General features: G+C 30.0%; 7 protein-coding genes across 8 annotated transcripts in view; 4 read left to right on the top strand and 3 right to left on the bottom strand.

Moving 5' to 3' along the window:
• Window positions 1-1693: 1693 nt before the first annotated feature.
• LOC114178382 (uncharacterized) lies at window positions 1694-4386 on the bottom strand. Its single transcript, XM_028064247.2, has one exon. The coding sequence runs from the start codon at window positions 4238-4240 to the stop codon at window positions 1946-1948; it is 2295 nt and encodes a 764-aa protein (XP_027920048.1). The 5' UTR covers window positions 4241-4386; the 3' UTR covers window positions 1694-1945.
• Window positions 4387-8895: 4509 nt separating this feature from the next.
• On the top strand, window positions 8896-9863 carry LOC114179532 (leukocyte receptor cluster-like protein). The gene has a single exon (XM_028065901.2). The coding sequence runs from the start codon at window positions 9014-9016 to the stop codon at window positions 9686-9688; it is 675 nt and encodes a 224-aa protein (XP_027921702.1). The 5' UTR covers window positions 8896-9013; the 3' UTR covers window positions 9689-9863.
• A 144-nt stretch (window positions 9864-10007) lies between these two features.
• On the top strand, window positions 10008-17587 carry LOC114179777 (uncharacterized). 2 transcript variants are annotated; one of them, XM_028066234.2, is made up of 4 exons: window positions 10008-11975; window positions 12145-15711; window positions 15994-16069; window positions 16632-17587. In XM_028066234.2, the coding sequence occupies exons 2-4, from the start codon at window positions 15616-15618 to the stop codon at window positions 16793-16795; spliced, it is 336 nt and encodes a 111-aa protein (XP_027922035.1). In that variant the 5' UTR covers window positions 10008-11975; window positions 12145-15615; the 3' UTR covers window positions 16796-17587. The 2 variants fall into 2 exon arrangements, with proteins under 2 accessions (XP_027922035.1, XP_027922034.1); XM_028066233.2 differs by having other exon boundaries at window positions 15988-16069; window positions 16632-17584.
• Window positions 17588-19524: 1937 nt separating this feature from the next.
• LOC114175824 (vesicle-associated protein 1-2-like) lies at window positions 19525-22608 on the bottom strand. The gene is made up of 8 exons (XM_028060641.2): window positions 22373-22608; window positions 22212-22282; window positions 21906-21987; window positions 21682-21797; window positions 21425-21589; window positions 21288-21338; window positions 20636-20713; window positions 19525-19944 (listed from the first exon to the last, which is right to left on the bottom strand). Exons 1-8 carry the CDS (start codon window positions 22422-22424, stop codon window positions 19834-19836), a joined length of 726 nt encoding a protein of 241 aa, XP_027916442.1. The 5' UTR covers window positions 22425-22608; the 3' UTR covers window positions 19525-19833.
• A 22457-nt stretch (window positions 22609-45065) lies between these two features.
• Window positions 45066-46886, bottom strand: LOC114179524 (putative aspartyl protease At4g16563). Its single transcript, XM_028065893.2, has one exon. It carries the CDS (start codon window positions 46722-46724, stop codon window positions 45291-45293), a length of 1434 nt encoding a protein of 477 aa, XP_027921694.2. The 5' UTR covers window positions 46725-46886; the 3' UTR covers window positions 45066-45290.
• A 9347-nt stretch (window positions 46887-56233) lies between these two features.
• LOC114177041 (uncharacterized) lies at window positions 56234-56832 on the top strand. Its single transcript, XM_028062269.2, has one exon. It carries the CDS (start codon window positions 56384-56386, stop codon window positions 56699-56701), a length of 318 nt encoding a protein of 105 aa, XP_027918070.1. The 5' UTR covers window positions 56234-56383; the 3' UTR covers window positions 56702-56832.
• Window positions 56833-60142: 3310 nt separating this feature from the next.
• Window positions 60143-60948, top strand: part of EMB2769 (Cwf15 / Cwc15 cell cycle control family protein) — a 3560-nt gene continuing 2754 nt past the window's right edge. The window contains exon 1 of the mRNA XM_028060807.2: window positions 60143-60371. Coding sequence (XP_027916608.1) covers window positions 60241-60371 — 131 coding nt within the window. The 5' untranslated portion in view covers window positions 60143-60240. The remainder of the gene's footprint in view (window positions 60372-60948) is intronic.

The following is a 60948-nucleotide window of genomic DNA, read 5'->3' as shown; positions in this document are numbered from 1 at the left end:
CGTGGGTACGAGTATTTTTGATACTCACATGTTAATGAAGCAGGTACAGGTATCATAACATCTGTATCCGTGGATAACCGTATCTGTTAAACTTTAATTCACAAAAATACCCTTATATATATAGTAAAAAACATTTTTTTTTCTAAGCTGCACATTTTGTCTTGTTTTCTGTCTTCATTCTTCCAGCTTTAAGTATTGGAGTATTGGTACGTTGTCTTCTTCCAATTACACCCCTTGACATTCTTCTCTTTACTTTCTTTGAAATTGGGCATATACATCAAACCCTATATAGACAGTGGGGTTTATGGTATGTTTGTTGTCAAATGATGGAATCAAAATAAGAATACTTGACAAGTGACGGTTGAGGTTTATTATTTGTTTATTTTTTTTATTTTTCAGGAATCAATCGGAGAAAGTGAGCTTATTGATCAAAGCACTAATTAAAGAATTTCGATTGTGTTGAACGTCATTTTATATTTATTTTTATAATTATTTGGACTTGTATGAAACTTTATTTAAAATTTATGATAGTGATGTATTTATTTTATTTTATTTGAATTTATGATTAAATTTTTTAAAATAATTTTGTAAATACCCGCAGATACTCGTGGATATGAAAAAAATAAGTGGATACTCGCATAATGGATACCCAACAAATATAGATACGGGTACGGATGAATATTTATCCAGCAGATAAAGTACAAAGAATTGCTACCTGTCATATCCGTTCCGTTGACATCCCTAATCCTAATAGATAAGACCAATAGAATTCATGGAAAATTCAGGAAGTCAATCTTGATTGCAAGTAAAATATAATAGTGATTTCTTCTTTAATCGTCTAACTTGTTACTGTTGACTTTTAATTTCCGCCCGGAAGAATACAATGCTATCACCTATATAATAGAGATATACTAAAGTTCAAAATTATATCTATAACAATATACAAAGAGAATCTCCTATTTTGTACCCACATTTTAAAATATCAATTTTATCTTTTAAAATATAATTATTTATTAAATTTTTGAAAATTGACCATTATTTTTACAACTTTTTATAAAATCGTCTATTTATGCTTTTTCTCTTTTTTTCTTTATTTATTAACGGTTATTCTCTCATTTTTTTCTGATGTATTTTACTTTATTTTTAATAAATATAATTTTATTTTATTTATTAACTTAATAACATTATAATATCATTATTTTATACTAATATAATATCACACATATTTAAAGAATGTATACACACAAACGTGATAAAACCTGTCTTTACGGTGGTTTCTACGAGTCTACATAAGCAAATAATGTTTATATTCTGAAAGGTCAAACTTCTGAATCAGACTGACTTTTTCTTCAAAAATGTGTAATATATATTAAAAACAGCCATTTAGGCCCTCAGAATTACATTGTCGACAACAATGTGAAGAAGGGATGATTACGGAAAAACAATATCAAAGTAAGGTATTCGAACTGCTACAATTTAACAGGATGATTTTCAATGAGACGTCAGAGGAGCTGCAATTTTACCATATCCGTTAACGACACGCTTGTAATAGCCAGATAACCCTAATTAGTTAGTATTGGCAATAGCCAGATAACCCTAATTAGTTAGTATATATTGGCCAGTTTTGAATGGTAAACAAATTGTAACCACAGTCTGCAAGATGAAATGTTTATATGGTGATTGATTAACCATGTTCATGAAATTTTTTCGTTCATTTCAACATGATGCAATGCATATGTGCTTATGTTACGCCAAATTTACGTGTTCTGTACATGATGGAAGATATATGCTCAACACATATGAATGGCACTCCATAGAAACTAGTGATTTTCTGTGCCCTTCTCATAATGTTTCTGTTACACCTAAACTCTCCTACTTTACATAAACTTTATACAAATCTAAAAGCTTTTCCAGCAGTCATGTAATTCACCAGAGCCTCTGGCTTTTAGTCAATATTTAGGCAAAGATCATCTGAAGCAGGAGAATCTGTAGGAGAATCGCTCTCCAGTGAAATGTCATTCTCCAGTGAAGATGGAAAAATGTGATAAAAACTTTTTTGCTTCTGCGTTAAACGCCAATCTTCGATGTAGGTCCCTTGGCAGAAATTGACATGGGAAAATGCTCTCTTTTCTATCATTTCTATAATCTTCTTGGTCTTGCCAAGAATGTAAACTGAATTTCTCACAGTGTCCTCTCTCTCTTCAATCGTGCTATTCAAACACTTGTTGGATATAACGAAAGGTAAGTTGCTGAGACATGCACCCACTATATCAGAAATCATCGCTGTAAGTCCTTCAAAGACCCTCTCACTTGTATTATCTCTTAATAGCTCTTGATTTAAGAGAGCAGTTTTGCATATTCTGTACATAGTGTGAGATGCAGATATTTGGTAGGGCCATAACGAAGGGCTTATCTTCATGCATATGTGCTTATATTTGACTTTAAATTTCTCATACCTGGCTTTTGCAGCATCGGCTAGTTGTTCAAGTGTCTCTTTGGGTCTCTTATCTTGAAGTGAGAGCTCACAAAGATCCACATCAAGCCACTTGTCATACAGATCAACTCCAAGCCAAACAATTTCTGCTGCAGAACTGAGTTTAGACAATTCTCCTTCTCTGTCCAGGTTATTTTCTATGTACTTGACAAAGGGGAGTGCTTCATTTAGAGTGCTTATCAATTTTTTTACTGAATCCCTATTGATGTTTGGCAGTGCCACTGCAATGCTAGCTAGTGTCACCAGAGGAAGTGACCAACTATACGCTGCTTGTGTACAATGCAAAGAAGGAACTTCGTCACTGTCAAATGCTCCCACTCCCTTGAATCCCTGCAAGAAAGAACATTTCTTCTCTAATAACTCAATGAGAAGTTTTGGCTGCTTTTTTTCTCCTACTTGAACCCAGTGAATAGTGGCATCACGATTCTGTTTCAGCATCACCTCAACTAACTCTTCCTCGCCTTCAAGATGCAGAACAAAACGTCTAAGATCCAGCTTCGGAGCAGACCTTGCTTCTGTTCCCGAGCTAACGCTCGAGACAGTAGAAACAAGTTTGGTTCTCAACTTCTTGTACTGTTCACCACATGTGAAGATCCAGCACATGAGGATTACTGAAACGTACTCGGTGGCTTTACTCATTAGCACAATCGCCACCTGAAGTTTGATACAGAAACGCATTACAAGAGTTTTTACATCATGACACAGCTTTCTGTACTGCCTGTTACGAATTCGAAAGCCAAGAGGGCTTTCTTTAATTTTGATTAGCTTGGTAGTCCAGTACCCTTCAACTTGGAACCTTCTCTTGCGGGTCTTTTTCCTCACATTTGGGCACTTGTAGGTTATGGCCACGAACCATCTAAAAGCAGGAGCAATAGTACCCACCACCACTGCCGCAACCTGAGCTATGAGAACTAAGATGGTGGACCACTTGTAGTCAGAGTCACCGGAGCAAAAATCAAACGACCACGGCATCAAGTAAGATCGAAGAATGGCCTCTGCTAATGTCAGGGTACTCAGAAGACAAAAGGCACCAGAAGCAGTACAAGACACTGACCTTCCAAGAACAAATTGAGGGCTGCTTGTGTGGGTCATCATCCAAATTTTCATCAGCTGATCTCTGAGTTCGTTCACTATTTGGTTCCTCTCCTCCGCATACCCTTTTGAGCACTGCAGAAGTGCGTCTTGGTTCATCTTAAGTTTCAGCTCGAAATAGTGCTTAATCTTTGGAATACTCACCGCTATAGAGGTCATGGTCATCAACAAAATCACCATGAGGAGCAGGACGACAGCATGTTCCACCCAGAACACATAGATAACACCGGTGACAAACTGGATGCAGATGTTCACAATCATGGTAACCACAAGGATGGCCATGGCCATGAGGTTCATCATGGTGTCTTTGTTCTCGGTGATCCCTAGAGTCGGCATGGAATTGGCCATTATCGTGCAGATCAAGGCGCTGCTGCTGAGTTTTGATAGCTGATCATGACGGTGTGGCATAGGGGTGTTGAGATCCACCGATAACTTCACTGCTACAGCTATTATCGCCAAGGAAGTGGCGTTTAAGCAGAAGAATTTGCAAGGAAACCAAAATTTGCGGCCTCGAATTCCGAGTATGAGATCTGCACCCGCTGCTACGAGACAGGCAAGAGATGCTGCTGCTATGTATATGCCAATCCATGGCATCGGTCTGCTGAACTTGGTGGCATCCATGGATCCATTGCTGTCACAACCGGTTATTCCCATCTATCTTTCAGGGGTGATACGATGATGCTTCTGTTTACTGCAGAGTTATGTTATATGCTTTGTATCTAAGGTTGTTTCTAGGTTACAACAGTGCTTTGCTCTTCTCCACACAATCTGGATTACTAAGAGACAAAATTTGAGCATTTTAATGAAATTTGTTAGTTGGTGTTTATATTTTGAAATACTAGTTATAAAATTTGTGGATATAAAATACTCTGAAAGCGATCTCCAGTAATAGGTACAATTACTGCAACCAAGTTAGGTGGCTAAAAGTCATCAAATTAGTTGACGCAAATGCTTAGGTAATTGAGAAATATTCTAGGGCGTTCATTGATGGCGGCAAAATCATCTTATTGGAGGTTATATTTTTGGTTTCCTTTTCCAACTTGTCTGCTGCAACAATGAGTCTTTCTTGTATGATGATGTTATTAAACAATTATTATAGTGTCTATCACTCAACTCACCCCTTGTTTTTTTTCTGGGTGTCTCAGGGGTAGATATGGAGCAATGATATTTGTTCATCTCAAAATAATGCACATTAGGGTAGCAATAGGAACCGGATACGAAGGAAAAAGTTATGTAATGATAGGTGTCATGTGTAGGTTAGTTTCTTTTGGTCAAGCTTCTTGGATGGAGATTCTTCAAACTAGACAACTCTTTCTTCTTTTGAATCAACGACGTCTATTTCAATAAAAAAGATTTTCATATTGGGTATATATAATAACTTTTCTTATTTTATATTTAATTATATTTTAAAATCATAACATTTTAATTTGATAACTAATCTTATTACTTCACTAACACACAAAATCGACAATACACATGTTACAAAATGAATAAATAAACAATATTGATAATAATAAAAATACGAATAATATAATAATTATTATTAAAGAAATAATAATATCAAGATATATATAAATTAAAGAATATTAATCAGATTCAAGAATTTTTCTTTATAACAATAGATAAAAATAAATAAGGAAAGAAACAAAAATATCTTGGTTGAGACATATAGTGTAGTTTTTAGAGAGAAAACGCTCCTATTACACATGTCAAAACAAAATCATGTGCACTTCTCTTCCAAGATACAACAACTCGTCAGATTAATAAAGTGCAGCGAATAATCTTTGAACCTTATGAACACTGATGTCTTAAAAGATAATATAGAGAATAATACAAAACACTCTTATATGAGCTTTAGTGTTTGTTGTGTTTATTCACATACTATATGGTGATTATAAATAGTAGAGAGACTTAAGAGTCAATTGTAATAAATCTAATTAAATAAAATATTAATTCTTAATAAAAAATATAGTCTTTAACTATAGATAATATTTACCCATAAAATTAAAAGTCTATAAATATATTAGTATCCGAAGAATAATGGTAATGAAAAAATAATAGAGAAGATCAAGTGTACAAAATTTAAAAGTGTAAAAATTTTCAAGTGGAAAGATGTAAAAAGTAAAATAATTTAAGTGTTTAGGTAGAGTGATTTGATGCATAAATTACAAAAAAAATATTTTAATATGTATATATAAGTTATAATTAAACAAATACTAACTTGGTTTCAAATTGAAAATGACAAAATTGAAATGTATTAAAAATTAGGAGAACGAAATTTGAATTAAAATTTTAAATAGAGAAACTAGATCGAAAACAACTGGCAATAACACTAATACATGACACTCTAAATCGATGAACAATTGACAATAACGTCAACTTAACAAAAAATACTCATTTGAACATTTAAAAGAAATTGAGGACTAAATTAAAAAAAAAAAAAAATAAGAGAAGTAAAATGAACCAAACCAATAAATCAGAACTAATTAAGCCTAAATAATAATAATAAAGTTAATTGACATATAAAAAAAAGTTAAATATATTGAGTTTTAAAGAGAATTTCATATAATAATAACATTTATATAAAAGTAAAAAATTTGGAGAGAAACAATATTTAAAAAAATAAAATAAATTAAATCAAAATAATAAATATAAGAACTAAATTGAATATAAAACATTAAAATATGACACTAACACATGGTACTCTTACTCACACATGACCTTGTTAGTATCACGTGATATTACTCTTGTCCTATGACACACTATGCTAACTTAACCCATAAACATTTTTTTTTTTTAAATTAAAGAATTTGAAACATTAAAAAAAAAGTGATTTGGCACATGATGTGGTTATTTACGTGTTGTTAACTATATAAACAACATGACTCAATTAAAAAAAAAAATTGATAAAATGAACAAAAAATTAAACTTTACTGACCATAAAAAGAATCACATTAAATAAATAAAATAAAAATTGAAAAAAATCACATTAAATAAATTCAAAAGAATGAAATTAAATTCGTATTTAAACCTAATTTTGTCTATGAAGTGTCTAAAACATTATGTGAATGGTCCTGTACTTACATGAGACTCACCACACTAAATTTTGTTAACAAAATATTAATGCGCATTAACTTTTTAGTAACACCTTATAACTTATTTATCATTAAATGTTGTGATGATATAAATTATATATTATTCTATGTCGTTCATTAAATATTAAGGTTTTTTTTTTTTTTTTTTACGATTGGATCTGAGATGGAGTGTGAATGAATTTGAATTTGTGTGAATTGGAATTGATGGATGTATATTTTTTTTAAATAAATTTAGATGGTAAAGTAAGTGAATTTAAAGACAAATTTTTTATGGAAATAAGTGCATAATTTGAGTGATGTGATATATTAAAAAAACTTTAATAGATAGAATTTGGAGATTACTAAAATACCCTTATGGTATAAATATATAAAATAATTAGTTAAAATATTATATTTTAAAAAATATTATTTAATAAATTTTAATAAAAAATTAATAAAAAGATAAATGATAATAAATTATTATTATTACTTTTATAATAATTAGTATTTTTTTAAATTATCATTAATAATTAATATTATTATTAATAATTTTTATTATTATTATTTATTGTTATATTTAATTACGATATATATTATTTATTATTTAATTATATATATATATACATATATATTTAATTATTATTAATTATATATATATATATATATATATATATATATATATAAATAGATATTATTACACATATACTAGCAACATACACACAACACCGGTTACATAACATCTCACAACATAAACATCAATTACGTAACCGGTGTCACACACTCACACAACACCGTACCAATTGTGTAATTGGTGCACACACAACACCGGTTATGGAACTGGTGCACTCACTTACTCATCACCTTATTTCACATCTTCACACAGACTGGTGTATACATCTTCAATGTAGTGGTGCACATAGCTTGGTTTAGGAATCTTGGCAGCACAAGAAGCAAAAGCAGCAGTTGAAACCAGAAGAAGGAACACGTACATGAATACAAAATATCAATCATGTGCAATGGTTATAATGGTAAAATGGAAAAACCCTCAAATCTTCGTTTGGTAGGAAGGATGAGATAATCTTGATATATTGCAAATCCACACTCTTATTATGTCGTTTATCAAATGAGGAGAACACGTGCATGTATTGTATTCCATCTTCACAAGTAAGTGGTAATAGTAACATCGCTACAAACAAACATTGTGTAATGATATGATAAATATATTAAATAAATATACTAATATGTATTTGTAAAAATAAAAATAATTAAAAAGTTAAAGTAATACAAATTATAAACTTAAAATAATTATCTAATATATTAAATATCTACATTAATCATTTTAAAAAATGGGAGTCATAGTATCATTCTCCATCACAAATAAATGGTAATAATAACATCGTTCCAAACAAACAATGTGTAATGATATGGTAAATATATTAAATAAATATACTAATATGTATTTGTAAAAATAAATATAATAAAAATAATTCAAAAGTTAAAGTAATACAAAATTATAAACTTAAAATAATTATGTATTATATTAAATATCTACATTAATCATTTCAAGTTTTGAAAAGGTTATTTTTTTTCTTCCAATAATTAAAACCAAAATTTATATATTTGATAAGGAGAATGATATTATGACTTCCATCTTTTGACTTTCATTCTTTACTCATACTTCTTGACGTAATTTAAGTATGAGTTATTGGTTCATTTAAAGAAAAAAAGTAATACATTAATCAATGATCCACCTTAAATCAGGATATATAATAAATGATTAATTATGTTTTTAGTTCATGAACTTTAGCCAAAAATTGAAATTCATGGTCAAAATTTTGATAAATTTTGGTCATAAACTTTACAAATGAATGAATATAGTCCTTTTAACCCAATTACATTGACTTTTTTCAACATGTGAAATGTGTTTCATGTTAATATTGGAGTTGTTCACGCCTTTTGACACATTTTCGGCTCAATATTTATTGAGAAATGCATTTGAAATCTAAAATAAAAATTAACAAGATTGGATTAAAGTTGAGGAACTAAAAACATACTTAACCCACTTAACCCTGTAATAAAATATGAGAATTAAAGATATGAGTCCTGGTATAATTTTCCATTTGATAAAGATTAAAAATAATAATTTTAAATTTGTAGAAATAAAATAAAAAATAACTGCGGGAAACACAATTAAAACTCGTATGTTTAACATTGTAATTTATAAAACATGAAAAATTGGTAAATAGACAGCGGTCTAAAATTCTCCGTCAGACTTAGGGTTTCTAGTGAACAGAAAATCCCAATTTTCTTCAGAAAAACTCAAATTCCTTTCTCTTTCGCCCAGCAATCGAAAATGGGAGGTCACGGAGGTCTGAATATTCTCCCTCAGAAGCGTTGGAACGTCTACAATTACGAGAACAGAGAGAAGGTTCGTCGCGACGAGGAACAAGCCGCCAAAGAGGAACAGCTCAAGCGCGAGGAGGCTCGGAAGCGCGACGCCGAGTTCCGTCTTGAGCGTCTCCGCACCGCTAAAGGTTTGGCACCGAAGCTTCCCCTTCCCGGACCCGAACCCGAACCCGAACCCAAACCCGAACTTGAGCCCGAGCCTTCTACCGACGCTGGCCACATCAACCTTTTCGAAGGGATCAAGATTTTCGACCCAATTCAGGAGCCTCAGAAAGAGGGTCCACCGGCGAAGAAGAAGAAAAAGGAGGAGAGAGGTCCCAAACCCGACGTTGTTGTGGGCCCGGAGGATGAGAAGTATAGGCTTGGTTACGGGCTTGCCGGGAAGGGAGTTCAATTACCGTGGTATATTAGGAAACCTAGTGATAATGTAGTGAAGGATGAAAGCGGTGACGGCGATAGGAGGGAGAATAAGGGTGAGAAGAAGAGGAAGACGATGGAGGAGCTGAGGGAAGAGAGACTGAAAAGGGAGAGAAGAGAGAAGGACCGGGAGAGGGCTTTGAGACACGAGAAGATGCAGAGTCAGAGAGATGTTTCTGGCAGTAGGAGGAGGGTCTCCAGATGAACATAACATTCTGTGTTTTCCTTGAAGAGTTCCTCTTCATTATCATACGATATCTGAAGTTTATTGTTATTTAAAGTATAGTTAATCAAAGTGGTTTGTTTTTTTCATGAGTTTATAAATATCTACACTTCTTTTGTTGGGAAAAAAGTTAATGGAAAATGACTATTTGCTGACAGTCTGTCTATGCATCTATGATTTTCATTTCAATTTTCAATTTTCAATTGTATTTATGGAGATGGTGAAGATAATTCTTCAGAATGTGAGAAGACACTTTTACAGATTCTGGTTTGTTTCTCAATCTGCAAGTTCAATGCTTTTGCATCTTTTAGTTTCCTAATGAGTTCATGAAAAAGAATTTGATGGAGCATGTCTACTTGCTTCCAATGGCATCTTCACCCTGCTTTCCTGCATTCTTAAACAAAAATTCTGACCACTTGCTCCCAAAGTTGTCAAAATCTCTAGATAGACAAAAACAAGTTAATTCACTATCAGACTCTTTTTCGAGTAAAATCGAGGAAACTTATGAAACTCGTAGTGAACTCAAACTCTCCAGTCAAGAAGCTAGTTAACGAGTTTGAAATTAAAATTAAATGTAATTTTATTGGATTCTTATCTCACACAATGACAATGTTTTATTATGACTCCGATAAGTTGAAGAAATGAACTCCATTTTTAATTGTTCACATTAGGAGCCTTTTTATGATTTTATAAATAATTTAGTCATCTATACTGTTTAATCTTATTTAGCACTGATGAGCTATCAAACTTTGTTAATGTGAAAATATTGTATTATATATGGCATACGTTAACAATAGACTTTTCTATATTAAGTAAACTCTTAAGTTTACAAGTGGAATCTATGGGTTGAATCTACAAAAGCTGCATGAGTTTAGAATTTTGAGTTTGATAACCTTACTTCCCTAAGTTTTCTGCAGTTTTATATTTTATTTAACCTCTGCTGTCAGATCTCTGGGTTCCATTGTCCACCGTGTTATCTGGTGCATTAAGTCACTGTTGCTGTAGTTCACTGCTGCCAGAAAAAAGAAATCCAGCAAGCTATCGGTGTTGTTTTCAAATTACCCATGTCTTTCCCGGTGAATTTTCTGGCAACCATCTGGCAGCTTTCACAGCCTATCTTGTAACTTCCCAGCAACTTCTGGCAATATTCAACTGACTTGCTACTGGTTCTTTGGTGGCTTTATCTTGTTTCAGTTCAGCACTGGACAATGTTATCTCAATTACTTTAGACCAAGACTGATGCCTTCAGATGCTTTAGGTGAAATACTTCAGGTTTGTCCTTGACTTTCTCTTAAACAAAAATGTTGCTGTGTATCCTGTCTATGATTTACTTCAAGCTTGACAAGAAGGCAATTTCTTCCTAGTGACTAGCTGTGCTAGGAATATTTAAGTTACTACAACAAACTACTTTTATAAGTAATACTGCTACTGTAAATAAGCGCTATCATGTTTTATTACAGTTTCTACTATAGTGAAGTTATTACTGTTGCTGCTACTTAAATTTTGGAGTTTTTTTAATCTGTAAACATTGTGTGGAAGGAAATTAATACTAATATCCTTTTTGCATTATTGAGTGTCTAAGAAAAACATTTTACTGCGCTAGTGGATAATTTATCAAGATTGTAAATTTATCAAGTTGAACTAAATATTCAAGGAGGAAGTAGGAATTAAAGCTTGTTAGGATATAAAAAGGAACGGGGACCTTATGATTGAGAACAAAGGGTTGCATATGATTTATCACTTAATGAGAATAGAATGACCTTTAAAGTTTTGAGGGAATATTAGCATTTACTAATGAAGTGTGAGCGATTTCAGCAACGACATCTTTGTTTGCAATACTATTTTGTTTAGGGGATGCAAAGCAAGAAGACTGTTGCGTTGTTTTGAGAGTTGCTGTGAAGGAATTAAAGGGAGTTATTGAGAAATGAAGGAAGCTGAAGTATATTAGTGTATGCTGAGAAGTGAACGTAAATGTAATTGTTTTAAGCATATGCATTGAATCCATAAAATTTCGAACAAGTTCTTTTGAGCAATGTCTTACTATTTTGGCGCGCCTACTTTAAAAGTGTTTATATATTTAATAACTGCACTAACTTTGTTACCTCATTTTATTAACCTTTGACTTAATGAAGAAGAAAATAGAAGGCATTATGAAGCTTCTGAGTTGATGTATACTGATTGAATATTTTAATCACCTGATCAGGTATGGATACAAGAAGACATTTGATCGATTTAATTGATATATCCAACCTGTTCTCTTCGAAAAAATGTAAAAACCTGTCATACTCTTTTATCTAGTTTTTACCCTTTCCCTCTCTATATTTTGGTATGGGCTTAGTTGTCTCTCAATTTTATAGATTTTATAAACATTAGGATCAATGTAGTGTATGATTAATAGCTTGTATAATATATATTAAAATATTTTTTTTCAAATACAGGACAATTAGATGGAGAGGCAAGATGACATTTTGGACTCTGAAAAACAACATTTGCTACCACCTCGCTTTGAAGTGCGTAACATTTGATCTCGATGTATGAGATCACTTCAATGAATTGTCAGAGCCTAACATTAACAAGCAAGATAAATGTTGTCGTAGTGGTAGTTGGATTAAATTTGTGAGTGGAACAATTGCTGTGGTAACTCATTTGCGCAGATGCAGGGGTATCCAGACAATGACGTGAACCAGAAGAAAAAGTTGGATTCATCTACCACCAATCATTTCTTCTCATTTCTTTGCCAAAATTGACTACTTATGCCAAAACGAACTGATCAAAATGTTTGTCGCAATGGAACTTTCCTTTTGAATTGTGGATCTTGAACCTTTTGAGGAATCTCTTAGCATTGTTAGCACCCTTTCTTATTGCCATCTCACATACTATCTTGGCACGTCATTTTTTTAAACTTTTGAATTGTGAAAAGGGAAGTTGAGGAACTTTCTTTATTGTCACTCTCATAGAGTTTGCCTCACCACTTAGACTTGGACTTCATCTCAAAATTGAGTTTTATGGGTTTGATGGTTCATTTCATTAACAACAGCCGGAAGATACAAAAGAAGGTGATCGATTTTTGTTGTCACACAGGAAAGAGTTTTATGTTGTCACACCCTCACTATTTTCCTCAAATGAAAAAGAGGATTTTGAGGAGCTCGAGTGATTTGAAAAAGGTAACAATATTTTTTTTATACTACATTGTTGTACCATGCTTACTCAAATATGACTGATTATAAGTAACATTGTTTTCTTAATTTTGTGGACACCATTCCCTCACAAGACTTTGCTTATCCTGCATCTTGTGTGTTACCTAGATGATGACTGAAAATGTAGAATGCTCTTCTTTTTGAGACTTTGAATTAGGATTATTTTGTATTTAGTTATTTGGACCTTGTATTCTTGTTTTCTTTTATTCTCGGGTTTATTAACTTGTTTTTCTTCATGCTTGGGTTCAATTTTATGATACTTGTATAGAACTGCAGACCAGGGTTGTTATGTAAGCTAGAAACTGCCAATCAGATGCAGAATTTTTGCTGCAATGACACCTTGGCAGCATCCTTCAGAATTCTACAGCAACGAGGCTTTGGCACTGAAAATCATACCGCCATCAACCCAAGCAGAAGAGAACGGGTAAACAATTATACTACATGGTTAAACAAGAATCAATGAATGCCAAAAACATTGAATTAGAGTTTTATTTCTATTGTAGAAAAGATTAATTAAATATGCAAATATATATATATATATATATATATATATATATATATATATGTATGGTTTGGATTTTGAGCTTTTAGTGATTATTTCTCTTAAAAAAGAGAGAGGATGTAATAGTTTGAATTTTATGGTGCAATGTATGCCTAAGATTCTTGACTCTTTTGGCAACAAGACCGTTTCCTCTGCTAGTGATGCTTATTGATCTTGAACACTTGATCATATAGAAGGTTAGTCATATTTACAGCTTTCTCTTGTCTACTGATGAATAAAGAAACAAAATTTTTATATTGCCTTCGCTTTTGGTTTTTGAAACAAGTCCTAATACCAATTTTAAGTTTGGAATCAGTTTCCAAACCGGTTCGGTTCTTGAAACCAATTCAGAACTGGTTCGAGTTTTGAACCCTGATTTTAAACCAGTTCAGTTTTTGGAATCGATTTTCAAACCAGTTTGGGTTTTCAAAACGCCAGATTGGTTTTCTGAACTGGTTTGTAAAAACATTTTGGTTATTGATGTATACACAACCGGTTTTTAATAGAGTGAAAAGCTGTTGAGAACGGGGACACTGTTCAAGCAGACCAATTTAAATTCCTGATATTTTTTATGCTAATAATTATTCGTTTTAAAAGTTTATAATTATGCTTTGCTTACTCGTGGTTAACTATAAGCGAGTTTAAAAAATATGGATTTTTTGTTTATCAACAAACTTGAAGTTTTATTACATTAAAATTTGGCAATTTGGCAATATTTTGTGTTGCAGACAGTGGAGTAATATGAAGGATGTACATAGTTTAAAGTCCTTCCTATCCAGAATATTGATTGACCCAGTGAGATTTATTTGAATGTTTGGCAAAATCACTCTAGCCTTTTGTACCTAGTTTAAAGTCTTTCCAATCCAGTCTTGTGATGAAAGGAAAATTTTACATGGCCAACATAAAGTTTTCCTGCACCTATGAGACACTTAATGAAATAGTTTATTTAGTATTTGGAGTTTCTTAAGCAAGTTCTAGCTGAATCTAATGCTGAGCTCAGTTTCTTCCTGCACCCTAATAACTTTGTTCCTGTACTCCTATAATTTCTCTCGTTTTATCCTTTCTGGATTTTGTAATCCAGAAGTAAAAAATGGCTTTTAGATTAGATTATATAATCTGGAAGTATTTTTTTCTAAAAAGGTAATTTTTTATTATAGAATTAAAATGGTTTTTCGAAAGTCATTTGTAATTTTGAATTATACAATTTGAAACTTTGAAAGTTAAAAAATGACTTTGAATGGTATAACTCAAAAAAAAAGGAAAAAAATTATGAAGGTGCAGGAAGAGACACCCTTGTTGCTTTGAAAGGGATATCCAGTCCAACTCTGTTATGGCCCGTGAACTCATTTTGGATTAACACAAGTAGAAATAAACTCCATTACCGAAAATTAATAACGATAATGGTTTAAGGATTAACGGTGCCGGTGAGAAAATTATTATTATTCTATACTATAATGAAAATTACCAAACTTATAAAAAAGGAAATTGTAATGGAATAGCAATATGAAAATAATTTATGTAGTTTATATCTAGAGTATTATTTCCTCTTGTTAAACTGGTAGTATGAATATTTCAATATTTTGGTTTTCCTTTTTAAGTTAGACATTTGATTTGTTGAGTAGATCATTTAAGTTCGTAGATTAGCCTATGATGCTCACCTCCATAATAAAAAGGGATTATATAGTTTGGCAAGCTGTCACAATTTCTTCTTGTTTTTTTTTTCTTTTATGTCAAAGGATAAACTTTCTATAATCGACTTAGAAGCCCATAATCCAAAATATAATAAAGTTTCTATAATCTGATTTCTCAATTAAACCAGATTAATCTCAAATAAAGTTTGACAACATTAATTAAAAAAACCATAATTAAACAGTTTTATCAGTTAAAAAAGAGTGAGAGCAGCATGAAGCCAAAAGGTCAGCTAGTTAAATTTGGTGGTTGGAAGGTGACAGCCAATCTCTAGTGTCAAATCAAATGCTTGAAAAAGGGTTTGCTTTGTGCATAGAACCATTGAATTATTCAAACTATAGTTATTTGTCCAAACATGACTTAAATTAATAGAAGGTTTAGTTTCCAAATCTTAGTGTGTGGGCAACTTTAAAACCAGAAGCTCGTGAAGAAAGGAAAACGAAGATGTTGACTCCATAAAAACAAGAGATTTTGATAATCAAATGGCCATTAACAACACAGAGTCAGAGCTTTGCATGAAGGCTACTACAAATCATAATCGTTCCCTTTTGCACATGGAGAACTTGACCCTCCCTCCGGTAGGTTTTCAAATTTTCAATTTAAATCTTAATATCTCTCTCTTGTAATTTCATCATTACCCTATTGATCCCAACAACTCTAAACTCAAATCTCTTAATCAAAGTTTTGTAGATAGAAAAAATGATGGTGAGAAGAAACAAACCATCAACTTGATCATAAATACTTAACAAAGAAAATGGTTTGAAGTGTTCCAATTAAGTTATTGTAATATAAAAAAATAGATGATCGTAGAGATGCCAAGTTCAGTGCTATATTTTGTAATGGTTGATGAACAGTTTCAGGTTGTAGTGATAGCAGCAAATATGAGGTGCAATGGATGCAGAGGGAGAGTTTTCAGAGTTGTCTCAAGAATGACTGGTAGGTTTCAGACTCTGTTTTGTCTTCTCTGGACAAATTTTAAATTGTCATCATAATTGGCTTAAAACCTAACTTTTCTTTTTTGTTCTGCCAAACCTATTCAAAGAAGCTATCCAAACCATATTTTTAATACAGATATAACTATGGTCAAACCATTTAATTTGGTGGTAGTATATTGGAATCAGTCATTGAGAAAAAAAAAAAAAAAGCTTTATCATTTTTCCTACAAATCTAAAACACTTTGAAGCATTCAATATTTTCTTTATCAAATACTTTAGTTAATTTTTTTAAGAAACATATTTATTTTATATATTAAATTTGGATAATATTTTCATAACTAAATTTTGACAACTTTATCTTACAAACTGATATAACATTTTCTGATTGGTTTTGAAATATACAGAAATGAAAAAATAGAAAATCATTTAAAAAATATCATTTCAGATCCTAAGATAAAGTAATCAAAATTTAATTGTTAAAAATTATTTTCCATTAAATTTAGAGTGTTATTTTAGTGAGGAAATTGGGATGATGTTGCAAAATTACTACAATTTACATGCAGGGTTGACAGAGTACACTGTGGATCTGCAGAAGAGAGAAGTAACTATAAAGGGAGATTTCATGGCAAATTGCAATTTGCAGGATGAAAGCATTAGAAGCAGTAGTCTTTTGAGTGCGAAAGATGAACCCAAGTCCCTGTCTACGTTTTTAGCTCACTCTCACTAACAGTAATCTAACATAACCCTACCTACAAATGATTAAATCATAAGGCTCACTCGTAATGAATCACAACATGCTGCCAGATAATTCAAATCTATGCAACTTCATGCCGGTATGAATTAATTCGTTTATTTTATTCACCAGTTTAGATGACTTTGTGCAGAATTAAAATGCTTCAATTTAGTGTGTGTTTGATTTTGTGTCAAAATTAACATAAAATTAATTTAAATTAATTTTCTAACGTGTTCAGTTTTTAAAATTAATTAACAGATAAAAAATTCACATCGAATAAGAATCAATTAATTCTTGTTTATGCCGGAATCAATTCTCCAATATCGAACTAAATACATCCTTATTTTTCCTTTCATGATGATGTGCTCAGAAGAACACAACCAATAGAAAATTTTAAATAACTTCGATAAGGATTTTGTAGTCTCTTACAATTGCCAGTGTCTAATAAGCACTAATCTTGCTGCTTTTCCTATGGGAAATTTCTCAGATGTGTTAAAAAAATAAAATAAGAGGAGTAATTTTGGCTGAGCTTTCTAAGATTGGGGTTGGTAAGAAAATAAGGTTTTTTACCCTAATAACTACCCTTTGACAATCCTCTTGAATGATAAAATGAAATTTATATTTTTAAAGAAAAAAAAAGGAAGGACAGTAAAGAATAGTACCAAATGAGTATAAAACAATTATTAGTGGCAAAGTATCTTAATCCGCCGGTAATTAGGGATAAGGTTTGGTTACTATCCAAAGTAGAAAATATCATATCGGAAACAATAAAAGGGAAAAATTGAGTTCATGATACAATCATATGAACTTTGTGTTTCTTAAGGAGTTGTACAAATTCAAAACTTGATATCAAATTAGATTCAGTAAAACAGAATCAAATTTGCCAGTAATTATTTTATTGCACATATAACTAAAATTTGATATACTTAAACACCAACAAGATTAAAAATTTAGAGTGAGTTGAAAGTTTTACATTAAATAAAAATAAGTAAGATAAATAATATATGAGCAGGATATCATAAAATTTTAGATTAAAAATAATGTAATATAATCAAATACAAACAATTTTAGAAATTTATGGTAAGTATTTTATATCGGATAAAAATGGGTACGATAAATAATATAGAAAGAAAGACCGTAAAATCATTAACTTAAAATTTTAGACTAAAAGGATGTCTTAATTTCTTATATAGACTTGTTGATGATTTATTAGTATCAAAATTTCTAAACATCTCTTGTTGTAAAACCTCAAATAAAGAAGTATTGTGTTAACCCAAACTGTAAAATGAATTTAGTTTTTCAGCTCATTCGCCGCTTGACTAACCTAGTTACATGTTGACAAGTGATCTAAAGGATGAACGTGATTTTCGAGTGTTTAGATGATTACCATGGCTTAATATATAAATAAAATGACCATTTTCTTTTTCATGTAAATCACCGAAATACTCTGCACTAAAAAAAGTGATAGCATACACATTTAAATTTGAGGACACAAATGAAACAGCATAAAAACTGTTCGTTATAATAATTTAATGGGTCCAGCCTGTATTTGTTTTGGGTCGTATATTATTTACAGTACGAGGAAGGGGAGACACGAACTATTGTTGTTTGTTATGAGTCATGTATGAAAAAAGAGTGAAGAGATAACTGGAGGCATTGAGAGATCACCAAATTCGATCCACTCAAATGTGCTGAGAAAAACGAAGAAACACGTGTGGCGTTACATGAATGATAACTTTGCCCTTTCGTTGAGAACACATTGCCTTTGAGAAGGACAATGATATTTTCTCACAACATTAAAAACATATTTTAAATGATTTTGAAATATAAAAAAATAAAAAATCAATTAGAAAATATCATTTTAGATTATAAAAAAAATTTATTAAAATTTAGTTGTTCAAAAAATATTTTTCCAAGAATGGTGTTGCAACTTCAAACTAAAGGGACAACATCATTGGGTACCGGTCTTTTTGACCGTGTAGGTGATCAAATTCCATTGTACATTGCACAAAGGTTATGAGGCTAAGTTATTATGCCAGAAGACATTAAGGCACTACAAAGACTTGAGCACACAAATTAAGAGTCGTTGGGCATACACAATATAAAAATGTGAACATGTAAAATTGTTTATATTTTTGCTTTTTTCATTGGGATGTTTTCTTCGGGGTGACATTGTCAAAGCCTAGTTAGTTTGTTTGGTTTCTTTTCTTGTATTGTTGTGTTGGAGTGATATTGTTAAAGCTTAATTGTTTGTATTTGTTGTTGTTGTGGTCATTGTTGTTGGAGGCTACCAGATGTCTGAAGTAATAGGTGTGAGCACTACACCGATAAACTCTAAAATATACGTAAGTGGTTGTCTTTTTATAATGTTGGATTTGGTCGTTGCATGGAGGTTGATAGTGATAATTGTTTAAAATATATTCATTTAGTTAGTCGGATAAATTTCATGTTGTGCATTTTTTGTTTGCACATTAGTTTGACTAGACGAGATTTAAGTGTTATTATGATCCATTTATGTGTAAAAGAATCGTACTCAATTATAACACATGCTCAAAAAAGATACTTAATTGATTGAAACATGCTCATTCAGCTGTTGACTAATCTAGTTACATGCTGACACGTGCTCTTAAGGATGAACATGGTTTTTAAGAACATTACTGTTCCTTTTCAATTCTAATGATATGAAACCACGATGAATCCTTGAAGATTGATGTTATTCGTGGTTATCGTTGACAACTTGACATTATCATTTAGTCACTAGATGAACCACAAAAGGTAAGTTACAAAAAGAATGCATGTTACCGAAAGTATGAGTCAGTTCACAATCAGACTAACCACAGACCCACAACTTCCCTAATGTTTCCTACTCCCAAAATGTTATCCACCCCCAAAAAAAAAAAAGAAAAAAGAAAGAAACAGGAAAAATAAAAAGAAAATCAACATCTGCAGAATTACTCTATTTTTAACTTTCCTCATAATTGCTTGAAAGTCAGGAACAAAGAAACTACGATCAAATCGAAGCACAGAAATGCTTAGGTCTTCTTCAAGAGATACCCCATTATTATGCCAAGTAAGCCAATTAATACGACAATGACATATGATACTCCACCACGACTTTTGTTGCCTTCCCGCTTCAGTAGATCCTACAAGCAGTAGAATCATGGCATTAAGTCTTTCCTTACTTTCAAAGCTAACAGTAATATATAAATAATATCAAATACAACAGTGACGGCACATAAAAAGGTACTTGCTTTAACTCTAATGAAATCGTACTCAGTTATCCACAAAAGAAACACACGGTCACAATTCTGGCTAAAATCCTGGAAGACTGTTGTTCCAACATAAATTGTAGGAAAGTAATTGATAGGAAGAGTCGCATTCTTAGCAGATCATTACATAGGTGAGAGAAAACAGCTTTTTGAAACAACCTAAGTTAAAGTATCTTATACATGGAATTAATGTGTAAAGTTACGAAACACAAACATCAATCATATCCATCACAAATGTTCAAAAAACTAAACTCACTAGCTGATGCAGAAATCTGCGTTTATCATTTTTCCTTGCACGAAATAATCAAAAACTCACAAATGCTGGAACACAGAGCATCTGTTTTCAGTTACCTTTTAGTTCAAGCAGGGTTTTGAAATAATTAGAATATATGATGATATTTCAGAGACAAGACTATAAAAAACATATGAAAGGCAACTGCCAGAATCAGAAGCAGTATCATTCTCATCATTTAAGATTAAAGTCCTCCATAATCAAAAGAAAAATAAATATAGATTACACAGATGAGTAAATTTAATTATCTACCCCAATATTGTAAATTCTCACCAGTTCCTGGCGAAGCTTGCTATTTTGTTCAAGTGCATTATTCTTTTCTTCAGTCAGTCTTGAGATAAGAGCTCTAGCCTGTAAACAACCATCTATAATCAAAATAAAGTTGTCTAACAGTACCAACTCTAGAAGTTACAAGCTGGGCTGAATTTACAGCACATGAACAAAGAAGAGTTTGAATACAGTGGATGCCCCCTGTAATGGATTCAAAATGCATATATATAATGTAAAAATTTGACTGAATAAAACATCAGACATGCATCACTTGAAGAAAGTTTTGTCTCTCAAAACCATCTTTAAACAAGTAATCGGCATCAACATGAGTAATGTATATCTATGCTCCTTCATATCATATGGTTTGCTTGGAAGTCTAATATCAATAAAAATTGTGAATAGCGTTGAGCAAGAAAAGAAGGCTTTCCAAAGTAATGAGTTTGTGTAAGAGCAAGAAATCTCTGAAAGCCTTTATTTAATTACTGTTATTGTTAAAACCTCCAATTGAAAAATCAGACATTGCAAACACTTGAAGACAACCCTTGGCGAAATTAATATCCAATTTATATTCTCCAAGTGAGATCATAAGGCCGTTCCTTAATAACTCAATTGCATATATTTACAAAAACAAAAAGGAAATGCCTTTCTGATTTACCTCTGCCGATTTGTCTTGAGCCTCAGGTCGCTCAGTAAATCCTCTCGCAACCTGAAATACACAATAAGAAAAGGCATTTCAATTGATATTCACGGAAATTTAGGGAAAAAAGAAAACAGAATAAATCAAGAACCCACTTGTGTGAACTCAGAACCGTTGGCATTTCCATTCTCCGAAACAGAACCTCTAGGTGAGGATCCTTCCTCGGAACCTTCTGGTACTGGAGATGGTGGTTGAGGAGGAGAAACATACAGCACTCTCAATTTGCTCTCCTCAACCACATGTCCCGCCTCCTTGTTGAACTAGCCAATCCCAAACAGCACAATAAATCTTGTAATTCCAGATAACAAAAAAAGTCAAATGAAAATGCAAAAGCAACCAGCACAACACATACAATTTCCGGAGTGATGTCCTTCGGACTGGTACCATCAACAGTTTTTACGCTCTGAAGAAGAAACTTATCCTTGCATTGCATATCAGGCGGAGCCTCTTTTTGTGCTTGCATGGTAACTTCCATTTATACAACAAAAAAAAAATCCCAATTCATTACTCAGCCATTCCATAGAGCACAACTAAACAAAAAGTAGCAATTCGCATTCAAAATAATCATATCAGTACCCATAACATCACATGTAGATCGCGGCAAGACAATTCCAGTGTTCGGACGAACACAATACTTCTTCGGATTGGTTGTTTTCACCTGAAAATCGAAACCAAAATTCAAACATAAACTCGCAAATTTCACGCAGTCATCAAAGAAACACTGCAAAAAACGTGCGGCTTAAATCCTACATTACGCAAAACCTCGTTAATTTCACCGCCGCTATCAAAACCGCCAGATCTCACAACAGAAGCAAAACAAAATTCCCCATCGAACCACTCCCCAAACTAATCAGAAAAAACGAAAGCGAAATTGAGCGTTACCTTGAAGGCGACATAGGCATCGGTCTTATTAGACAATTGAAGAGAACACGAGATCTGCTTCTTCAGTTCAACTAAAACAAGAAGAAAAAAAAGAAGAAATGAGAGAAGTGTGAGGAAATCCCTAAGAGAAGAAAAAGAGAAGGAGTTGAATGGAGACTGACAGGGGAACTTGAGTTCGAGAGGTTCGATGTTGAGGAGTTCCCCACTGCTCATGTTGGAGACGGATCGACGGAGTTCAGACGCAGAGAAATTCAAATTCCGATCACACACACACACACACACAGGGAAACGCTTTTCTATTTTCTTTGTGGCGGAGAAAGTGGCCGTATCAAAGTGCCTTCAAACACAGACACAGTTTTTGGAATTCAGTACCCACACTCACATCACCAAACCAATACCAAAATATTTATTAACATATTAAAAACGCAGCTTGATAGTTAAGTTTACCAAACCTTGTAATCTAATTTCAGCGCCACCAACTATTTTAGGCTAAATATTACTTTTCATTCTTCATCTTTTTATGTTATTTCCTACCTTAAAGGTTGTAATTTCCGACTCTGTGTATTTTAAAATATTTACTTTAGTGTTTTTCATGGTTTAATGTTGACACATGTTTTTCAGAACTTACCTGTATGTTAATTTGTGTTTGTTGGCTTCTACACCTTGTCCACATATTGTATTGATGATGTGATTCTCATTTATTTTTTTGTTACCTAAGAACCTTGTAGTTTGGCTTCTTACATTGTAATCTCCAAATTCAATTTTTTTATTTAAGGTTTGTGTTCTCTTCTTTGATTTTGGTGAATGAAATGAGGCAACTCTTGGTGAAGTCTCAATCATGGTGGTATCACATGCATCTGATACTCCAATAATCATTAACAAAATCAAAGATAAAAAATAAGAACATAAGCATACGACAATATAAAAATAAAATACTTAAAAGTTACCATGTTCCTATAAAACTATGAATGAAAGTTTTCTGCTCTGTTGTCAACTCTGTTAACTTACATGTTAGAGTTTACTTATTCAATGTTTGAGTTAAAACAACATGAGAAAATGTTGTTGTTGACTGTTGTTAAACTTAATGTATTAACACGTCAAAAGACCAAAATACAAAATATAAAGGAATAAAGATAACATTTAACCTTAATTTTATAAATCAGAAGTAATTTTTCCGTTTTTAAAGTTTTTATTACCAGGGGAAGTATTTATTTTTAAATAATGTTATATTATATCTTTTACTTACTGTAATTAGCATGGTCCTGATCACTTGTTCATTTTAAAAATTTAAAAGCAACATTAGTTGTTACTTTTCAATTATGTGTCTATTTCTATCTAATTTTTAATACTTTTCTTATCATAAATAATAATAACTCATGTTTTTAAAATTGGACTTCAATTGTGATTGAACCACTATTATTAAAGTTATTAGAGTACATAAGAATATCATAAACATAATATCAAAATTTTATAATATTGAAAATTAAAATAAAACATAAAATTTAGGGTGTCTTAACATTCAAAATACATATACAAGTTGAAATAAAATATATTATATTTAAATTGAAATTTCAAATTAATATTTGTCATTATTTTTTTAAAAATAACAAGTTTGCATGTAGAATAAAATTGATCAATATTTTAGATTGATTATTATATGAAAATTTAGAATAGTATATTATTATATATTTTTAATTGTCCCATTTTAGATTATCTTGTTATTGGTTTCCTAATTATTCAACTAATTATGTCTGAAATTTTATAACTTATTCAGTCTGATTCAGATTTTTAAAATAAAAAGAAAAGTATACTAAGAAGTTAAATATAATTTTAATATATATATATATATATATATATATATATACATATATATATATATATATGTATATATATATATATGTATATGTATATATATGTATATATATATATATATATATATATATAAAGATTATTGGTAATGGTTGTGTTAATGTTTTAAGAAAAGACAAATGAAATATTGAAATTTTATTTTTGTGTTAAATATTATATGTGCGTATACCTAATGTTTTAGAAAATATTTGACGTTCTCTTTAGGTATACACTAATTATTTATTTTGACGTAAATGTAGGTAAATTTGCATGATTTTGACAATTCGTATTCAAAACTTTGAATTGAGCAGTCAATAATAAATGGAAAGTAATAAATTGAATTTCCAAAAGTGGTAGTTTGAAAAAAACGTGAGGAATGAACAGCAGAGTGCAGAGTTTTCAAAATGAAACTATATATAGATAAATATTAAATAGGTTGTGGTCAAAAAAGAGAAATAAAGTCGCTTTATCATACTCATTTTTTCTCTATATTCATGTATTCATGCTCATCATTTTGTACTTTTCAGTGTTCACAAATGCTTCTATCATTTCCAATCCTTATCATAACAAATCCTACATTTTACTACTTTCTACTCTTCAATAATAACATATCAACTAATGCCATTATATATTTTACTATCTTCATTAATTGCAAAATCTTCCATCATCTAAATTAGGAGTGGCAATTAGGTTTGACATGTCGAGCCGATCTGCAGGTCCGCGAAAAAAATGCAGGACGGACCATGATAGGAAGTCTGCAGGTCCGTAGTAGTTCGACCCGCATAAGTCCGCAGTCTGCGCAAGTTAGTCCGCAAGTTCGCATAAAAGAAAAAACTTGCACTTGCGTATATTAATTACTTTTTTTATAAACTTTTACATTAACGTTTCAAATTCTTATATAACTGAAAAAGATAATTAAGTAAAAAAGTTTTTTAAGACTCGTATTTTCATTAATGTTTTACTTGATTGTTAATATAGGTAAAAAAGTAATTATTCATTTTTATGACTTATGATTTTAAGTTTTATTTTTTTATAAAACTTAGATTATAATCTTACGATTCAGTGTATAATATATAGTCTATTATTATCTTAGAAAAAGTTAATATTGAATTTAAACCAACCACATGGTTGTGAACATAATAAATACAATCAAACACTTATCTCAAATGCATGGTAAAACTATAGTATTGTATTGTTTTAGTTAAGAGGAAAGGAGGCCTTAGCTAAAGTATTTATTGTATTATCCTTTCTTTTTTATCCTTTTATTTAATTTAATATTTAGGAATTCTCTCATCAATAACTTATATAAAAAATTCACTTATTTAAATTATTTATATTATTTCACATGTTATTATTTCAATATTAATCAAAAAAATGTGTTTGAAAACTAATATTTAAGTTATTTACAGAGTTTAATATATAATCATTTTAATGTCGATAAAAAATAGATCAAATTTTTAAAAATAGATTAATTATAGTTTTGTGTTAAATTTTAAGAACTAAAAGTATATTTAATTCTTAAATATATATTAATTAGTGAAAATTTTTAAATTCACATTTTAATTAAAATTTTATTTTATATTAACATAATCTGATGAAAATATTTTATAAAATCTAGTCTTAACCCCTTGTTTAATTATTTTTGTAATAATACGATTGCTTGAATGTGTGCACGTTTTTTAGTTATTTTTGTAGTAATATGATTATTTTAAGACGGACACGTTTTTTTAAGTTTTCTGTTTGGCAGTAAATTTGGAGTGTTGAGATATTAATAAGTTGACAGCTAAGGTTGGAAAGGTTTCACTTGCGGCAACCTTTTGGAATTTACGAAGCTGACGATTCCATTAGGTGGGACCCACAATTAATCAACCTCTAATCTTCTTCGTTATTTATCGGTAATAATGAATCATTACTCAAGTCATAACTTTCCCATTTCTCATAAACCACTTTATTACTCGGAAAAAGTAAAAATAAATTTTCTTGAATCGCAAAGTTAATTCAATGTTAGTTTGTTGGACATTGATGGTAAGAACAATAAATGCCCGCACCACCCTACGTCTTCCCCAAGAATAGTGCCTACAAAATTTAACCTCAAATATAATGCCATCAACTTCTTTGTTCGCAAATTCTACAACTTTTTCTCACCCATTTTGAATATACGAGGGATGTGTTAGTAATATAATATGTTCGAATGTGATCGAGTTATTTAGAGCGAGAGTTTTTACCTTTTTGGAATATAACAAAATTTACAATAATTTTTTATCTGTAACAATAATAAAGGGGATTCCCTCATTTGTGTCCACATTTTTTAATTCCTATTCTACCATTTTTAATATAATAATTTATTTATTATTTTAAAAATAATTTAACATATAACCGTTATTTTACCGTTTGTTTTTTCTCTGCAACAACATTATTTCATTATTATTCCTTTCGTGAAGTTGTCTTGCTTTACTTGCTGATGCTATTTATCTTCATTGGATTAAACAAAAATGTATTTTTTATTGTTCCTTTTCATTTATGATTATTCGGTGTGTATGCTTACTATTTCAATAGTAATGCCCAATTATCCAATTTATGATTACTCGCTTTTCATGTATTTTTATTGTTTCTTATGTTTCAAATTTTTTTTCCTGTGTCAACGATGAAAAATGAAATTTAAATCTTTTATAATCTCACCATTAATTTTGTGTGCACATCTTCTTTACACGATTGTTTTATGATATATTTCGTTTAAGGAGGTGGAGAATTTTGTTGTGAGATGAGAGTTTTTTTATTGTCAGGGTTTGCTTATTGTTAGGATATTGAAGATTAATGTGCAATTTGCACAGTGTTCACACAGTTTGGACACAGCAGACGGTAGCAAGGAAAGTCACGCGAAAAGCAATAGAATTTAGAGAGAAAGAGTGTGTTCTTCTGTATCTGCGATTTGATTATTTTAATCTTCAATATCTATATATACGCAAAGTTCAAATTTGTAATCTTTCGCGTAATGGTTTCTAAATATCTTTTTCGCATATTGGTTTACAACATATTTATTTGACCAATGGCACGAACAAAGCAAATTGCAAGCAAATCTACCGAAGGGCTCCTAGGAAGCAACTGGCCACAAAAACTGCCATAAAATCTGTTCCAGCAACAGGCGGGATGAAGTTTCATTATAAGTTTTTTTTTAATTTTTTATTCTTTTTTTAAGTTTACAACATAAATAATTTTCATTATAAATATTTTTTATTTTTAATAACTTTATAAGTTTACTATTTATAATTTTTAATTATACATAGATGTTTATAATTTTTAATCATTTTATAAGTTTACTTGATAAGTATTTCTATTTTTTTAATAATCTTAAAAGTTTATTACATAAATATTTTTTATTATAAATTTTTTAAATTTAACTTTACTTTTTAAGTTTACAGTGTAATATTTTTCATTAGTATTTGTAATTTTTAATCACTTTATAAATTTATAACATTAATATTTTAAATTTTTAATTATACATCAATATTTTAAATTTTTAATCATTTTTTAAGTTTACCTGATAAGTATTTCTAATTTCTAATTAATTTATAAATTTACAACATAAATATTTTTTATTATAAGTGTCTCAAATTTTTCATTATTTTTATAGGTTTACCTGATAAGTATTTTAAATTTTTAATAATTTTACAAGTTTACGACATAAATATATTTTAACATAAATATTTTTTATTATAAGTGTTTCAAAATTTTCATTATTTTTTAAGTTTACAACATAAATATTTTTAATTGTAAGTATTTTTAATTTTTAATCACTTTATAAGTTTACAAGATTAATATTTATAACTTTTAATTATACATTAATGTTTTTAAGTTTAATCGTTTTATAAGTTTACTTAATAAGTATTTCTATTTTTTTAAATATTTTTTATTATAACTTTTTAAAATTTTACTTTATTTTTTAAGTTTACAGTGTAATATTTTTCATTATAAGTATTTGTAATTTTTAATCACTTTATAAATTTACAACATCAGTATTTTTAATTTTTAATTATTTTATAAGTTTACCTGATAAGTATTTCTAATTTCTAATTTATTTATAAATTTACAACATAAATATTTTTCACTGTAACTGTTTACAACTTCAAATTATTTAATAACTTTACAGTAAAGATATTTTTTATTATAAGTCTCAAAGTTTATAACATGAATATTTTTCATTCATAATACTTTAAATTTTTTTTCTTAATTTACCAGTTTACATAAATTCTTTTCATAAATATTTTTCATTATAACTATTTTTAACTTTTAAACACTTTATAAGTTTACAATATCAGTATTTTTTAATTTTTAATTATACAACAATGTTTTTAATTTTTAATCATTTTACAAATTTATAACATTTATACACTACATCACTTTATTTTATCATTACAATTAAATGTTGTTTTTAGAACTTAGCAATTTTTTTATTTAGTGTTTCTTTAGAACTTAGCAATTTTTTAACATGCTATATTATTTTTTTTAATTACAAATCTTTTTTTTTTCAGTAACTTGCTAACCAGTCTGTCATCATCTGCATTTGTTACTTTTCATTGTTACATCAAATCAAATTTTGTACTCTTTCTACTCACACATTTAGGTACTTCTTCCTATATCATTATCTTCTTTTAGTTTTATTTGTTGTACATATTATGTACTACTTTCGTTGTCCTTCTTTTCATTCATTACTTTCTTCAAAGTAATACATTTTTAAATTTATATTAATTTTGGATTTATTATTTATTGTTTTTGGTTTAAATAGACAACATATCTAAACGGAAAATATTCCTTCTAACAAATCAATATCAGAACAACAGAGACAAAGATGGAGAATAAATGCTGCAAATAGAAGACGTAGAATGATCCCTCAACAAAGACTTATTGAAAAATCTAAAAGAAGGAAAAATAATCCTGAAAACACAGCCAACATTGTCCAAATGTCAAACAGAACTCCCCGATTGAGAATGACATCTATTCGACAAATGGCTCGATCAGTAACTATGCAGGTAACACCACATTTTTCCGCATCATTACTGTATGTTATTGGCCGAGAATGTCCTTTCGAGTATCCTCACATTCTTTTTTGTTATTTCCTATAAATTATATATTTGATTTAAATAAAATTTAACTTATTTTTTAAATATTAGATTATGGTTTGGTCCCACAAAGATTTGCACAACGTAATGATAATAAAACAGGACCAAGTAATACACACATTACTGACACTCAATATGGTCAGTCAATTTTATTCATCAATATTTAATCATGTTATTTACTTACCATTTTATGAAATATTTACATATTTTTATTTATTATGCTCCATGCTTTCACATAACAGGTTCTACTCATGCACCACAAAGGTTTGAAGAATATAATGTATATAAAGCATTGTCAAGTACTTCACCTATCAGTAACATAGATTGTGGTCAGTACACTATATCCTTTGTATTATGTACAACAATAAAAAAACGTACATAAACAATAATGTATTCTAACAATCTTAAAAAATACTTCATAAATAATTACATTTACTTGCGCTTAAACAAAAAACTTATATATAACTCTATACAAAAAAGTAGAATACAACTTCTTTGTTTAGGTTTAAACCCACCTCATCACTACTCTATGTCATTAGCCGAGAAAATTCTTCCGAGAATGCTTACATTCTTTTTAGTCATTTCCTGTAAAGTATATATTTGATTCAAATATAATTTATCTTATTTTTAAATATTAGGTCATGGTTTTGTCCCACAAAGGTTTCCAAGACGTAATGACAATAAAGTATGACCAAGTAATACGCACATTACTAACATTGAACATTGTTAGTCAAACTTTATTCATCAATAGTTAAATTGTCATCGATTATTCTTAACAACAAGCAATCTATGTATAATAGAAAATAATATAATAGAAATAAGTTACAAATTCCCTTTCTAAATGTCAGTTTCTGGTATATTTATGGACAACTACCATTGACTTTATCACATATAGCTCATTAACCCCAAATCTTGATCAAATGTATTAAATATTAATTGATACACAATCTTACAAATTAGTAATTTACTGCTTTATTTTTCAACCAATCTACATATATCCATCATAAATTGTCATCGATTATTCATAATATTATACATATAGATACATAAAAAAAGCGAATACACAGGCGCGACAGCGCCTGTGTTTTCGCTAGTATATTATAAAGAGGGAAAGAAGAGAAAAATATTAAGTCATCTATAAGATGTAATATGAAGGAGTTGATATAACGCATTATATAAAATAATCTTAACTTAATAAAATTTAATATGAAATTTAATATGATCTTGAGAATTTTGGAAACCAAAATAATACATTCAAAAATTTTGAATTCATTAATAATTGAATCTGAATTAAAATTTACTATTATTTCTTTTCCAATGAAAACAATCATATTATCGTCAAGAATTTTATTTTTCATTTTAGGTTTAATTAGTCGAATGGTATCCACTTTCATTTAGATGTGTCAGTTTGGTACCCGCTTTTAAAAAGAAGTCAATTGAGTTCCAACTTTTGAAAAGAAGCCTCAATTAGGTCTTTTTTAGTAAAAAATTATTAACACCGTTAACGGTATTGATATTTAAAATGACTTACAAAATTAAGTATTGATATTTAGATTAAATTTTAGTGGTAAAAGTCATGAATTAAGTTAACAGCTTTAGTAACTTTTGTCTGAAAGAGACATGATTAAGACATTTTTTCAACAGTTGGGACTAGATTGACACATTTTTAGAAGTGGGTACCAAAGTAACACGTCTGAAGAAAGTAGGTACCATTCGACTAATTAAACCTTCATTTTATCCTGCAATATTGTTTTTTATAATTTTCATTGCAAAAGATGATCTTTCTATTTAAAAGTAGAAACAAAAAGAGTTATTGCCAAGGATTGACATTATTCAAGAATGGTTGATAATTTTTTTAAATTCAGTTTGTTATGAGCATCAACAATAAAATGATAGGTTGAAATTTTAAACTAATCATCTCTTCATCAATATACCTATTTTTCTTTTAAGTTTAATATTAAAAAATAATCTAATAAAAAATTGATACGTAATTATTAAAAGAAAAATATTTGATAATCAAGTTGCAATTAAAAATTGGTTATGAAAAAACACGTGTTACATTATTTTTTCTTTTATATTCATACAAAATGAATACACAAAAGGCTCATTAGATTAAAAAACTAATACTAACTATTAAATTAATATTTAATTATCAATTGAAACAAGAGAGATTTATTTTTAATAATGAAATAGAACAAATGAGAAATGAGAGAACAAAATTATAAGTTTGTGTCTGTCTTCCATATTCTCTTTAGAAAGAACAAGAAAACATGTAAGACTACGAGATAAACACAATTTGTGGAAAACTAAAAAAATAATAAAAATAAAATAAAAAATATTTTAATAAATATTTTATTATTTATTGTATTTAATTTTATGTTTTATTATTTATTAACATTAAATTTTATGTTTTATAAAAGAAATAAAAAGTACCTAATTTAATTTATATAAATTATAAATATACACTACATATAATTTCAAAAAGTTGAATATATATATATATATATATATATATATATATATATAATTTTAAAATTTTTTAAAAATTTTGGGGGGACCATGGCTCCCTTCGGTCCCTTGTATGATTCGCCGATGAATACATAGTATAGTTAGTGTAGCAAATGTTTCATAAAAAACGTAAATTATATGTTACTAGCTTGTTAAATATTTACAAGTGTTTTAGATATTGTTTTAAAATTTTATAGAATCCTTTTCACTTCATATTTACATAGGTAGTTTCATTTAGTGTATTCTATAAATCGTACCACATAGAAGGTAAGAGTGACAAAACAAGTTAGTTCGATAAGATAAGAATGAAAGCAGAAGATAAAACAAAACAAGATGTGCAGCTTAAAAAAATTAGATTCGGATGTTTTTTATTAATATATATATATATATATATAAATAAAACATGTCAAGAAAACCCAAAAGAGGTCCAATCTCTAAATGATGTTTAGAAGAAAAATACACAATATATTGGTTGTATAGAACATGTGTATAGAAGAAAAACTATATCATTCTTTTCCTTTTACTTAGTTTATCCATAACTAAGAATTTGACCAGTCAATAATACTGCATCAATGTCTATTGAAATCTAGAAATATGAAATCACAAAATAGATTAGAACACACCATGTATGATCCATTCTGCCACAACCTATTAAACAGGTGAGATTGCAGCGACCATAGAAAAAAAAATTGAAGAGAAACTTTTTTATAACTTTTATATCATTGGCAACTGTGTGATGTGAACTAGACAATGAGCCAAAGGACATTCCATACGATACTATTTTAGCTTTCTGTAAACATTATGAAAACGACTCTTTTAACATTATATGATGTACCACACTCAACTCTATCTCTAAACATATCAATCATCAACCACTTTTTCTTTCCTCTTTAACGTTATGTTGCTCATCATGCGCCACAAAAACTACCTTTTCTTTTCTTTTCCTAAGTTCATACAATCAACCTTGTCTTACATCAACAATTTTTTTTTCTTCTAATAAACTTGTATTTATTATTATTTCTGAACAACCACCATGATAGAATATTGACTTGTGGCAAGGTCTATTGAAGTTTCATGGAGGGGAAAAAATAATTTATTCATTGCAAAAATGTTAAACTTGTCACTTTCACATTTTTGCACACTTTTATGTGCTGTGCTAAGCTCTTTCTTTCAGGAGAAAAAAGAAAATTAAAACGTTATTTTATACTGCTAGATGTAAGATTCAATAATAGTATCATGATTTTCTACTATATGTAGGCATTAGCAAGCATAAATTCGATATTTTGAATTGCTTTTTTTAAAATTTAAGTAATAATGTGAAAACATACCTTGGAGTCTCCGAAAACAGGTTCTACATAATAATGTTTTGAAATGTTAGCGTAGAAGAAAAGAGCGTTTCCACACAAATGAGACCTGAACCCAACCACATAAGACATTGACATCACTCTCAACCCAAAATTTTAAGGCAATGAATTTATTGGTCTTGATTCTTATATAGTGCTCTATTTTCTCATTTATGGTCAATGTGGGACTTAGACTCACACTTGGATTCCTATCAATCAACTGTGCCCAAATAATTAGTAGATATTATTTTAGATGTGTTATTATAACATTTTTTTTTCAACATAACATGTACACTAAATTCATCACTTCTTCATTTAAGTCACTTTCCTTGACATCGGAGTTCACCCGGTTGTAAACATACATGGGATAACAAGAACCAAACACCTTCAATAGCAATCTTTCAAGTTATTTTCAACATAAATGGCAAATTTGGAAGCGACACCAGCAAATTATGTGCTAAATAAAATAAATTACAATGATATTTACTCGGACAAGATGGGTCATGTTATCAAGTAGTTAAACGATGTCATGTTACATCGAAAAATAAAAATAAAATGTTCCGATCCCAAGTTCGTGCTATCGTTAGAATTAATCATTCTACATTTGAGGTATTGTCTACTTCGAAATATAACTCTCTCATGATTTTGTCTTTAAAAGATTGTTCAAAGGATGGAAGGAGAAAAATATTTAAACCGCCTTAGATCTCGACTCTTAAGCAATGTAAGACTATTGGATGCAGTAGAAAAAAAAAAAGAAGAAGGAAGGAACTGCACAAGGTATTACTAAAAGGTATAATTACTGATTTGGTACCCCAATTTTTTGGTTAAATTCAATTTGGTCTCCATACATTTGGTTTGTTCAATTTAGTACCTCAATTGTCTAAAAGGATTCAATTTGGTTCTCTCTGTTAAGTTGGAGTTAATATCGTGTCCGTAAAGGACACATGTCAAGCTGTGAAATTTTTAATTTTTAAATTTCTTTTTTGTAAAAATTTATAAACTGTCATGTGTCAGTTTATCGTCGTGCCTAGGGATGGCAACGGGGCGGGACGGGCACGGGTTTCGCTATCCCATACCTATTCCCGTAAAAAAAATTCATCCCCATCCCCATACCCAAACCCAACGGGTATTAAACTTTTGACTCATCTCCATCCCCACCGGGTAACAGGTATAATCTCGTACACATACCCATACCCATTTTCTTACTACTTCAATATTAATTTTAATTGATTTTTATAAAATAATAAAATTTTTATGATAAAGGAAACATAATATTATCAAATATTCAATATTAGAATGATGATTGTTTCTTCCATATCAAATACTTTAAAATAAATTATAATTATTTACATTTTATATAATACTACCAAATAAAATTTCATTTTCATGAGAACTAAAACAATTATTAAATTTGCAAATATTAATGAAACATAATTGATAAAATTAAAAAAAAATTTAAAAAATATAAAAGAAAAACAAATATTCAAATTAAAATATATTTTAAATGTTTGTTTACTTCAATCTTTTAAATTCTAATAAATATATTTTTTATACACTAATAAAAGTTATAATACATCATTTGATCAAAAGATACAAAGAACATAATTGATATTTTAAATGTTTGTTTACTTCAATCTTTTAAATTCTAATAAATATCTTTTTTATACACTAATAAAAGTTATAATACATCATTTGATCAAAATGATACAAAGAAAAAATAATAATCATAATAAAAGTTTAAAATAAATTATAATTGTTTACATTTTAGATTATAATACCAAATAAAGTTTCATGAGAACCAACACATTTATTAAATTTACAAACATTAATGAAACCTAGTTGATAATATTTAAAAATATTTTTTTTAAAGTATAAGCGAAAAACAAATATTCAAATTAAAATATATTTTAAATGTTTGTTTACTTCAATCTTTTAAATTCTAATGAATATCTTTTTTATATACTAATAAAAGTTATAATACATCATTTGATCAAAATGATATAAAGAACAAATAATAATCATAATAAAAGTTTAAAATAAATTATAATTATTTACATTTTAGATTATAATACGAAATAAAATTTCATGAGAACCAACACATTTATTAAATTTGCAAACATTAATGAAACCTAGTTGATGAAATTTAAAAATACTTTAAAAAAAATATAAAAGGAAACAAATATTCAAATTAAAATATATTTTAAATGTTTGTTTACTTCAATATTTTAAATTCTAATGAATCTCTTTTTTATACGCTAATAAAAGTTATAATACATTAATTAATCAAAATGATACAAAGAACAAATAATAATCATAATAATAAAATTTTAACATAGATCTTGTATCTTTTGAACTTCAATTATGTTGGATGGTGATAAAAAAATATTAATGACAATTACATTAAATGTTTATATTGTAGTAAATAAAAGTTATTTATATAATTATAGTGAAAAAATTACAGTATGATTGATAATGAGTTAAAAAATAAAAAATAATTAAATAAAATATATCGAAATAGTATTACACATAATGAAAATAAACAAGAAATAAAATATTAAAAAATTAACAAATGTTTACAAACAATTTGAGAGACTATTGAAAGAAATCGCACAAAAGAAAACAAATGTATAATTAAGGGTATGATAAGTTGAAAAATATCTTAGAGATCTAAGAAAACTTTTCAAATATCAACATATATACTCAATAGTTGAGAAATAACAAAAAATGTTTTAGTGAAATAAAAAAGTTATTCAAATGAAACAAAAACTAATAATACGAATAATAAGTAAATGATTTTTTTTATATTACCTAGTAAACGAAATGTTTGTGTTATTAAATACTTAAATTGAGAGTATTAAACATTTTCATGTGAAAGAAAAATATACATTAAATAAAAATATTAAAAAATAATAGAAATATTCAAATGTGAGACATAAATTTTTTTAATTAACATACATATTTTTGAACATAATTACATAAAGATTATGATAAGATGAAAAATATAATTGAAATGCAAAATTAGTTTCATGACAAACCAAATAATTAGAATAAATAAAAAATAATATATATATATATGGTTATTTAATTAATCAGGAATATTTTAATAATTTAAACGGGGACAAGTAATATGGCGGGGATATGTACATCCCCATACCCAATTGAAAAAGTCGGGGATTCCCCATATCCATACCCAGTCAATGCAGGGATTTCCCGTCAAAATGGGGACAGGTTTGGGCAATACCCACGGGGACGGGTTTATTTGTCATCTCGTGCCACATAGTAGCTTACAATCATGACACATGGTAGTAGTAAAAATTGTTTTCAATTTAGTCCTCTATTTCAATATTTTGTTCAATTTAGTATCCAAATTTTTTAAAATGATCTAATTTTGTACTCTCCAATTTGAGACCAAATTAGTAAATAAGTTTAATTACAACATATATATATATATATATATATATATATATATATATATATATATATGTTACAATAATTTTTTTTTAATATATACATCAAATCATTTCACCTAAATACTTAAATTATTTTATTTTTTACATTTTTTACCTTTGTAATTTTTTACACCTTAAGTTTTTTACACTTGTAAAAAATAAAATAATTTGAATATTTAGGTTTAGTGATTTCATGTATAAATTCAAAACAATTATTTTAACATGTATATATAAGTCATAATTAAACTTAGTTACTAATTTGGTATCAAATTGGAAAAGACAAAATTGGATCGTTTTAAAGAATTTGGGTACTAAATTGAACCAAAAATTTAAGTAAAGGACTAAATTAAAAACAACTATTATCACTGTCACATGTCATGATTGTAAGTTGTCACGTGGCACGACAGTAAACTGACACGTGACCGTTAATAATTTTTTGAAAAAAATAAAATAAAATTAAAAATTTCACGACTTGACACGTGTCTTGTACGAACATGATGTTAACTCCAATTTAATGGAAATGACCAAATTGAATCCTTTTAAATAATTGGGATACTAAATTGAACAAACAAAAAATATGAAAACCAAATTGAACTTAACAAAAATATTGGAGTACCAAATCAGTAATTATTATTAAAATTATGTATTGGGTTCTAGAATGAAGAAGACGAGAGGAGAAGATAATATGGCATATTGGGGTGCAGGGAGAAAATATAGAGGTGCAGGAAGCACCGGCTTTCAATTTGCTTTTCACACAACATTACTGTGAGATCTTGTCGTGGCCCAACTTCAGGGTCGTATATGCACCGACATCCCACAAATTGTCTTCTTTTCTTATGATAGCCCAGTTAATTGACCCAACAACTGAAATAAAAGAATGAGCTTAAATTTGTTTTTTTCTTCTTTTTTTCACATCTAACATGTCCTTAATACATGTAAAACAGTGTTGTAAATCTTAAAAAAAAACCATATTTTAATTAGAAAAATAACAATTTTTTAAAGTTCTAAAAATTTACGAGTTTTATATTTTGAATAATTTCATTGATATAAATCATGAAAGAAATAATCATTTTAAAATAAGGTCCTATGTTTTACAAGAATTATATTTTACACATTTTATATGTTTCATTTCCTGCCCTTTTAAATTTTTACTGTGACATCCTATTTAATAGATAATTTCTAATAAATAAAAACATTCCAAAATTATAATATCAGAGTATGCGACATGAAATATATAAAATTAACTATTACAATTATTCAAAGTATACTGGAAAGGGATACTAAGGTGCAAAACCATGTCATAAACTTAATTTAAACATTAAACTGTTTGGTAAAAGGGATTGCTCGTAGAGTAAGGGATTTAAAATAAATTTGTTCTTCAAAAGAGGCTCACAATGAGCAAGATCCAGCGTGCCTAACTAAACAACAACGTCTCCATCATCATAGTGATCATCAAGAGGTTCCCACGTCTGCTCACACCGACATTCGATGATCATTACAAAAAGAAAAACCAAACAAGAAACAGACACCAAAAGAAAGGGTAAGTTAGAGAAAAATAATTTTTTGATAGATGAGCATGTAGACTATAAACCGAAAAATCAATAAGCACACAAAGCATGTGATAGCAAACAATAAAAGACCCTCTAACTCAATTATCCATATACATGTAGTGAAATCAGATTCACCGGTTGCTTGCACTTGTGGTGGCCTCTACTGCTTCATTGTCAATGGATTTCACCTACCACATACAAGGTTAGTCCATGGTCATCTAGAACCATTATTCTATCAAAGACTAGGACCTCCTGTTACTCTCGCCAAATAAACCTTTATGTGTTAAGTTTATAAACTGATATTCAAATGTTATACTTGTTTAATTATAAAACTCTAAGAATAACTTTCAACTCAAAAAGCTAAATAATAAATGCATATATCAATCTCTTAATAATAAAATATTATTGTTAGGTGAGCTTTACAAATATAGATTTATTAAAATTGAGAAAATTAATTAATTATATTGTTGCTTAAGCTTATGTTATTAGTATTTGGCTTAAATATACATTTGGTCCCTATTTTTATTGATTTTATTCAATTTGGTCCCTATTTTCGTTTTATGTTCAATTAGATCCTCATTTTCGTCAAATTGTGGTCAATTTGGTCCTTTTCACTAACGGTGTTTAAATAATTAACGTTTTTGAACAGTACATACCACGTGTCAGCTCTTGGTTTTTTGATTTTTTTTTTAATTTTTTTTAATTTTTTTTAATTTCAAAAAAATGGTCCACGTGTCAAGTCATAATTGTGTCACGTGTCAGTTTGTGGTAGTATTATTTTTTTTGTTCAATTTAGTCCCTATATTTGTTATTTTTGTTCAATTTAGTTCCTATATTCGTTATTTTTGTTCAATTTAGTCTGACGCTATATTTAATATCTTTTATACAAATTATATTAATATCTTTTCTAAAATTGATCTTTAAATTTATTATTTTTTAAATTCAATTATAAATTGAATAAATTCTTATATTTAATTTCTAAATAGAATATAATTATTTAAAATATTATGAAAATATAATTATTAATTTTTTTCTAATATTTATATTCTAAAATATTTTTAAAATTGATATATAAAAATATTTTAAATATTCAAAATATTTTAGAAAAATAAACTAATATTTGTAAAATTAACATTTACATATAAAATATTTTAGATTTTAATATCTAAAATGCAATAAAAATATTAAATACTTTAAATTTAAATGTAAATTTTACAAATGTTAATATATATTTTTAAAATTTTAATAATTATATCGTAATAATATTTAAATAATTATATTTTAATATTATTTAAATAATTATATTTTAATAATATTTAAATAATTATATTCTATTTAACAATTGAATCTAAGAATTATATTCAATTAATAATTAAATATTATAATTTATAATTAAATTTAAAAAATAAGTAATAATAATGTCAATTTTAAAAATTAAATGGTTCTATTTTCACAAAATTTGGGACTAAATTAAACAAAAATAACGAATATAGGGACTGAATTGAACAAAAATAACGAATATAGGGACTAAATTGAACAAAAAAAATAATACTATCAGAAATTGACACGTGGCACTAGTATTGACACGTGGCACAATTGTGACTTGACACGTGGACACTTTTTTTGAAATTAAAAAAATTTTAAAAAAATTAAAAAAAAATTAAAAAAAATTAAAAAAAATTAAAAAAAATCAAAAAAACCAGGAGCTGACACGTGGCATGTACTGTTCAAAAACGTTAACTATTTAAACACCGTTAGTGAAAAAGACCAAATTGACCACAATTTGACGAAAATGAGGACCTAATTGAACATAAAACGAAAATAGGGACTAAATTGAATAAAATCAACAAAAATAGGGACCAAATGTATATTTAAGTCTTAGTATTTTGATCACTTATGAATTCTGTCGAGACCCGTGTTGGGTATAAGTATTTAGTATCACTTTCAGGCAATGAACTTAGAACAGAAATTGAGTTGTGTCAAATTAAATTTTATATGAAAGTGTTATATAAATTTTACCATTAAAACAATATAAAAACTATAAAAATTATCTTTAATCAAATGTTACTCTTTCGATAATTAAATTAAAATTAAAATTAGTTGCAATATCCTTTTAAATGATTAAAAATAAATTGTTTGATTACTTAAAAAAGATGAGATAAAAAACGATTTTACATAAAAGAAAAAAAATTATCAATTCAAAATGTTTCTTAATTCTTCTCAATTTCACTGTAATTTAATATAATTTTGAAAAATATGAAAAAATGAGGGTAAAAATAAAAATGTAAAGAAGATGTAAAAAAAATTATGAAAGTCGAGACAAAGAAAGAAAGAAAAGAGAGAAGAAAAAGAGAGAAAGAAAGATAAATAAAAAAGAGAGGGAAGAGAGAGAAAATAAATAAAAAAGAAATAGATGACTAAAACGTCCATAGAAATAAAACAAACTTTTGAAAAAACAAATTCTAAAATTTATATAAATAATATATAAATACCATATAAAAAAATTATATGACAAAATGTTGAGGAAACCATTCCCATCGTAACAAAGGTCTGTCCCAAATCACGTTTCCTTTTTGGTAAACATGGTAACATGCTTCATCTAGCACCATATCGAAATGGATTCTTTTTCAAGTCTTATTTTATATTGGGATTAATTTTAGTCATATTTAACACTAAAAGAATTTTTTTTTAAGATCTTTCATTTTAATTTTGTTTTTGTTAAAAATATCTTATTTCATGCAATAAACCTATGTTGTTTTCAAGAAGTAATATATCCTCAAAACTATGTATACGATTATGTACAAATGTTTACATATCAGAGATGATCGTCTTTATACATGTTTTGTTTTAAATATTTTGTCTCTATTTTTTAATTGATATAGTTGGAAAATTTCTATCAACTACATAAAAGAATAATATATAAGAGAACGATACGTATATATTACTAATATCTTGAACTAGTAAAACTTTAAATCATTTTTCCACAAGTGAACTCAATATAATGAAGTTGTTGATCATAATCACAAATTGTAAAAGAGGAAAGAGGCGTAGTAAGCACGAAAACAACTTTTGACACAAACAAACGTCACACAAGGTTGAAAATCTTTACTCAACACAAATGTGAATAGCTACGGTGATGAAGTTGAAAATTATTACAAATATAAAAGAAAAAAAAGGTAGAGATGTTCATAACGAATGATATTGTTATTGTTACAACAATAAAAATAATAATAAAGAAACATGAAAAAGAAAAGGCGTATCTAACTTTTTGTAAACATGGATAATGCAGTGTTGAAAGATATGAAAAACTTTGGTATTATCCATCTAAACCTATATTAATGATTAAGATGGTAGGGATGCATTGCTTCCAACTTTATACTACACATACCATAACAGCCTGGAATTTGGCATTATGGGGCAACTCCAAAATCACCTTTCGGTGGGACTTAAGTGACATCATTAAAAAGCACCAACAGGTTGCGTACCTGCATAGGATTTTTTAATTAAATATAATATTATTACATAAACTAATTTTGTCATTTCATCCGATGATGCAAAATTTATACTTAGATAGTTGTACCGTATGATCTATCAATATTTTTGGTCAGTTATGGTCATAAACATGGTTATATGACATTAGTCTTACACATATAAGATCTTCAACACCATTTTAACCCCAAAACTTTAAGGCAATGTTGTTATGGGTCTTTATTCTTATATAATGTTTAACTTTGTTTATTCTATCCAATGTGGGACTTTTTTTGACTCACACTGGACTATTCCTAACATCTCCCCTCAAGGGGTGAGTCCCTTGTTTTTTTTCTTTTTTTCATATGGTTGTTTATTCTATTTCCTTTCAGGTGTGTATGAGTGACCCCTTTGGTTATGGTTATGAGCATCGGCTCTGATACTACTGATAGGTTATATTTTTTCATATATGTAGTCATAGTCATGGTTATGGCATGGTCATTGAGAAATTGTGGTTCTATATGGTTATATGACATTAGTCTTACACATATAAGACCTTAGACACCACTTTAACCCCAAAACCTTAAGGCAATGTTGTTATGGGTCTTTATTCTTATATAATGAGTCGTTATGATAGAAGGTTATAGATAATTGAAAATTATATTGAGACTCTTCTCAATGTGAGTGTCGACGATCAGAGGTCATGACTTATCATTCTCGTCCAACTATGGGGTGCAAGAATATGGTCGATCGGTTAGTCAAGTGGATCAAAAGGTAAAACCTAAAGATTTAAGTAAAACAAGTCAGTAATCAAATTTAAAAAGTAATTGAGCCATGATTTAGAAAACCCTGATTACTATAAATAGGAGTTTAAGATAAGTTGGTAGAAACTTTTACTTCCTATTTATTATAGCATTAATTGCTTTTACCCGAACGGATTTGAACTGACTTAAGCATCGAAACCTTATCGATAAGTACACCGATTGTTTGGACAACCAAACGGAAGATAAAGAAGAAGACCGAATGAAAGAAACTACAACGAGAAGAGAGTAAAGACAAGTAGAATATTTTAGATAAGTGCTAAGTCTCTATATCCAAAATAATAGTTATCTTAAAAATATATTTAGTGATAGAGAGGGGAAAAAAATCGATTTGTGTAATTTGCTTGAGTTATGATTTGATCTTCATTATTATAATATCCTCTAGGTTTTCAATCTATTTGGTAATTTATTTTTAAATGTGGCGGTTAAAATTTGAAGATGGGTGTAGTGGGGCGGTGAGCATTTTGATTACGATGGGAAGGCATTAGGAGAGAGAGAGAAGAAAAGGCTCTGAATTTGAAGACGCAAAGTTGAAGAGAAGAGAAGTGTTGTGAAATTCAGAAAAGGCTATGATAGGTTTTCAGAGTGGTCCCTCTTTTATTTGTTCCTGCTAATGCGACAACAACGTGGTTCTTGTGAGGGGTACCACCAAATCTGAAGTTGGTATGCATGCACCTCTGACCCAAACTCAGGCCCTTAGGCCCATAGGATCCTCCTCCGTGGGTATTCAGGCCCATCACCTCTCCTAACCCCGTTTCTTTAATAATTCTTCAAAGCGTGAATCCCACAGTCTCGGTGTGGAGGTGATTGGCGAAGTGTCTAGAAAGAAGCACACGTGTGGGGCAATGGGGACAGCGAAGCTAGCTGTATCCAGACTTCAAACACCAGGAGTCAGCGCCTCGTCACCTCATCGGAACTTCAACTTTTTAACCATCTCTCTCACGCAAACACTGCTACGTCAAAATAATACTTCACTACTGTATCCTTTATTAAATTTCGAAAACAACGTTATCGATGTCGGGATATTATTTAGTAACACTTTTAATGGTTTATTTTTATTATATTTATATATTACGTCATCAAATAACATTCCATGTGTATTTTACTATTGCGTGCAGTGAATGTGAATGGCTCCTTCTGTTGCGTAATCATTTTTTTATGTGCACGTGATCCACATTTGTGCAGGACTTCCCCTGACGTAGATTTGAAGATGAGGAAAGGAAAGACCTGAAGTGCAGTTCGTAATAGATAGTGTTCCGAGTTACGGATGTGGAAGTGGAAAGTGTCGTCATTAAGAAAAAGCTCACGCACCCCTCTTTTTCTCTCTGCCCAAACAACCCCATTGCTTCATCATCATTAATACATTGCCAATGCAGCACCATTCATCCAGTTAATTACTGTTTTACCAACACCTCTCGCAATTTTCCCTTCTACATCACTTTCTCTCCCAAATAAATTCTATTTTTATACGATGTTAAGAGTGAGATTTTTCGATGTGTGACATATTGAATAAATCATAAATTTTGTTATAAATATTATATATTTTTTAATTTTAATTATATATTTTATTTTGTTATATTATTATCAAATTATAATGATATGTTAAGTTTTATTTTATTTTCTTATATTATGAGATATTGTATTTTATATATTTGATAAATTAATATAAAATTTATATTTTAGTTATTTTTTATCATACATCTATTGTTTTAGTATTATATATATATATATATATATATATATATATATATATATATATATATATATATATATATCCTTATTTAAATTTTATTAATGGAGATATCTTATGTTTTTAACAAATCTTTCTAAAATAGATTTTAAATCATGATTTCATATCATGTTAAAAGGTGAATTTTAAATTTATTTCAACCTCACAAAATCAATTTATAAAATAAAATTTACACTCACTTATTATAATTATATATTATAAAATCAATTTATTTCTGACTATGGATTTTTCAACAAGATACGAAAAACTAAACATATGTCAATTTTCCTGTTACTATATCGTTCTAACTTCTTTGTTTTATTTTTTTTCCTTTAGGACTGTATCCATAAATTCATGGTTAACTGTTTAACGTTGTTGTCTGCATCAAGTTCGTGAAGAAGCTGGAATGCAGGTTAGACAACATCAAGCCCGTGACAATGGTTCTTCTTTGACGAGAAAGTCAGCCACACCTTTGGGGGAGGCTACCACATTCGTCGTCGTTTAGTTTCACATTTCCTCGTCGAAATTCGAACTTATAAAAAAACATTATGGTGAGTGAGATTTCGAAGGAAGAACCTAGTTATAGTAAGAATAAATCAAAGCCATGCACCACAGTATGTAAATAAATTATTTAAAGTTTAAAAACACAATACAATAAAAAAATTATAGAAGAGGAGTTTATTTAACGTAAGTTGTTTGCAGCACCAAAGTCCATAATCTACATGTGGAACATCATATGTCACACATTAATTAGATTAATGAAATGGAAAAGAATCCGTGATGGAGAAGAATCCTAGAATCCTTGGTATTGGCGTGTGGAGACTGAAAGCAGCAATGGTCCCAACTTCAAAGGGATGGCCAAAACTGAATTGAAATAAATTTACCAAACAATAATTCCTTGGATCATCTATATGGCTCTTTTCTCACAGCTGGAATTTTGGACAGGTTCCTCCATCCCATGACATCACTGTTCATCAGCAACTCCCACACAAATTACCATCCTAATAATTAAACAAGTACATAAATTCAGGCCTCAATAAATATTATTCTGAATCATTTACGTTACTTACAATTTTTACAATACCATTCCACAGCTATCCAGAGTTTTGAAACAAACAGTGTACAGCTTTCCTATTAAGTAGACACACAGCGCATGACCCAAAAGCCCGCCCTATTTCAATTTACATAAAGGCCCGACCCGTGACAGGAACAGGGAGGGAATCCAGTGTGTGGAGGGCAGCATGCGCTAGTTCTTGTCCCGATTCAGTCTCTCCCAGAGCGACGCGCAATGCCTCTTCGCGAATCCCACGCGCTTCTCTTCCAGGTCATACACAACCTCAAATCCTTGCTGCTGGTAATTCCCGAGTGTGGCCCCTGGCCCACCGCTCAGCTCACCCTCATCTCCACCGTTCATCAACATCAAACACCCCACCCTCCTCTTCCCCTTCGTCTCATCGCTACCGTCCAAAAACTCGTAAAAATAATTCTTCCTAGGCAGCACCACACTGGAATTCCCTCCACCAAAACGCAGCGTCACAACAGGAACTTCCGCCACCGCATTCAAATAATAGCACGGCGCGAGTCCAGTTTTTTCCTCAATCTTCCGCGCGCGCTGGTTGACTCGCCCGACTCGGCTGTCAAACTCGTTAACCACCGAGTTGTAAAACCCCTCCGGCAACATCGTGAACGTCGTGCCGGAATCCACAACAACCCCACCATCTCCTCGATGGTTCACCCGCCGCAGCATCTCCGGCGCGGGAATAGTCCTCTTCCCTACAGAGATTCCGGTTAAGCTAACGATATAAAAATAAGGATGCTTAGGGTTTTCAAGCATAGGCGTGTACACAAACTCAACCATTCCACCGCCGCTGATCTTCTCCTTTTCCTTCTCCTCGTAACGGCCGAGAATGAGCGGACTCGGTTTTCGAACTCGCTCAGAGTCAAACGAGTGAGAAACAAGGCAGTACGAAAAACGGTTTCCGAGATGAGGAGACAGAGTGGCTAGCTGCGCCGGGAGAGAGAGCAAACCGCGGCCGAAACCGGCGACTCCGGTAGGTTCGGCTAGAGCTGTGTGAGCGCAACCGAAGGTGAAGTTTCTAAGAGACAGAGAAGAGAGAGCGAGCGAGTCACGGTATAGACGCGCGATTAAGCTTCCGTCGCCGTAGGCGTAGTAAAACGGTGGACACTTGAAATTGCCACACTCGGAGGTTTCGATTGATTCCAGAGGACAACGAGCCATTGCGCAGAGATCGGAAGAGGAGGCTAAGTTGTGCGCTGCAGAGCACGCGAGAGACTTGCAGGAAACGGCGACGCTTCGGGTGATGTTGGGTGGCGAAGAGGCGTTGGGCTCGTTGGGCTTTCCCTCGCAGAGAATACACTTGAAAGGGGCGCAGGGGAACCATACCAAGTCACTGCCTGTGTCCATGTAGAGGGTTATGGGCTGGGCCTGGTGGCCCAGATTGAAGGAGAGAGTGTAGTCGCTGCCCGGTGAGAGGGGGAGGGAGAGTTGGCGGCGGAAGCGGGCGGCGGAACGGGCGGAGGTGGATTTCAAGAGGTGGTGGGTTGTGTTGAATTGAGCTTGCGAAAGTGTGTGTGTAAGTGGCAAGAGTAGCATTTGGAAGGAGGGATGTGAAATGCATAACATGATGAACAAAACCAACAACAACATAGTGGAAGTCATTCGTTAATGTGCATGAACCAAAAAACAGAGTACTGAGTTGTTTTTGAATTTGTTGTGTGAGTAGGAAGAGTGAAGTCTTAATGGAGTGAGGGTTTATAAAGGGCATGGAGAGTGACAGCGATGCAATGGATTTGGATTTAGGACGACACTGTTATGCGAACTTATCTTTTTTAACAATGCTAACTTCGTTACATTTTCAAAATGCATCTCAAATATAATCTTCAATCTCTTTCTTTTTGTCCCACCAAAAAATATATCTTTTTGTTTTTTCCCTGTACGGATGGTACACGCTTAACAATTTTAAAAGAAGAAAGTACAAGTTTATATTTGCAAAATTGCTGTTTTAATAATACAATGATTTACTCTAATTTAATAATTGTTACTTTGTAACCCGCTAAAGCTTTGTTGGTTTTGGTTAAAATCATAATTATTTTATGTAAACACTTGTTGGGCCTCCTTAAACGGGATTTCGTTTTATTTTGTAATGTTTGAATATATGCATCACTTGGCTCTTTCTCAGAGTTCGCCTTCAGACGAGGGATAAGATAAGAAGATAACCCACAGTCTGCGTAGAGGTGATATTTTATCATACCACCAATTCAACAGTCTAAAATAGTAATTTTTTATTTCTTAATTTAAACTACTATCAAATTTATTAAATTATTAAAAAATTTAAGTAGGTGTTTTTTTCTTCTGTTGAAGGGTATGAGACTAATACATTATTTGTTTGCGGTATTTTTCATGTTTGTTGTTTTTAAATTCAGATTACTCGTGATACTAATCTTGAATTTTTTATAATATTGAAACCAATACAGTAAAAAAGAGAATAAAAAACATTATTTAGCTTATTGCATAATCCTATAATTTTTCTTGGATTTTTTTTAAATGTTATTGTGTTTAATGCCAGCGCACAAAATTAGGAGCAAAATATTAAAATTATAAACTAATATAATATCTAATCTTCTTTCTATTCTTATAAATTCTTATACATTTTTAAGTCTCCGTCATTCCTGTACTTATAGTGGGTGAGTTGTTTCATAATTTTTAAAATGTTATTCTTTTAAGAAAAACACGTTAAAAATATAAAAATCTTGATTGAAAATGTAAGCCGAATTTTTTTTTTGTTTTTTTTTTACATCAACAGTTGCATATTGTTATTTCACATGTTACAGCTTGGTTTAACGAAACTTACATTAAATGAGAACAAATAAATATCCATGCCCATGCGATTTCAAATTTTACTTACAAGTGAAATTTTAAAATTTGTTATAAGTACTAATACCACGTCAAATTCTTGACACTATTTTCTAAAGACTCATCTGTTGAATTAAATTTGAAGAATTGCATTTAAAAAAAATAAATTTTCTTATATAATAGGATAAATTTCTTATAATCTATCAAACATGGTTCTTATCTACATTTAAGATTAAGTCATAACAAACTCTATCAAGATTTAAGAAAGAGGGAGATCAAAAAAGAGGGATAATGTTCTATTTTCCAACCCGCTCTTAAAGACCAAGATTTGTGGAAGAAAGCATGCAAATTATATTTATGCTCTCAATTTATTTTTTTAATTTAATTATGATAGTAATGTAAACATGTGACTTTTAAAAGTATATTTACAAAATTAATTAATACCGAAAATTTAAAAATTATTATAAAAAATTTTAAAAATAATTATTAATTTTAAACTTTTTATTAAAATTTGTTAAATTTTTTTTATTAAAATATGTTAAATATTTTTTTATTGAAATGTTATTTTAATTTATTCATTTTAATATTTTTTTTTTAAATAAATCTAACTTATCTCATTACAATTTAAATTACTTTTAAAATTAAGGACAATTTGGTAATTTTATTTTTTTTATTAAATAATTTTTAATCTATCACATCAATCAAATCACTCAGAACTGTTTACAAACTTTACTTTAGGGTGAGCAACGGTCGAGTTGGACCGGATTCGGGTTCAAGAAAGCCGATCCGACCCGATCCTAATTTAAAATAAGAAATTCATATTCGTCCGTTTATGTCATGGGGTAGTGCAGGTTTGGGTTTATCGGATACGGTTAAATGTGAATATGGATGCAGGTTATCCATAATGAAAAATTCGAAGAAGGAAGATGAGAAGATTCATAATATCACAGCCATGGTTTCCTTCATCATCTCCACTGTCATGCTTTTACCATCACCAAGTCACTGCGCAGACCGCTAATGCACCACCATCCACGACACAGATCGGAGCAATCCATCACCCACGACACAAATCGGAGCAGATCTGTCACCCACAATGCAGATCGGACACAGATCGGAGCAGATCTGTCACCTACGATTGTGAAAGCATCGAAAACCTGGTGTTCTATGAACGCTTCTCACATTATCGAAAGGATCCAACTCCAAAACCACCTGTTAACAAGACTCATATTTTTAAAGTTCTTAAAGATGTTTTTCACTCTCCTCTCGTATGCCTATGAATCCTCAAATCTATCAAAACAAGACAAATAAGTAATATGCATGAAGGTTGCAGGTGCTGTTGATTCGAAAAATGCAGAGAGAAAGAGAAATATGAGTGGGCTGGTAACGCAGTGAGACAAGAAAGAAGAGTGGGCAGCACAAAATTGGGGTTTCTGGAAACTTTTAATTGGACAAGTATTGATTTCGGGTCGGATCGGATATCCACGAAAAATTAATTTGATATTCGTACCTGACCATTTAAAACCACATTTATCCGAATAAATTTAGTCATTCAATCCGAAATCAAAAATGGTTATCTGAATCTGTTATTTACTTTTCGGGTATTACAGATTTGGTCGGGTGGAGTAATTTTGCTCACCCCTACTTTACTTCTAAATTCACATACTTTCATATCTAAATCCCTTACACCGTGTTCTTTTGGGTGAGATGGATGTACTTTTCACAAGGGATTGAAAGCGATGATTAAGAAATGAGTAGCGTGTTCTTTTAAAGATAATACAAGGTGATGGGAGGAGATGATTATGAGATTCACTGAAAATTCGATCTCACTATCCATAGTGAAATTAGAGAGTGACATAGGTGGATTTACCAAATTAACCTTTTATTATTTAATTTTTGCTGCATGTGGTTTAGTTGTTAAAATCAATACACATAGATTCAGTTCACTTTTTTAATTATATGTTAACTGTAATAATAATTTATTATGGTTATAATAAAAAATTATTACTTCTAAAATTACTATTAAAAAGAAAAAAAAAGTTTTCATGTAAATAAATTATTATCACCTTATATATTAAATTTATTTTCATACAAAATATATTGTATTATTCATTTTTCAATCATTCAATAAAATTTATAAAATAATTTTAAACTATTTATATATAATTTTATATTATGTATAACAATAAAGACATTTTGGTAATCTAGCTTTTTTTCTATTAATTTTTTTTAATGTCATAGTCAATCAATCACATATCTTACTCTCTAATCCATTCTAAAATCACCTATGAATCTCTTAAAATAAATTACATTAACTTCACCTTCTAATCCTTCTCATCTCTTCCTCTCTTTTTCCTTCTAATTTTTCCTCTAAAAGAAACAAGCACAACCTTAAAGTGAACAATACAAACTCCACTTTCTAATCCACTCAATTGCATTATCTCTTTCTCCCTCAAATTAATTTTCACAAGTGAACACATCTTTACACTTTATTTTCATTTATGTAATTTTAATAGTAGTAAAGTTAGAATCATCTCCTTTAAAATGTTAAACTCAATACATTATCCACAATCTCTCAACATAATATTTTATCATGTATAAAATCAAAACATATTTGTTTATTACTAATAAATCAACAATACGAGAAATGTACGAGATTAATTGCGACGGAAAAACAAAGTAAAAGTCATATCTGGTCTGTTGACTCTACCTAAACACCAATCCTATAATGTGACATGTACTTTGGTGTTCTGTATAAACTTATTATACTATAATACTTCCATGAGTTGCAGGGTTGCAAGGAAAGAAGAAAAAACAAGATTGGCCATGCACCTAACATTGACAATTCAAACCCTATTATCACTCTTATGAACCAATTCTCATGTAGGCCAATCCAATTCATCCACTCATTTCTCTCTTTCTAACTCATTCATACATTAAACTGTGTGGGCCAAATCCATCTTGTATTATTGCTTTCGTTCATGTCTTAACATCCAAAACTAAACACTTTCATACAACAAAACAAGAGATGAATAAGTTAAGATGATGTGACAAAAAATAGAAAGAAAATCATTCATGAATAATTCAATGTTGTTAGACTAAATACAAGATGTTTTAACTACTAAACTTCATTATTATGTTCATGATTATTATGTTAGACCAACCCCGAAAATCCAATTCATCGAATCAGTTCCAAGTTCTTTATGCAATACACACGTTAAATTATATGGACCAAATCCTTTTCTGTGTTCATAAATTCATCTTTCGTTTGCATGTAAGAACAACAACAGCATCATCGAACATAAGATGTCTTAAGTACTAAATATGGTTAAATTATGGATACCATCTATGTCTTAAGTACGAAATTTGACAACTATAGTTCTTTTCTGATTACATTTTTGCTCTCTTTCTTGTGAATCCAAAAACTGTTCTATAGTTCAAACATTTTTGTGTGGGGATTAAAGGTTTGTCTGATTGCTATTACACTGCAAAATATATAAGTACATCTTCTCTCAAAAACAGAAGCATTGAATAGGGGACCAAAATCTAAGCCCACCAATACCCTCTACTCTCATAATTCTCACCTTGTGTTTTACTTTTACAAAATCTTAACAAGCCTCTGAAAAGAGAAATTTCAGAGTCAGATTTATTGTCATATCAACAATCTTCTACTTAGAAAAAAAAGTTAACATGTACTTGCAAATCCAACAACCTTGGACATTTCAGACTTCTTTACATACACTGTATCTTGTTGCATATACCCTCTGAGAATAATCAATAATTTGTCCTCTAAAATTGGCTAAAGAAGAGAAAGTAATTCAGATTTGTGTGCTTTTTCTGTCACAACCTTATAAATTCTATTGATTGCTTCTGCAGTCCCACAAATCAACATCTGCTGCAAAATATTATCCAATACTTTTTCTCTTCTCTGTCTTTTTCGCAAGTGCCAAACATTTCATTCACTGCATTGTCTATGAAGTTTTCTTACCAGCTAGGATTATGCTATTTAAAATAATTTTGAACGCAATTATTATATTTTATACCAGAAAGGGAACTGCTATATATCATATAATAGAGCCAAGAAAATTACGAAATGTTGGACATCCCATTATCCCATGTTTTTGTTATTTGCATTCATTATTATTCTGAAAACTAATGCTGTTGCCCTTTTTCTTTCTTAGAGAGATTCATTTACGAACAAGAAGTCCCAACATAAATCAAGACATGTAATGGAAAACTTGGGCATGGCCACTCAGCATGTCCAAGAATTTTATTTATGATCTTAGAACTGATAGGTTATATATATATTTCATATAGGTTATGGTCATGGTCATGGCATAGTTATGGTCATTGAGAGATTGTGGTTCTATATGGTTATATGACATTAGTCTTACACATATAAGACCTTAGACACCACTTTTACACCAAAACCTTAAGACAATGTTGTTATGGGTCTTTATTCTTATATAGTGTTTAACTTTGTCTTTTCTATCCAATGTGAGACTTTTTGACTCACACTTGGACTATTCCCAACATCTCCCCTCAAGGGTGAGTCCCTTGTTTTTTTTTTCTTTTTTTCATATGGTATATTTCTCTTCAGGTGTATGAGTGACCCCTTTGGTTATGGTTATGCGGTCAGTCACATCGGTGACCCCTTTTTTGATATGGTTATGCGGTCAGTCACTCCGAACCATCGGCTCTGATACCACTGATAGGTTATATATATATTTCATATAGGTTATGGTCATGGTCATGGCATAGTTATGGTCATTGAGAGATTGTGGTTCTATATGGTTATATGACATTAGTCTTACACATATAAGACCTTAGACACCACTTTTACACCAAAACCTTAAGGCAATGTTGTTATGGGTCTTTATTCTTATATAGTGTTTAACTTTGTCTTTTCTATCCAATGTGAGACTTTTTGACTCACACTTGGACTATTCCCAACAAGAACTCCTTCTTGTTGCTTAAGATTTAAAAATACTCTAATTTTTTTTATTCCTATAGGAAAAAATTAAAAAGACTCACCCACTTTTAATAAACTTTGGACTAGATAAGTAAAATTTATACTATATAAACATGTATAAATCTCATTTTACAAATAAATTTTGTAAGGTTGAATTATAAGTCTTCTCCTTCGATTTTTTATTCTCATTTTCCATCACACAAAGAGGAAGAGTTTATGTGGTTAACAGGACTCAGTAAACGGTGATTAGATAAATTTGGAAACAAATGTCAGAAATAAGAAACAAGATGAACAAAGCTTTAGTGTACAATTTACTTGAAGTTGAGTCACCCAACTTATTAGGTACCAAGGCAACCTCAGAAGTGAAAACAAATGTAATGACGATATTAAAGTTGGGCTATTGCTTCCTGCACCATATCAAAATTCATCCACCACCCTATTATTTCCGATTTCCTTTTTTGGAACACATTAAAATATATCTTGATTTTTTTTTTCAGAAATATTACAAAAATATTTATTTGTTCGAAGTTTTCGATGGGATGCAGCCAGAAATTGGATAGTGTGCAGGAAACAATAGCCTGTAAGTTCGCTTTATATGGTTCCAAATGGGCTTTTCATATGGGTCATGAGTTCGATAAATTAATTTTGGGTTAGCCTTGTACTTGAGAAGAACAGCAACCAAAGGCTTTTACTTTCTGCATCCCACAATTCTTTTGCACACTCCTAAAATTTTAAAAATTATATTTTATCTTTTGTAAAAGTATTTTTCGGAATACACATTTTGAAAACTTTTCTGAACAAGTTTCTGGAATTTTTGAAACAATATTTTCGAAAAATAATTTTTAAAACAAAATTTTCTGAAAGCAATTTTTGGAATAGAGTTTTTGAAATAGATAAAATGCATTTCCGAATTAGTTTTCCGGGATGAGATTTTCAAAACAATATTTTTGAATGCATATAATACCTTTCAAAATGAGTTTTTATGGAACACCTTTACATAAAATGTGTTTAAAAAAAAAATCCAAACCAAATGAAATATATTGTAAAAAACAACCTTTTGGAACGAGATATTTTTTTCGTATTTTTTCTGTTATTCTTTCTCTGTGGTGTTTTTGTTCTCTTATTCTTAATCTACAGCAATGGTTTGCTGGTGACAGAAACAATGGGGGTGACAATAACAGTGACAGTAACTGGTGATGAAGAATATTTAAGTATTTTCCTCTTATATAAGGTTGCAATTAGCAATTATGGGGCTGCATGAAGCAATCAAAAGTTTGACAACTTGAAGTTAGTAATATCAAAGACTTTTCTATTTACACTCCTCCATTGCTAAGTTTACCCTCGCATTCCTTTTTAACCTTAATTTTACTCCTCTAATCATCTCAAATAAGTCTCATCGTTTTCTGGTTTTCGCCGTTCTTCATTTACTACACTCTTGTCCAAATGAAATCAATAATTTGGTAAAAAAATAGTTTATGTGGACAATCAAATTTAATAGAATTAAAATGAAACAAAATTAAGGTAAATTTTACGTAGATTTAAATGAAAGAAATATAGAAAATTGATAGGAAGGATTGAGAGAACAACTAAGGTGGAGAGTAAAGAATAGAGTTTAGGATTAACTATTTTTCCGAAAGAATTGCTTATTTGGTAATAAAATAAAATTAAATGACGGGTGTGTACATAGATATTTAGGGAAGTGTAAAAAGCAACCGAATGAATGGCAAGAAAGGCTTCAACATACTGAGAAGAGTTAGCAAGATTTGGTTGTGAGAAACAGGAGAAGTTTAACTTTGTGTAAATATTATTTCAAAAATGTATAAACAAAAAGTCACTAAACGTGTATTGATTTTATGAATAAAGTTTACTATTTTTTATAATTTAGATTAAACCGAGATAAAATTTAGAATATCAATTAGTGATTGTAGACACTTAAAAATACAATAATGCATACATACATAAAATAGAAATTTATACAACACAATTTGTTTTAATAATAATAATAATAATAATAATAATAATAATGTTTTTTGCTGTTTCCATGTTATTGCTATTATTTATTATCATTATTATTTAATTATGTATAACTTATAAATAAAATATCTGCTGTTAATAATATATTATTTTTATAGTTTTGTATGTATTGTATGATATGTAAACCGGTTGTTATCGGATTTTGACAAGAAAATAAAATTGATTGCCATTTTTTAAATGAAGCTAAAAACTCAAAATTGATTCTTGATCTGTTAAATTTTGATAATTTATAACTAAAAACTACTTCAAACGGGCTTAAACTTTTCACTTTACATTCTTTTTTATATGTTATTAATCCTTTTATAATTTGAATAATTTAATCTGAATTTGTTCTAAATAAGCTATATTTACAGAAACTATCAAAAGACAAATATGGTCCGCGTGACTACAGCTCAATACACTGGCTTTTGAAAAAGACTAACTTGGACTGGCTCTTATTATTTCATGACAAAATTCATGGCATTCTAATAATAAATGCAAGGTCTTGTCTTTAATGTATTAAAGTACCGCATTCTTCTCGTGTATCTATTCTAGTGGTTGGGTTTTTCCTTTTTTCATACCAAATCAATCATACAATTTATTTGGACCCCCCTCCCCTTTCTTTTCCTATCACACAAATTTAACAATTATAAATAAAAGTTACGGTTTTCTAAATCCCATAAAAATCTTAGTCCCACCCTAGTATAAAAGACGCAAATAATAATTAAAAAATAAATATTTTTTAAAATATTTTTTTTTCATTGCTTAAAATTAGATTAGCCATAAATGATAAAAAAATGTATAAAGAAAACTCTTACAAAGTTATTTACATATAAATAAACTAATTTAACTTGTGAATAAAAGTTAATTTCAAATCTTACATGCGTTTCTATATTCGGAGTGGCGAAAAAAGAGCGCAACATAAGCCTGAAACGTTAAATGGACCTTGTGAGCCCACTAGTGAGCCCACTATTATCCACATTGGGCAGGCCTTTCGATGATTGGAGGTCCATATAGACTCACCCATCTAATTCCTCACTTACATCCTTGGCCTCTCAAATTCCCAAGAGCCAATAAAAAAAAAAACCATGCCACCTTATGCTAAACCACATTAATTAATTCATGAAATTAAGAAACATGGTGCAGGTGTCCCTTGAACTATTAATGGCAAAAATCATTTTCCTTATTAAATACACATGTCTCCTTAAATTTAATTTCAGCAAAACAAAAATAAAGAGAATTAAAATAAATAAATAAAATTGGCGCGGTGGAGTGGAAAGCAGAATGAGGATTGTGCAAGAACTTTAGGAGAAGCGTATCTATATATAAATATATTTTAAGGTGATATTTGACGCAGCATTGGTGGGATTTTCCTGCACCATCCGTGAAGGAGTTGAACACTCATGCTTTTCTAAACCAATACCTCAAACCCACTTGCTCTAAAAATATCACACACTTCTTACTACACTATCACTACACGACCATGGTGTTGTACGCGGCGGCGGCTCTGGGCCACGGTTTGAGACCCGCGGTGGTTGGGTTCGTGTGCCCGCTGGTCCTCAAATTCTTGATGGGTTTCCGATTCTTCCGCGACAACGCTCTTCACCAATCCAGGCTCTTCCTTTTCCAATTAGGTCACATCGCCTTCAGCACCGAACCCCAAATCTCCCACCTCGTGCGAATGGAACACGCTCTTCGCTTGATTTGGAGAACGCTCTCTCCTTCCCCTTCATCATCGCAGGCCCAGAACTCCCACCTCGTGCAGCAGAGCCTCCATGACCTTTCCATGCTTTCGCTTTGACCTTTCACGCTCTTTTAATCCATCATGTGTCTTCTTCCTATGAATTATATGAATTAGGGTAATTATGATTTCCCCATGTTACTAGCTTATGCTGTTATCTGATTAATCTTATTTGATACTATTTTGGTGTATGTATTATTAACCAAGGAATTCTCTCCGATCTCCCTTTCCCCATTTCGATGCTATCTATTCACGGATTTTATTTATCCTTGTTGACTATAGAATTGCAAATTTTTTTTGTTGGCTTAATTATTTGGAATAAACTATTATTAGTTTACCATATACATAATTATCACAAACTCATACCAACAACAACCAAATGGGTTTACCTATATAAATCACAATCTAACACTCTGAGTCACTAAAAAAAAATAATAAAGTAAAAAAACAAATGCGTCCTCCCGACGATAAATATGTTATTAAATGTGTTTGGGTAGCATTATAAATTAGATTAAAGGTACAGTTATATTAAATTATTATTTTTTATATGTAAATAGTTATTAACTGCTATGTGTGAGGTTCTCAAACTCAAAATGTAAATATATATTGTGTTGAAATTTAAATAGAATATATTAAATGATGGAAGAGTTGTTGCTCGAAATATCTAAAAATAAATGTCAGCGGAGAAAATAGAGTGGGTTTATATGTAGGGTTCCATTTTATTACTTTAAGGGGGAAAATAAAGCCTCCATAATGAGTAAAATGTAGAGAAAAGAAAATTCCTTTCTTACTTTATTGTTTTGTTGTGCAAGTGGACCGCTCAGAGTTGTAGTGGGGCATGATTTTTATTGCCATCGATTCTTTCGTAATTTGGTGTAAATTTAACTTTCAGGCTATCTTTAATTTTTGACAGAACCCACTAACATTGATAATATCTGTATAATATCGTACGTAAGAGATAAGAGATGTGTTGTTAATATTTATGACAATAAATAAATAGTGATATGATTCTAAAGATAAATATTCCGTTGAGAAAAGTCTGAAAGAGACAATACTACCGGTAAAGATAAAGAATATAAGGGTCGCAAAAAATATAGTAGGAAACAAAATTGGGTAAATAATGTTTGAATATTCGCGTAGGTTAGTTAAGTGTACATCCAATTCGAATAAATAGTTAGAAAGTTTCTGGATAAAACAAGAAAATAATGGGATTATAATACTCGGAGGATTTGTTCACAGAAGGGAATAAAAGTCAAGTGAACCCTTTAACACAATTTTATTTGAATTATATATTTGTGTTTGAAAAGAATGTGAATTTTCCTCTTTCTCTAAAAAGTTTTTAGTCATTGGTGTTCAAGTGACGGTTGTGTGGAATACGAAAGAACTTCGGATGTAATTTGAATCATCAGTACTGTTACTTAAATTGACTCGTTCAAATTTTGATGCTATAATTGTAAGTGTTTCATTCTTGTGGACATTGTTGTTTTTAAATTTATGAACGGTATTCCATTATCTATCTGTAGAATTATCAATTATAAAATCTTCTTATCACATTTGGCGGAATTCTACTTGTGTGTATTAGGAAGCAATTAGAATAGATCATTACCTCTGTTTCAATACATAATAATTATTTTATTTAAAGTTTAGAAATTTAAGAATATATTATTTTGTAATTAATCAAAACTGAGAATAAAATTATTATTGTTTCGAAAAAAAAAAGTTGAGTGTCTTTTATTAAAGACTAATATGAAGAAACTTTTTGACCTAAAGGAAGATAAAATCCTAAGACTAAAAATAATTTTCTCTCTTTAAATAAGTGAATGTTTTATTTATAGGAAAAACAAATTTTATACAAAATATTCACTCTCCTCCAAAATTAAGAATCTTTCCGTTACAAAAGGTCAAGTAATCCTAACCTAATCTTCCGTAAGAAACTCAATTTGAATCCTCTTTCAAGTTTTCTCCCATGACCAAATCTACCTCTAAAGGTTAACTCAACTTTCCTAGATAAGATGGACATATTCGTACATTATGGGCCAGACCCAAGTCTTGTCCATGTTGTCTTTCAATGTCACCTTAGTCCTTCTTATAATTCAACGCATAACCTCTCTGGTAGGTTGGTAATGGAAGTGCCTTGCAGCTAGATCAGACCTTGTCTCATGGCTTGGCTAAAGATCGCCCTCTGGTTAGTTTGCTCATAATTCCTAACTGGGACCTTGTTAAGGTGCACACAAGTGTCTGGGAAACAATCTAAGCACAACTTGCAATGACCAAATCCACTTAGACGGTACTAACAACTCACGATTATTTCCCAACACGCTTGGTGGGGAACCGTTGAAGGCAGATTAACAATAGTGTTTGTCCAATAGATGATGTGCTTATGAAATTCACACTAGCTTTATGGTCTATCATCTTTTCACACTAGCTCAACCCAAATCCTAGAACAATACATTGACCCATGTCATATCTTCAATCAACCTTGATACTTTATGATAAGTCTTCATCAGGTCGTGCTCCAAAGTAACTATGTTGAGGTCGACTCTTCCTTTTTGCTCTGTCCAAATGTTGACTTGACTCCTTATTCCGTCCAAATCCTAGCAAGTCACCTTGATCCATAACATATCTTTAATGAAACTTGTTGTTTACTGACAGAACTTTATCGGGTCGAAATTGAACTGATTATGTTGAAGTCGGTCATTTCCTAAACTGTATACATCGAAGAGTATGTAAAGTTTGTATGAATTTTAGGTAAATTTATTTGTTAAGATACACTTTTAGAATTGTTAAAGTCACAAGAATAATATAAAAAAATATTTTCTTGAGGACAAAAAATTTATTTGTTAAGGAGAATTAATCCTTGAAAATTATAATAAATAGAAAAATAAATAAATGAAGTTAACTGTTTTAAGTAAAAAGATAACGGCTCAATAATTATTTAATTTAAAAAATACTTTTAAATATCGTTAGACACACACTATTCTTAATTAACGTTAATACTTAATTATTAATAGTAAACAAATTTTCTCTCCAGACTTGAATTAAAGCTTTATTAATATAACTAATTTTTATCGTTTTAATCTTCTAATTTTATGTGTTATGTTAAATTTAATTAATTATTTATAGTAAAAAAATTACGGACGATGAAATCAGAACACTTATTTATCTTATAATTATTTTTTATGATTATATTTCTTATAAATTTAATAATATTTTATTTTAATAATTATGATAATTTTTTTTTTAGTTTATATATCATTAATGAAGAAAATTTTTACATAATTTTTTATAATTTTATTTTTAAATAATTATTTTTCTAAATTAAAATAAATATTTTATTATTTAAGTTTTTTTAATACATTATTTATTTGAAGTTAATTATTTTTATTTGAAGTTAATTATTTTTAAATTAAATAATTATATTATGATTTTATCTTTTTACGTGATTATTTAGGCCTGTTGAATAAGCCCACGTAAGTTAAAGAAAACCCATATATAAACTTTTATATAGCCCTTCGCATTCTCTACTTGTTTCCGCGAAACCATTCCCAGGCAAAAGAAGTCGGTGACATCATATTTCAATCCCTAGAACTTGAAATCCGATGACTACCGCCGCTCGACCTACATGGGCACCTGCAAAAGGTGGCAACGAACAAGGTGGTACTCGAATCTTTGGTCCCTCACAGAAGTACTCTTCTAGGGACATCGCATCGCACACCACTCTCAAGCCCAGGTATGCTTCTATTTTATCCTAATCTTCTTTAGTTTTTCCCCAATTTTCTTTTTCGTATTTTTATTCCACATCAAATTGAACAAAATTAATCTTTTCAACAAATTCATATTCTTAAATTTGGAGAAAAACAAAATTGAAGGTTCAACTTGTAGTGAGATGTAGTTTAGGTTTTCTGAAATTATGTCTAAGGAGTTACAATTAGAAATCGGGTAAATCACAAAGAAAACCAATAGTGGCAGTTTAATCATTGTGAGGAAGGAGAGATCGCAGTGGGGGAGGAACAAAGGAGAAATCGCAGTGGGGAAGGACGAAGGGAGAAATCGGACAAAGGTAAATCGCAGTGGGAAGGAACAAGGGTTAATCGCAGAGGAAGAATAGCGAAGAAGGAGATTTGGCGAGGGGTGTGGTTAACGGAAAAAGAAGGAGATGCGAAGAGGAGAGACGCCGTGAAATGTGATAACGGAGAGCTTTATTGCAAGACTTCTCCTTTTTTTTCCCATCTTCACAAGCCAAATGTCAGAGAGAAGAGTTGTTTAACAACCTGTGGCTGAACTCGCCAACACGGTCCTAAACTCGC

This window comes from Vigna unguiculata, chromosome 3, assembly GCF_037176805.1.
Source record: "Vigna unguiculata cultivar grain cowpea cultivar isolate G323 ecotype 2 chromosome 3, ASM3717680v1, whole genome shotgun sequence".
Taxonomy (NCBI): domain Eukaryota; kingdom Viridiplantae; phylum Streptophyta; class Magnoliopsida; order Fabales; family Fabaceae; genus Vigna; species Vigna unguiculata.
Note: the sequence above shows the minus strand (reverse complement) of the source record. Positions and strands in the feature narration are given on the sequence as shown.

What these genes read in the sequence shown, in the direction of transcription:
- LOC114179777 (XM_028066233.2), top strand. Translation starts at nt 15,616, where the DNA reads ATGGCCATTAACAACACAGAGTCAGAGCTTTGCATGAAGGCTACTACA. An exon ending in AGAACTTGACCCTCCCTCCG is followed by an intron (nt 15,712 to 15,987) that starts GTAGGTTTTCAA and finishes GTTGATGAACAG; the next exon opens with TTTCAGGTTGTAGTGATAGC. An exon ending in AGTTGTCTCAAGAATGACTG is followed by an intron (nt 16,070 to 16,631) that starts GTAGGTTTCAGA and finishes ATTTACATGCAG; the next exon opens with GGTTGACAGAGTACACTGTG.
- LOC114175824 (XM_028060641.2), bottom strand. Translation starts at nt 22,424, where the DNA reads ATGAGCAGTGGGGAACTCCTCAACATCGAACCTCTCGAACTCAAGTTC. An exon ending in CTCAAGACAAATCGGCAGAG is followed by an intron (nt 20,714 to 21,287) that starts GTAAATCAGAAA and finishes GGTTGTTTACAG; the next exon opens with GCTAGAGCTCTTATCTCAAG. An exon ending in GCAAGCTTCGCCAGGAACTG is followed by an intron (nt 19,945 to 20,635) that starts GTGAGAATTTAC and finishes TACTGCTTGTAG; the next exon opens with GATCTACTGAAGCGGGAAGG.
- LOC114179532 (XM_028065901.2), top strand. Translation starts at nt 9,014, where the DNA reads ATGGGAGGTCACGGAGGTCTGAATATTCTCCCTCAGAAGCGTTGGAAC.
- LOC114179524 (XM_028065893.2), bottom strand. Translation starts at nt 46,724, where the DNA reads ATGACTTCCACTATGTTGTTGTTGGTTTTGTTCATCATGTTATGCATT.
- LOC114178382 (XM_028064247.2), bottom strand. Translation starts at nt 4,240, where the DNA reads ATGGGAATAACCGGTTGTGACAGCAATGGATCCATGGATGCCACCAAG.
- LOC114177041 (XM_028062269.2), top strand. Translation starts at nt 56,384, where the DNA reads ATGGTGTTGTACGCGGCGGCGGCTCTGGGCCACGGTTTGAGACCCGCG.